The sequence below is a fragment of the Chondrus crispus genome, genomic scaffold, assembly GCF_000350225.1.
Source record: "Chondrus crispus Stackhouse genomic scaffold, scaffold_36, whole genome shotgun sequence".
NCBI lineage: Eukaryota > Rhodophyta > Florideophyceae > Gigartinales > Gigartinaceae > Chondrus > Chondrus crispus.
Window position 1 is genome coordinate 333855 of NW_005179265.1, and position 69981 is coordinate 403835.

General features: G+C 57.1%; 5 protein-coding genes; 3 read left to right on the forward strand and 2 right to left on the reverse strand.

Moving 5' to 3' along the window:
* The first annotated feature begins 26659 nt into the window (after positions 1-26659).
* CHC_T00006118001 (hypothetical protein) lies at positions 26660-28186 on the forward strand. Its single transcript, XM_005718121.1, has one exon. It carries the CDS (start codon positions 26660-26662, stop codon positions 28184-28186), a length of 1527 nt encoding a protein of 508 aa, XP_005718178.1.
* An 18-nt stretch (positions 28187-28204) lies between these two features.
* On the reverse strand, positions 28205-29846 carry CHC_T00006119001 (hypothetical protein). XM_005718122.1 is given in 2 exon segments: positions 28205-28553; positions 28554-29846. 1 exon segment carries the CDS (start codon positions 29844-29846, stop codon positions 28554-28556), a length of 1293 nt encoding a protein of 430 aa, XP_005718179.1. The 3' UTR covers positions 28205-28553.
* Positions 29847-31270: 1424 nt separating this feature from the next.
* On the forward strand, positions 31271-31930 carry CHC_T00006120001 (hypothetical protein). The gene has a single exon (XM_005718123.1). It carries the CDS (start codon positions 31271-31273, stop codon positions 31928-31930), a length of 660 nt encoding a protein of 219 aa, XP_005718180.1.
* A 6-nt stretch (positions 31931-31936) lies between these two features.
* CHC_T00006121001 (hypothetical protein) lies at positions 31937-32739 on the reverse strand. XM_005718124.1 is given in 2 exon segments: positions 31937-32019; positions 32020-32739. 1 exon segment carries the CDS (start codon positions 32737-32739, stop codon positions 32020-32022), a length of 720 nt encoding a protein of 239 aa, XP_005718181.1. The 3' UTR covers positions 31937-32019.
* A 1-nt stretch (position 32740) lies between these two features.
* Positions 32741-34501, forward strand: CHC_T00006122001 (hypothetical protein). XM_005718125.1 is given in 4 exon segments: positions 32741-32829; positions 33084-33552; positions 33674-34099; positions 34100-34501. The coding sequence occupies 3 exon segments, from the start codon at positions 32741-32743 to the stop codon at positions 34097-34099; spliced, it is 984 nt and encodes a 327-aa protein (XP_005718182.1). The 3' UTR covers positions 34100-34501.
* Positions 34502-69981: the final 35480 nt, after the last annotated feature.

Here is a 69981-nt window from a genome sequence, read left to right on the forward strand (position 1 = left end):
CCTGACGCTTTCGGTCCGCCGCCCGTTGGTTCGGAACCGCCGCCCTCAGGGAGGCCGTCATCACCCCCGTCAACCCCTCCAGGAGTCCTACCCACTGAGTACGTCGTGGAATCGCTCTCCGGCTACTCCCCGGGAACGGACGGTATCCCCCTATTTCGCGTCCACTGGTACGGGTATTCTTCGGACGACGACACCTGGGAGCCGGCCCATCACGTGGATTATAACACGGTCGTTCGTTACTGTCACTGAAAACACTTACGAATACCCGCCCGTTCCCTGTGGGACCGGCCCGACAGTGTGGGCATACAACACTGACCGCTACTTCCCGAGGATCTACCGCCTCCTCCCCGGTACGCTCATCCCCAAGTAATGGGATGCCGACTGCCTCGCGAAGCATTTCCAATGCTGATCAAGTAAGTTACTCGAGAAACGAGGTTCCCGAACTCGCAAGTCGAGGATTATCCGTTCACACACTCGTCAACAGAGAATCTCTTACTCGCATGTCGAGAGCGGTCAACTAATAAGCTCGATGACTAGAGGACCTTCATCATGCACAATGCGGGTCACTTAATTTACTCGTCAAACGAGGGTCCCGAACTCGCATATCAAAGATAGTCAAAACAATTTACTCGTCAACCGAGTTTCCCAAACTCGTTTGAACGAGGATGTTACTTATTACCTCGCCAAAGGCGAGAAGGGTACAGCTCGCATAATCGAAGCTCGTCAAGGAATGAACTCGTTCACCACGGATCCCCAACTCGTTGACAGATGATTTTACTTTTACCTCGACAACGAGAGAAGTGTACAGCTTGCAGACCGGAAGCTCGTCAATTAATTAACCCGTCACCGCGGATCTCCAACTCGCTTGCGCGAGGATTTCTATCTGTTACCTCGACAAACGCGAGAGTGTACGGCTCGCATAATCGAAGCTGGTCAACTAACGAACTCGTTCACCACGGATCCGCACCTCGTTGACAGAGGATTTTACTTTTACCTCGACAACGAGAGAAGTGTACAGCTTGCAGACCGGAAGCTCATCAATTAATGAACCCGTTACCGCGGATCTCGAACTCGCTTGCGCGAGGATTTCTACGTGTTACCTCAACAAACGCGAGAGTGTACAGCTCGCATAATCGAAGCTGGTCAACTAACGAACTCGTTATCCGCGGATCCCAAACTCGTTTGAACGAGGATGTTACTTATTACCTCGACAAACGCGAGAAGGGGGTACAGCTCTCATAATCGAAGCTGGTCAATGAATGAACTCGTTCACCACGAATCCCAAACTCGTTGACGGAGGATTTTACTTTTTCCCTCGACAACGAGAGAAGTGTACAGCTTGCATCCCGAAGCTGACTACTTAATTTACTCGACCACCGCGGATCTCGAACTCGCTTGCCCGAGGATTTCTACTTATTGCCTCGACAAACGCGAGAGCGTACAGCTCGCCAATCTGAGGTTGGGGAATAGTCTCTTGATAATCAAGGATTGTAAGCTCGCTTGACCGAGGATGTTACTTATTACCTCGACAAACGCGAGAAGTCTACAGCTCGCATAATCGAAGCTGATCCATTAATGAACTCGTTAGCCGCAGATCCCAAACTCGTTTGGCCGAGGATGTTACTTATTACCTCGACAAACGCGAGAAGGGGGTACAGCTCTCATAATCGACGCAGGTCAATGAATGAACTCGTTCACCACTGATGTCAAACTCGTTTGACCGAGGATTTTTACCATTTTTCTCGACAAGGCGAGCGTGTACAGCTCGCATATCCGACGCTGGTCAACTAAGAAACTCGAGACCCGAGGACTCTCACTCGCAGGTCCGAGGTGTATCGAGGCGCGACCCCCGCAGCCGCGCGACTGGCCGCGACCGCCGACCAACCGGTTGGTCGACGCCCCATCTCGGACTACTTCTCTTCCTCGTAGCCTTCGAGTTCCTCCTCCGGGACCACCTCGCGGGGTCCACCAGGAGTCACCCCTCTCTCCCCTTCCCCTCCTGCGGGAGTTGACTTCTCCGCTCCGACGCCTCGGTCGGGTTCCTCCCCTGTCTCCGGGCGGAGGGGCACCTCCGTCGGAAGAGGTTCGGACGGGGGCACACTCGTGCGACCCGCCACCTCAGTTATCTCCACGGAGTCCGCCTCCGCAACCAGGCGCCTTAATTTCGCCGCCATCAGAGGATTGCGAAGTAAGGCGAGCAACTTGGCGTCAGACAACTCAAGCGGATCGCACCCGGTCCCCTCCGCTTGCGCTACTGGCGGCACGACAGCTGCACCTTCGGCCATCACGACATCGGTCGTTGTACTGCGCTCACCGTGTTTCGCCCTCACGCGGGCGTGTTCAGGCGCGCAGTGGCCCGGATCGCCCTCGGCTATTTCCTCACGCGGCCGTCCGCGTGCATTTTCTCCACCAACCCCGGAGGTGGTCTCCGGTCGGCCCAACAGTAGGTCGGACTGGGTGACGTTCAACGTTTCGGCTTCAATGCGCACCCAGTTACCCGTCAGCGACGTACCGGCATCAAACCGCGGCCCAGGCGAGTGATTCCTCACTCGGGGATTATCGAAGTGATGCCCTTGACTATAAGGAACCCAAGGCCAGTCAACACTGTCATGGAGATCTAGCAGCGCATGAAGTCGACGCTGCAGAAAGGCAGTCTCCAACACCCTCGTCAAATCGAGACACCGCAGCCACTCTACAACGGCTGTCGGGAGCACATATAAGAGACCATCATACGTGGACCACATGAAGCGTTTCGAAATGATAGCCAGCTATTCACTCAGAAACACCATCCACTTGGGTGATTGAGGATCTTCCATCATGCCTAGACCGTAGTACACCAGGCATGGTGGAAGCTCATCAATGAAGTCGGCCGGGACTTCATACTGGTCAAACCACGTCGGCAGATCTGGATACCGCGTGCGCAACGTCACTCGGTCGAACGAGGTTACTTCTACCCACTCGTAGGCGATGAAAACCCCCATGCGGTTCCGCATACGTCGCTCAAACTTGAGCTTCCCATGCATGGCGGGGTCATGGCGGGGTTCTTCCGCCTCTCCAATTCGACGGCATACCCTGCCGGCAACAACGGCGCGTCCGACGCCATCATCGACACGGATGGTTCCTCCTCCCTTTCGCCGAGTCCTCCCATAATATGCCGCAAATTGACAACATACCCACGGTCGGCCTCCTCACGGTACGCCCACGTGTTTAAGCCCCACCCCCGGGGGACTAGCCGGTGGCACGGAGTACGACGGATGCGCTGTCGAATGAAACCTACGAACGCTTCTCGCGAGTCGGGATCCGTCCGCCTGAACTCTGGGCGTAGTAACTCATTCGCTACGACCAATCGATGGCTGAAGTCTCTGGAAAACACAGCCTGCAAGCTGAGGCCACCCGAGAGCTCGCCCGTTGCAGTCGCGTAGGTACGGATCAAGTCCGGGTCCCGCAACCCTTCTGCCGAAAGGAACGGTGCCCTCTCGAATAACAAAGGGGCGTCGGTCATGCTCCGTCCCCACAACTCGCTCGCACGAGGCCAACGTCCGCCGTTGTGGCCGTACCTCCCCGCGAACATTGCCCCGTGCATCGTACCGCGCTCAACCTACGGTCCGCCGATCCGTTCACCCTCGCCCAGCCGAGTTCCCACCGTGCCGTGCACGATCAAGTCGGGACACAACCCGGGGTACTGTACGCGTAAATAGCGGAAATAATCCCGCTGAATCACCACTCGCGGGACGCTCGACTCTACGAGGGGGGCTATGTGGTGCACTAACATGCGTCCCTCAATAGCGAGGCACACGCGATTTAGCCCATGTGTACGCGTGTATTTCTCCCTCAGGCACGGCCTGGTGTAAGCTCTGTCGAAGTACTGACAGCTCATCACCCACGTGTAGTCGTGTATTATCACCACGTGTATTCGTGTATGGTCACCAGGTGTACTCGGGTATCATAACCCGGTACCAGGGGTATTGCGTACAGTACAGCATATAAGCTGGTACGGCGGTATTAGTACTGTATTTTAAGCTATTATTATTACGGCGTCGACGACTATAAAGTCGACGCTCCACCCTAAGTAAACAGACACGAAGCCTTGGGGTTCTTTCTCATGTTTCTGGATTCTCGGTAGTAGCCCCGCGCCGGTCCTCGCACTCCCTGTGCGACACCACGCGAGCCCATCTATTCGCTTGAATCCCCACTCCTTTCTACTGCGCGCTGCTACCGAGGATACTACCGCCCTACGCGCGTCCGTTCCCACTCCGCTCCCCTACTACGCTCGCTTCGCTCTGTGTTTGTCTGTTCCTACCCGTGTCTACCTACTGTGCACGCGCGCCCGAACCCCGGTGCCCGTTATCACCGGGTGGTCTCCCGTTTCCTACTCCCCCGCGTCCCGAACACGCGTGCTCTGCCTGAGGCTGCCACACGTGGCCTCAGTGCACGACAACGACAGGGTATGAGAGGATGCGAAGAAAGCCGGTGAGCAGTGTGGTGATGGTACGCGCGTGGCGGGGGCGGGGATAGGTGAATGGACGTACAGAGTAGGGCGTGGCGCAGATGTGCGTGGGCGGCGGAGAGGGCGTGCGGGGGTAGCCAGACGCGGAGGGTGAAGAGGTGGAGGAAAGTGTATGCGGTGGGGAAGATGAGGTGCCAGTAGAGGATGTGCAAGGCGGCGAGCTCGTCGAGTAGGGGGACGGGGACGGGGATGCGGTCGTAGAACTGACAACTCTGTGCCAGGAAGGGGGCGTCGGCCTCGCACATGTTTTGTGCATGGCAAGTAGAGCAGTGGGTATGAGGGGTGGGTAGGAGGGATGAGTAGGAGCTCCTTCATATTATTTTGTTCGCGGATCTGGAATGCTTCGAACGCATTCATGTATTACATATTTTGAATCCCATATTATATATTCGTCTTTTGGAACGACCCTAAATACCCGATATTTCCATTAGTATTCGGGGACCGCCGGCGCACCGCCGCGGACACTAGGGATATTACGCCACCGCAATTCTGCAACTAAACTGCAAAGAAACCGAAACTAGAATTACAGTATTGCAGAATTCTGCAACTCAGCATGACTAAAGTCGCAGAAATCAGACCGTTTAGTGAAGCGGAAACTGCAAGTGTTCACCAATACGTGTAAATAAAAATGGCGCCAAACAGATGCTGCCGCATTCCAACTCACCCTTATGAGCCGTGGATGCTCGCACCATCTTCGCACTGTCAACTGTGCCATGGCGACCATAGCCCCTCCCAGCCCAGACACTTCCACTCCAGAGGTTTGTCCCTCTCCCGTTCCTGCGCATGAGACTAACCTCGACATCACCTCACGTTCTACCCTCCACGGCGATGCGCGTACAGGACTTCGACCTAAGTTTACCCCAGACGATGACCTGCAGTTAGTGAGAGAGGTCGCGGCTTCAAAAGCGCATATAGCTCCAAACGGCGCCACCAAAGAGCGTTTTGAGACTGCAGCAAAAAGTGCAAACGCAACACGGCGCCTGACCTGTCCTGTCATGTGGAAAAGCGTCCAGGACAGGTACAAACGGATTCAAACACGTTTTGATGAACGCGAAAGGATAGACGGATTGATGAGTGTCGTTGGCGGGGAATTGGGGGAGATGGAGGAGCTGCTGAGCTCCATGAAAGAAGCGCGACAAGATTTGCTTAACAGCAAATGCGCTTCTCGCAAAGCAGCTCAAGAAAGAGAAGCCGAGAAGGAGCGTCTGGTCGCCATAGTGCGCGCCAAGGCGATGCACAGGGAGAGGTCCTCGAGCACTTCGGAGCCCGACGTCGAGGGCACCGAAGGTGAAGGCTCCGATGCAGTCACTACACCTAAGAAACGCTCGGCAAAGCGAAAGCACAGCGAAGTTTTGCCTGATCCATTCGATAGTGACATAGCAGCCTTTACCGCCGCGCTGCAGAAGAGCGACGAAGCGCGCATAGAATTCGAAGAGCGGCGCTATGAGAGAGACCTCGAACAGTGGGAGAAAGATAGAGAAGTGGGACGCAAGGAACGAGAAGAGGCAAACAACTTGGAGCTTGAAACATTTAAGTTGATGATGGAGGCGTTCAAACAGCGCTAAAAAAACGCTGACCACTTCCGCCTCTTAGCCCCCACACACTTTCAATCCCCCTTCCTTAAAATTAGAAGTCAGAGAACTGCCCACACTCCGCACCGCATTCCCCTTTGCCTCCCTATTTAACAAACTCACTCGTAAGCCTTTAACCCGTTCCTCTGCTTCCCAGCACTCCGCGACCCCTGCCACCGCACTGCCCTTCCATTTAGTTACCTTTGGGAACAAAAGCACTTTGCTTCACCGCCACCATCCCTCTCGTCATGTGCCTCTCGTCTATATAACGTACGCCTCGCCGCGCCCCGACTCCCCCCACCCCCCTCCGCCCGCTTCGCCTCGCCTCGCTTCTACGCACCCCTCCACCCGCCTTAAAGGCGGAGGTAGGCGGAGTCGGAGAGAACAAAGTTTGCTCTCCCCGACTCCCCCTACCTCCTGCCCCCCGCCTCGCCTCGCCCCGACTCCTCCCACCCCTTTTTCTCGCCTCGCCTCGCCCCGCCGCCTTTGCACGCCCCGCCTCCCCCTACCTCCTCCCCCCGCCTCGCCTAGCCCCGACTCCACCCACCCCCTCCGCCCGCTTCGCCTCGCTCCGCTTCTACGCACCCCTCCCCCCGCCTTTGCCCGCCCCGACTCCCTTCCATCCATGCCACGCCTCACCACCGTTATGCCAGCCCCGCGACGTGCACAGGTCGCGCAGCGGCCTGTGCGCGCGCCTCAACCTGCACGCGCCGCCGCGCGCGCCGCCTTCGTTCGCGCCGCTGTCGTTTGCAACCCTGTGCCACGCGCTGCTGCACCAGCGGAGCGCGCCTGCGCGCGGACGGCGGCGAGTACACCCGCGTGTGTAACCAGCGTTCCCTGGACGGTCCTTGCTCATCTGATTGTACGCAGCCCAGGGGCTGCCCATGGCCCACAAAATTGGACTCTCAGGGCAGAACAGGAGAACACGTGTAAATATAATCAAAATATATACATTCTGACATAAAATTGACCTCACGCATCATCAGTACAGGGCTACTGTTCGTATTTCTTCGTCTCTCCCTCGAAAAAAATATATCTGTCCCAACACGCTCCCCCGTCTCGCGGCTATGCCACCAGCCTTGCTCTCCCTCACCCCTTCCGCACCGGCTCGCACCCCCTGCGCTTCCTCTCCCCTCGTGCCCGCCGCCCGTCAAAATGTCGCTCCCCCTCAGGCCGCTCCGCGCTTTCCTCCTCTTCCCCAAGCTGCCGTTCGTGTAACCGCTGCACGTGGCCCACCCCCTGCCTCATGGCTTTCGCCGTCTCGCCGAGGCGAGGCGAGGCGGGTGTGAAGTGGTCAGGGGAGGCGAGGAGAGACGAGATGAGGCGGGGAGAGGGGTGGGGGGAGGCGGGGCGTGCAAAGGCGGGTGTGAGTGGGTGGGGGGAGGCGGGGCGAGGTGGGGCGAGGCCGGGCGAGGAGAGGCGGGAGGGAGGGGGTGGGGGGATTCGGAGCGAGGCGGGGAAGAGGGCGCAGGGGGAGGCGGGGAGTGCAAAGGCCGAGGGAGGGGTGCGTATTAGCGGGGCTAGGCGAAGCGGGGGGTGGGGAAAGGCGAGGTAAGTGTAGTATAAACCCACCCTCCCCCCTGAGCCTTTTTTTAGTTAGATTAGATCAACAACAGGATCCCATACTGTAGAGCCCGACGCTCTACAGTACAACCGCGCGTGTCCACGTGGGCACCACGTGTACGAGGGGCACGCGCATACACGTGCTTACGTGTACCGCGCGCGAACGAAGCGCGCACGCACCATGGGTACTACGTGGACTGTCATCCTCGACATAGCTGACAGTATTACAGCGCAGGCCGACCTGCACTACAGTAGTGTTATGATAGATTGTTTTTATATTAAATACGGAGCGGACCGGCGGCGGCGTAGGTCGACAAGTATGGGCTTGTCGACGACCAACCGCCAAGGTCAGTCCACCCAGCTTATTTTAAACGTCGCCTTCGCTCTTCGCGCGCGTTTAGTCGGAGCCGAGCCGGAGTGGACGCGCAGCACGCGAGCGAGCACGGAACCGCCTCCGCCCGTCAGCACTGGTACGTCACCCAGTGCTGCTCCGGGGCGTCGAGGCGTCGATCCGCTCGTGCGTGCGCGCGTCCCTGCTCGCTCCCGCTCTACCACCGCTACCCGGGCCCGAGCCCGGTTCCGTAGCTGGTTGGCCCACTTCACCCCTTCTCCGATCCGGGGTCTACAGGTCGAACTGCGCGTACACCTCCAGTCATCTGGGGGTGTTTATGCTACAGTAAGGCGGGTGTGAAGGGGTCAGGGGAGGCGACGGGACGCGAGGGGAGGCGGTGGGAGGGAGGCGGGGCGAGCAATGGACGGGGGAGGGGGTGCGTAGAAGTGGGCCGAGGCGACGAGGGGTTTTAGGGGGATTAAGGCGGGGGTGGAACGCGCAGTCACAAGTCGGTAAGCTATGACAGGACACTGGGTCGGAGTAGCGAGCGTGGAAATGGGCAAGCAAATTCGTCGCCGTCATCGCCCAGCCGTTCTTGACCTCTTACTCCCGCCACGCCAAAAACTCTTCAAGAGAGGGTGGCTTGCACTTGAAATAAATCGAATTCTCATTGCGATATAAACAATTCCTTATGTTGCTAAATAGCATCCCAGCAAAGTACAAAGAGGCCACGGGTGCTTGCTGGACACGTAGTTTTCTCTTAAAGTCCATAAGCGTCCAGAATAGCTTGATCTCCTTGAACATCCATTCGACGGTCATCCTGCTCGTGGACATTGCTGTGTTAAAAGCTCGTGCATCTTCCCCTAAATGTGCCCCTTGGAACGGTATTTCTAAGTATTCTCTCCAGTTATATCCACTGTCCCCATATATACAGTACTGTACGCCGTCAGACAGCAAGCATTCTTCCAGCTGAGACTCGAGTTCGGAGCGAGTAAATAGCGTCCAGTCATGCCGACGTCCTTCCAAAGGACCAAAACAGTGTAGAAACATTCCATCTGGAGTTGTAAGTGCTTGAAACTTTAGTGCATGCGCTCGCTTGTGTCCGTTGTGTACGACGTGTTGAAGTCCATAATTTGTAGGTCTTGCAATCTTGAGAACGGTTCCATCTATAAATCCGATGCAGTTTGTAAGACATTCAGATTTCTCGCCAACAGATGTAGCAAATAGTGATGCTTTTTGATGTATATATGTAACGGAAAGCTTACTAGTTATAAGTGACAACCTTGCAATCAAAAACGCTTCTATTCCCTCCCAAAATATTTCGCACAGCTGTGAGGCATGCTTTCCGAACTGCACTTCCACGTCCCTCCAACGACAGGGGCTGGCCATTCGACGTAGTACAATGCACGTTACAAGAATTGGAGAGGCATAGTAACGATTTCTTTTGGTGTGCGTATGGGCCTCTGGCCATGCTAACGCTCTAACTATGCGGCTGATGTCCTGCTTTGCGAAGCGAAAATTGAAAAAATAGTCAGAGTCCGTAAGGGAATTAAAGTTGAACGCGTAGTTGGAAAGGGATATAATTCGCGTTCGTCGCAGATGACTACAGCAGTCCGCTCTAGCACGCAGGTGTGCTGCGAGCGACATACGTAGAAGCTCGGTGGACACGTTCACCCGCTGCGATCTCCTCAAAATTAGCGCTAACGAAATGTGTCTCCATCGAGATAACCCTTGTCTGCTAACGGCTTTGGTGTGTCGCCGTTGCAATCCGCGCCTCCTGGTCATGCTTGATTGTGCCCAGGTCGATAGTGCTGGTGGTCGAACCTCGTGTATGTGCGCAGCCAAAAATGTAATACTCCCACGTTACAGTCCTGCAGTCGCAGCGTGAATAGTGTTGAAGAAACAAGATTACGCTTTATTACCTAAAGATCTCGGCCTAGAAATGTTTACCGTTCCTTGAATTCCTGGATGATTGCCCCCGTCTTTTGCTGTCCCCATTGTCGTGGACATAAACGTTGATACAACGGCCAAAGCAGCGTAGTAGCGCGTGTTTCCATGCCACCCCGGGCCGCTATCCTAGCGATACTACCCGCTTCGGCGGATGAGGACCACTTTCGGCTTGATTTGGGGCGCGCGTCCATGGCTCACCTGAGTCCGAGTTCTGCTTTGGTAAGCTTCAAGATGAGGGGGTACTTCCAGGATGAGAGGGCGTAAGTAGCGACGGGAGATCCCGTTATCTTATCGAGCGTGTGTGTGAAAAACATTCTCGAATGGTTAAGCCATACAAGAAAGAGTAGGGAGAGAACAGAACCAGTGATGACTTGATGAATGAGCAGCGAAGCTGAGGGTGGGATGGTGGGAGAACAAGCGACGACTTGAGGAAGAGAGAAGAGTGGTGAGAGAGTTTTGACGTTCCTCTCTTATACAGCCCTGTTTTCGGACAGTGGCCAAATTTCATTTCTGCCAAGTTTCATTACGCGAATGAAGAATCATTCCCTAAATCATGGCGTGTGGCTTGGCGCTGACTTGTCGCCAAGTCATCTTGACTTGGATTTGTACGGCTGAAATGGTCCACTTGTTTACCACTTTCTGCTGAGTTGTCGTGCGTTCCAACCGAAAAGCCCCCTTGTCCAGATTCACCTTTCAATTGCCAATGAATGCACTGAATAGTGTTGGAGAAACTCCATAGGGAGTAGTCGAGATTTCGGACAGATGTCCGAAAAAGAAGACGGAATCCTCGCACGGCTGTACGCGAGCGTCGAGATAGGATTCTTCCATCGTGCGAGCGACACTCCAATCCCCTCAGATGCAAATGCGGTAGGAAGGGACTCCTATTGCAGCGCATTCCGATGCCGCACCCATGCGAAGCGAGTGTGAGGACCACAAGACTTGCGGAGGTGGGGTGGCGCCAGCTTGAGACAGGCAAGCATGGAGCCAACGTGAGATGCTTGCCGATGACGGTGTGAGCCGTTGGCCCGGGAGGGCCCAATAGTAGCGACTTGTGGAGCGGGTGTTCCGGCGGTAACGGTCGTACCGTAAGACCAAGTCGATGAGCGAAAGCTTGTCTGGAGATAGTCTAGTGTAGGATAGGGTATGTGCCACTCGAGACCGATTTTTCTGTAAAGCAATTGCCAGGTCGATTGATCGTTCCGAAACTTGAATGTTGTCCATGCGAAGCGCAGCGCCAGCCTCCCCCCTTTCGAAGAAGCCGTAGGAAACCTGAACAGCGGTAGCGTTGCAAATCAACTGACGGGTGAGAGCAGGAGCGGCCATAGCAGCGTCGAAGATTTTCTGGGCTATGGTGCTCGGGAGGGCCCGTCGTTCTTTGTGTGCGTCCGGGTCGTTTTCGGCGCGGCGATCCAGGTCAGATTGTTGGTAGGCGGCCAGCGCGAGTTGGATGAGTGGGGTGTATTCAACGGGCAACTTGACGCGTTTGTGGGCCGTTACCACTGCGGAGACGTAATTCTTGACTGAACCGCCAGCAATCCTGCCTGAGTCGAAGAGCCAACCGAGGTACCTGAGCAAAGATCCTTCATCCGCAGCCCATAGGTCGATCCTTTCCAACGTACAGAACGTAGTCCACTTCTACCAGAATCGCTCATTGCTCTTCCAGGTGTTGGTCGCCCGAGCGCGGTGAATTAGACCAGCGATAGTAGTCCATCCGCCTGAGATTCCGACTGCGGCGGTGCGCAGGACTGAGCCACGAAGCGAAGCAGCTAGCGGAAGTTGCTGCGTATCGTCCAGACGGCAATTTTCCATGGTGGGGCTGGCAGGTGCTGTGGTGCCCAAAATGGTGGTAGATAGACGTCTGGCGCGTGAAACAGCTGAAACGTTCCGATTTCCTTGAGGCGACGACACCACGACTGAGCGGGCCAACACGGGGTGACCAGTAGGCCCTTTGCCCATTCCTGAATGATCTTCTCCACGACGAGTGGGATGAGCTTGAGCAGTGGGTTCCAGAAGTTGACCGTCTGCCCCCCAATGCTGCTGTAGCGCATCGATTCCTGAGGATCCCGGGGAGCGGTAGCGGCTGTTGAAACCGGTTGCAGATCGTTGATTCTTGATCCGCAAACCGGTCGATTGTTGGATCCATCTCGTGTAAGAGCGCCCTGATTGTCCGGGTGTTGATCCTCCAGTCGTCTAATGAACGCAAGCGAGAGAGGCGATCTGCGAAGCGGTTGACCGCAGAAGGGACGTATCGTGACTCGATTGAGATGCCCAGCTTGAGCAGTACCTTGTGTAACGCCCACAACTCCTTCATGAGGGATGGTGAGCGCGTGGTCATTGTGTTGGGTATGTGGACCACGGCCTGATTGTCCTCCCATACGCGGAGATGGGTCCCCGTTCGAAGGTCGTCTGCGAATGCCTTCAGATTGTCCGTTACTGCCCTGAGTTCCAGAAAGGTGATGGGCTTCGTACGCAGATGCGGATCTCAAAGCCCTTTCGCTTCCCAGGCCCCTGGTTCCCCCATCCTGAGGTCGTGTCCCAGTGTCCCTCCCATCCCAATTGAGGTTGATGCATCGGAGTGCATTGCCGTTGTGGCCGTTTGGTGATGGAGAGGGCGCGTAGACGGTGATTTGATCAATTCCTTCCAGTGTACCAGGTCCCGATGGCTGCGTGTTTGAGCTTCACGCGCCGCTTCGTTGGTCCCCGTAGCGAGTCGTACAGTGAACGGGTGTAGAAGCGGGCGAGAGGCATGGCCAGAGAGCATGAGATGGACACCCCGAGGAAGTGGCGTAACAATGATGTTTCCACCAACCGACGGTTCTGTCGGGCTTGCTGTAGCATTTTCGAGCGATGGCCTGAATCTTCTGAATCCGTTTGTCCGTTATCCCGAATACCTCAGCCTTGGTGTCGATCACGAAACCGAGGTGGTCCAACAGTTGCGACCCGTCCCAGCAGCCTTTGCCTGGCTTTCTGCGGAGACCGGTTTTCTGCAGCAGTTTGTCCAGGAGCCGCTGTGCTCTGCGGAGTTCGGTGTGGCTTGGAACTGTCACCAGAAAATCGTCCATGTATGGGTGGATGCGGAGATTGAGCCGGTCTCTCATGTACTCGACGAAAGGTCCCATGAATTTGACGAAGTAGAACGGAGATAGCTTCCACCCAAACGGTAGGGCGATACAACGAAAGTAACGTCCATCGATTCTGAAGAGGAACCAGTTGCGGATAGCCGGATGTACCTTGAAATGATGGTACCCTTTCTCTATGTCGAACGAGAGCAGGTGGTCGTTCGGCTTGATTTCCAAAGCGAAGGATTCCAGTGTTTCCATTTTGACGGGAACAGACCGAAAGAGATCTGACTGTCGTTTGAGGTTGACGACCAATCGTCGCTTTTCTGTGCGCACGATGAAGGCGTTTGAGATAGGGAATCCTTGCTTGTTGAGGCGGTGAGCCTCCACCGGGGAGATTTCCTCGTAGATATGGCGGCGCGTGCTGTAGTATAATGACCGGCGCGAGCGTGCAGAGGTCATCGGACGGCCGTATACGGTATACACGTGGGCGGCTGTGCCCACGTGTAGCGAGCGCGCGCGCATGCCGAGCGGTCGTATTCTGGCGTACGTGTACAGTAGTGCACGTGTCGTCCGAGCGGTAGTCTACGCGTGTTACGTGTGCGCGTTAGCACACGTGTCGTCCGTGCGGTAGTCTGTAAGCAACACGCGTTTACAGTAGTGCACACGTGTAGTACCAGCGTCCGTGCAGTAGTAGCAATTATGGCGCTAGTTTTTTAATTGTGTACAGTACCCGGCACGCACTAGGCAGCAGGTACTGTACTACTGTACTGGGACAGGTGTCCGAGGCGTCCCTCTGCGGGGTTAAGACCTGGCACCCGTCCCCACCAGTAAACAGGGGCAAGCTCGCCCCCGTCCCTTTTGCGCCTACGTACGTCCGCTTTCGGTTGTCTGTCGCGCGCACTGGCTTCTAACCCGTTACCGGTCGCTCCCGTTCACGCACCACGGGGCGACTGCGCGTAACCGGCCAGTGAGCCACTTCCTTTTCGCGAGCTCGTCCGATCGGTTCAATTGGCGCGTCGCGTCCGCGCCACGTGCTCCCTCGCTAAAGCCTCCGCCTCTCACCTAACCCAGGGCGGAGAGGAGTTATCCCACATTGGGTACTCTTGTGGAGGGGAAAACTCTCGAGGTTGAGCCACACGCGTGGTCGCTCGATCGCGCGCAGAACCGTACAGACGGAAAAGGTTGAGAAATCACTGCGTCGATCGCGAAGCGTATTCGACGATGAACCGACCGGATCAAGGGGAGGACTCCGCCTCCGGGCGTCTGAGCACCCGCAGTGGCAGTGGCGCACCGCGCCCCCGGGTGGAGAACCCGGAAGCCCTGTTGCGACCGCCACGGCGACCGGGCCGCACGCGAGCGTCCGCATCGGATGTTACGCCCGCCGTGTCGGCAGGCACTGAGAATCGCGTCCAATGGATGGTCGAAGCGATTCAGCCGCGCATCCAGGCCTGGGTCGAGGAGTTCCTCGCTACGGAACTCCCCCAGGTAGCGCGCGTATGCCTCGACCGAACGGTGCCAGCTCTCGTGGACGCACACGTACGCAGCGCCATACCACCGCTTTTGGACGAACTTCTACCCGCTCAAGTCCAATGCGAGGTGGTGACCGCGCTCACCACTGTGGATGAAGAATCCCCGTCCGGCACGGCTCTAAAGGGAGCGATCAGCTCCGCCGTGGCCAATCGTCTGGCCACGACCTTTGCCGGAGCAGGAGTCGACGCACGCAAGCAGCGCGACTCAACCGCTCCGGATCCTACGCTAACACACGCTGAACCGACCGGCGCCGCACTCGGGATCGGCACAATGGCCCCTCACCCGGAGGGTAAGACCATTTACCTCCCACCAATTTATGGTGCTACAGGAGGGCCCACAGAAAATGGCCCTCCCGTACTCGCCGATACGGCTGGCCCCCGCGGGACAGAAAACTGCCTGGGGCGCTTCGCGACAGAAAAGCGACAGCCGTATCGGTCGAGCAGAAGAAGCGCACCCGGCGCTCAAGGCTACACCTCGGAGGGTACAGAAACCCCTCCGAGGAAGAAGACACAAGACGTCGCCACATGGCGACGCGCAAGAACCGCGACGGACGCTACGCGCGATAACGCGATGCCGGAGGGGTCGGTTACCCCTCCAATGATAACTGCGACGGACGCTACGCGCGATAACGCGATGCCGGAGGGGTCGGTTACCCCTCCGATGATAACCGCGAAGGACGCTATACGCGATACCGCGATGCCGGAGGAGGTGGATACCCCTCCGATGACGAGGACACCGAGTCGGACGGATCGCGCAGAGGCGACCGCAGAGGCCGCAATGCGCGCGACCGACGTCGGTTCCGGCGAGAAGACTCCGATCCGGAGGGCTACAGTAGCCCCGGTGGAGAAGGAGACCGCCATTGCAGGGGCAGAGACCGCCGGTCTGCCCCGAGGCGGGATCCGAAACGGTTGCCGGTGATCAGACCGCTGAACGACCTGTTCACCAAGGCCGTCGACTATCGCACGTATAGGCTGGAAAATCGCAGCGCGCGCTACGACGCGAGTACCGCGCGGCGAGTTAACCGATATCGGAAGAAGTTGGACGTCCAGCTGAAAACCCACACATTCGGTGGTCAAGATCCATTCGCGGTGCTAAGATTTCTCGCGCGCTTCAAGATGGCCTGCGACCACAATGGGGTCAGCGAAGGCGCGGCCGTATGGTGTTTCCAGTTCTATGTGACTGGGCAGGCTCACGCCTTGCTCCAGTCCAGGCTACACGGGAACACCATGGCGGTCGATGCAGAGCAGCGCGATATGCTCGAAACCTACGCGGAAGTTGTTAACTTTTTATTACGCACGTACGCGACTGACGAAGTTATTTCCGAAGCGGTCGGTGATGTCACCTCCTTCCGTCAGAGCTCTAATATGACGGAGGAGGTGTACAATAACCAGTTGTGGGACAAGGCGTTGCGCTGCGGAACCGTATTCTCGGACAGGCGCTTGAAGTCCCTTTTCGTTGAGGGGCTTCTGCCAGCAACGTGCGCGCAGGTGCGGAATTATCTCGCGACGCATCCGGGCGTGGACTACCAAGCGGTGGCACGCTACGCGCAAGCTATAGGCGAGACGCACCGCTCGGCTCGAAGACAGGCGACCTCGCTCGCGTCGCCTCAAGCACCGTCCGATTCGGTGAGATGGTTTACGCGCAACGCGCGGACAAGGCCCGTGCTGTCAGTCGAGTCCCTGTCTGAACTCCCGACAGCGCGCGGAACCGAAACGGAGGAGATACTGGCGGTGACGGACCAGTCGGCGACGCCGAGCTCGCTTAGCTCGCCGCCGACTAGCTACCATCCGTCACCTGCCTCGTCCCCGGCGGGCGCACCGATAGCGCCCGCCCAACATGGTGACGCGCGCGCATATCCGTACGGAAGGCCAGTACAGAACCAGCGGGTCCGGTTCTTCAACCAAAGATTACCTGGACCCCCGCCGTGTCGGTTCTGTCTGGACCTGACCCACCGACAGGACCAATGTCCTGTGGTGGCGGATAGCGCGCTGCGTTCGAAGCTTTTGCAGGCCCGCGAGGCCAATTACCAAAAGCTTCGGATCCGTCAAGGTCTCCGCCCAGGCTCGCCGTTCGAGCGTCAACCGCCGACCGCGTGGCGAAATTCGCGTGCGCAGGCTCCCACGGGCATCAACGTGGTCGAGCCGCGCGAGACCGTCCAATCGGAAGAACCCGCGTTACCGCTGACGGACGAGGGGCCCGAGGACCTTGGGTTGGCGGGGGAAGCCGGGGAGGACGCGTAGAGGCGTCGACGGTCCTCCCCGTGCCAAGCCTCAATAAACAAGGCACCCCGTCGACCGCTTCGGTACGGGCGCAATCGCAGAACCGAACGGACGAAGCGGCAATTTGCTTCTTCAAGAAGCAAAATTACAAGGTCACCGCAACGGTCGGACAACGACGCGCGATGATGCGCGCCATCACGCCGGTTCTAGAGTCGGGCGCCGGCCCGAATCTAATCCACCTACGATGTGTGGCAGAACCGTGGCGCGCTGCCATCCAGTCCGCGCGGAGCCCGCCGCTCATCGACGCTTCGAATAGGTCGATGAAGGCCCTCGGCGAGCTCAAGCTGTACGTCCGGATTGGTGAGTTCGTCGCGCGCGTACCGTTCTTGGTCGTCACCAACCTCGCGGTGGACTGTATCCTCGGAACCACGTTCCTGGATCGCCACGTGAAGGCGATCCTGCCACCGCAGAGGAAGGTGCTGTTCCATCATGCGCCGTCCGTAGCGCTGACGGGAGTCACACCCTCGAGGCACGACCGCAAGATGGCCTCGAGGGGACCGTCGCAGCAGCTCCCGCAGGAAAAAAATTCGGCCGACCGGAAGCGCGCGCAGTTCCTGACGAACGTACCGTCACGGAAAATTCGCGTGGTCAAGGGGGTGACGATACCCCCGATGACCCAAGCGATGGTACGCGTCGCAACACCGGTTGGGGGGCTTTGCTTCCTGCAAAACCACCCCAAAACGGCGCATAAGAATTTATGCCTGATGGCCCAGGGGGTCATGGACCTCCTCCCGGGCGAGCCGTTTACGGTGCTTGTTAGCAACTTCGGAAGCCGCGCGGCCCACGTCCCCAAGCATACCGTTGTTGGCCTCGCGTTGCCATCCCCCACACACATCCTGACACTTGGCGTGCCGGTCCCCGGAGAGGCCGACGCTAAGGAAGGGGGAGGGAACAAAAATAATTCCTCGACCGCTACGGAGGAACAGGCGCGACGCGAAAAACCAGTTACGGACGATGGCAGAAGAAAATCCTCAACCGCTACGGAAGGATACGCGCGTCGCAAAGAATCCGCTACGGACGAAGGCAGGATTAATTCCTCACCCGCGGAGGAATGTGCGCGACGAGAAGGACCCGTTACGGACGATGGCAGAATTAAATCCACCACCGCTACGGGAGGAGGCGCGCGACGCGAAGAACCGGAAACGGACGACGCCCACAGTGGCAATCCCGCTAACGCGGATGAGCGGACCGATACGGACGCGGAGAAGACCCGCTCGTGGGAAGAAGACGTCCATATTGGTGCAGAAGACAGTACCGTCCGGTCGGAAATTATGGACATGCTGTCCGAGTTCAAGGACATGTGGTCCGGCCACTTGGGTAAGATCGATGTTACGAAGCATCGCATCGAGCTGAAGCCCGGCGCGAAGCCGATCTACCAAGCACCCTACCGAGCCGGACCCATCGCGCGCGAGAAGGAGAAGAAGGAAATCGACCGCATGCTGCGCGCGGGAGTCATCGAACCGACATCGGCCGAGTGGGCGAGCCCCGTGGTCTTTGTCCCTAAAAAGGACGGGACCATGCGGTTCTGCGTGGACTATCGCAAGCTAAACGCCGTTACGGTTCGCGACTCCTACCCACTACCGCGCATGGACGAATGCATCGACTCGCTCGGCGATGCCACTGTCTTTACCACGCTAGACTGTAATAGCGGGTATTGGCAGGTGGAGATCGCCGAGGAGGACCGCGATAAAACTACGTTCGCGTCGCATTCGGGCCTCTACCGCTTCCTACGCATGCCGTTCGGTCTCAAAAACGCGCCCGCGACATTTCAACGAGCGGTCGACATCATCCTGTCCCGCGTGAAATGGGAGACCGCGCTGGTCTACCTCGATGACGTCATCGTCTACTCGCGAACCGTCACGGAACATATGGCACACGTGCGCGAGGTACTACGGCTTCTACATACCGCGGGCGTGTCGCTAAAATTGGCAAAGTGCGCGTTTTTCGACATCTCCGTAACCTATCTCGGGCACGTCACTCGTCCGGGACGGTTGGAGGTGGAGCGACGCAACGTCATCGCGATCGAGTGCGCGCGCGCGCCTACGAACCAAACGGAACTGCGATCCTTTCTCGGGATGTGCAACGTGTACCGACGGTTTGTGCAAGGATTCGCGAGGATCGCCGCGCCGCTGAACAAGAATACCGGCAAGAATCAGCCCTACGAGTTCGAGATATTAACCGATACGGAATACGCGGCGTTTGAGGAATTGAAGCGGCGCCTCGTGTTGCCGCCAATCCTCGCGCTGCCCCGCTACGGACGGAAGTATACGCTGGACACCGACGCGTGCGGACACCAAGTGGGTTGCGCCCTTCTACAGGAGCAACCCGATGGAGGTACTCGACCGATCAGATATTGGAGCCGCGCGTTGACCGACGCGGAGCGCAATTATACGACTACCGAAAAGGAATGCTTGGCCGTAGTGTGGAGCATCCTCACCCTACGGCCGTACCTATACGGAAGCGCGTTCAACCTCCGCACGGATCACGAGACCCTACGCTGGGTCCTCAATTTAGCGGACAGTTCCGGTCGGCTCGCCCGCTGGCGCCTGCGCTTGGCGGAGTACGACTACGAGGTACAGTACCGCCCAGGCGTCAAGCACCAACTCGCGGACGGCGTATCGCGCTTACGTACCGATGGAGGAGACACCGAACTGGTCGATGATGAGGTCTTGTGCTTCGCGGTCCAGTACGATGAGGGCAGCGAGGCCGTCCTGGACAATGTGCACTGGGACCCGCCGCAAGACCGTCCGGACGGTTGTCACGCGCTCGCGATAACTCCCGAAGAACGCGACGCTGCGTCCATCTCGGCTGAGGAATTTCTACGCGAATAAGCTGAGGACGCCTTCTGTCGCTTCGCCGCGGAAACCGTCGGGACGCCGAACTCGAAGTTCGACATCGACCGTTACGGATTTCTGGTGAGGACGTCCCCGCTGGACGGAACCCTGCAGCGCGTGGTACCGGCTCGGTTGCGCCCCCGGGTACTGTACCTGGCACACCATCCGAGGTTGGCAGGTCACCCGGGAGCGACGCGTATGTACTACACCCTTCGCAGGGAGTACTACTGGCCGCACATGGCCATCGACGCGTTTTCGACCGTACGGAATTGCACCTCGTGTGCTCCGACCCGCGGGACGCTTGTCAAGAACCAAAAGGATCTCAAGCTGTTCCCCGCGGCGGGCCCCTTGGAGTTTGCCGCGATGGACCTCCTGGGGCCCCTGCCCAAGACTGCGCACGGAAGCCAACACGTGTTGGTAATTACCGACCGGTTCTTCAAGCTAACGCACAGTATCCCGCTCCGGACCACAACTGCTTCGGTCGTCGCAAACGCGTTTTTAGACAACTGGGTCTACGTTTACGGAGCGCCGCGCTACGTACTAACCGACAATGGCCCCCAGTTCGCTGCGAAATTCTTCGACGCGGTATGCGCCCTCCTGGGGGTGCGGCATTATCTCACGACAGCCTACCACCCCCAGTCGAATGGGCAGACCGAACGGTTCAATCGCACGCTGGTGCAACGCCTCCGGCACTACGTGGAGGAGCACCAGCGCGATTGGGACGACTACGTGCAGCCGCTGACCTTCGCGTACAATACGCAGGTCCACCGGTCGACGGAGACGACTCCATTCGACCTGGTGTTAACGCGGCCACCGTCCGGTTTAATCCTCCCCGGTACTGTGCCGCAGGACGCGGGGACCCATCGAGAGGACCCGCGGACCCCGGTGCAGTACAAGCGCGCCACGCTGCGCAAGCTTCGCGACGCTCTCGACCGCGCTCGGACGAAATTATCCGCATCGCAAAAGCGGTACAAGGACGATTTTGACAAGAAGGTCCGCTTCCGTCCGGTCGTCGTGGCGGGCGATTTTGTCTACGTTGATTGCCCGCCCCGCCCGTTGACAAGCGTCGAGCAACGCACGCGTGCGCAAGGTACGACCGGAACGGACGAGCTCTCTGTCAAACTTCTACCAAAGACAGAGGGGCCGTTTCGCGTGCGCTCCGCTACGGAAACCACGGTCCTCATCGAGCAGGACGGTGTGGAGAACCGCGTGAGCATCGACCGCGTCACGAAAATGCCGCGCGGGCCGGGGGACACTGTCACCTCGGCCACTCCATCCGCATCGGACGCACAAGCCACAACGCCCCGCGCGGAATACGTCGTTGACGGCATCGTCGGACACCGTATGACCCGCGGCGGCATCGAGTACAAGGTCCGCTGGTACGGGTACGCCGCTTCCGACGATACCTACGAGCCCTCCGAGGGGCTCCCGCAATCTTTCATTGACCGATATTGGCGTACGCGCAAAGGACGGACAAGCGCGCTCGCGTAGCGCTCCTTCCGGCCTCGCAGGGCCGAACCGTCAGGACGACCTCGCTCGCGCGCGTCGTGCACTGCCGCCCGCGCGCGCCAAAAGGAAAAGGCAAGGAACACCGCTAATCACCTCTGTTTATTGTGGGCGAAGCCCCTAATGGGCTACGCGAAAGGGGGCGACCAACGGGTCGGGGCTCAAGAACGACACGTGCGCTTAGCCGGCGGAGCCGCCGCGGCATCTTCGGGCACGGGGCCCGAGGCCCCGACCGTAGCGGCAGGCATCGGCGGCGCCGCGAGACGTTGGCTGACGACCGCGAGGATGTCCTGCACGCCGCGGAGCTTCTCGTGATGCTCGACGCGCTCACGCTCCGCCGCGGTGGAGGCCTCTCGGAGCGCCGCGACGGTCGTCTCCAGCTGCTTGGCTTGGTGCATCCACTCGCGCGCCTGCAGCAGCGCCTGCTCAACCGACGAAGGAACTGTTGCCCCCTCGAAGGAGCAAGCGTACTGCAGGGCAGTGAACGTGGCCTCCTCACGGAGGCGCTCCGGGGAAGACCGGCCGGACGGTTGCGGAGCGGGAGGAGGCGGCATCGGAACGGGACGATGATCGCCTTCGGTACCGGTCACCACGCTGATGTGTGGGGGGCTTGAGGTGGGGGCCGAAATTCCCACGACACTGGGGGGTTCTCTTAATCCCTTCGGTGAGTCGCTCTGGATCGAGGCCACGCGAGCGGATCCGCCGCGGGCCGGTACCGCGGTCTCGACGACGCTCCCCACCGCACCGGTTCCCGCATCGCGCGGCGGCGCGACATCAGCATCGGCAAGCAAGCCGCCCGTGTCACCCGCGTCGACCGTGTCGACTGCGCCGTCCACGTCGACCGCGACGGTCGCGTCCGCTGGACCGGGGGCCGCGCTGCCACCATCGGCACCGGTCTCTGCCTCGGCTCCGGCGGGCATCGGTAGGGTACACCGCTGGTTCCAGCTGAACCACGCGAAGTCCGGCCGGCCGCTCCAATCTATACCCTCGGTGAAGACCAACAGCTGCGTCGCGTACGCCGCGTCAAACGCCGTACCCTCGAGGATCTCCGCGATACCGACCGAGCGGATTAAATCGATGAGCCCCGCCGAGAGGCGGAAGAGCAGGCTGCGCTCACCGAACGGTTCCTCGCGCCGCGCGATCAGCCGCGAGTCGGGACTCGATGGCGCCTTTGTAGTTCGCCAGCAAGGGCAGACCGAGCCGCGCAGGAAGGCCAAGACCGCCCATTCGGAAAGCATGATCGCGTGCACCAAGACGCGCGTTCGCTCCGTTTCCGCGGATTCCGATCGGCAGAGCGGCAACCAATGCGCCGCCACGTACGCCATGACGCTCGGCGTCGGTACGCACAGGTACTCCGGCGCCTCGAACGTCGACCAGTTCGGCGGGAGCGCGGGGTACAGGCCACGCCGCGCGGCGCTGGGCACCGAGAAAAACTCGGTGCTGTGCCACATGTGGAAGAAATCGTCCACCCGGCGCCAGCGCAGCCGACTCTCGCGCGCTGCGTCCTCACCCCACCGCGCTCGGTTCGAAACGCTGCACCAGCTGTCGAAAGGCCGCGGAAAGGCCACCAAGCGGACGTCGGGCGCGAGGCCCTCGTAGCGGCGATACCGATCGAAGAGGTTCAGCAGCGAGATGTGGTACTTTTCCTCGCCCTCGCAGCGGACGTAGAGCAAGTCACTGCCCGCCGCGGCCGGCGTCCGACACGGAGCGTGACGCCACCGCGCCTTCCACGCGCCGGCGCGGTTCTCTTGCGCCACGGCACCGCGTCCGGACGGAGTCTTGATCGCGCGCACCATCGGAATGGCCGCGAACCTCGCCGCGTCCAGCAAGCTCCGCTGAACGTACTCCTCGACCGTAAGCGGAGGCTTGCGGCCCGCAGCGCGTCGGCGAGCGCGCCGGCGGCGGTGGTCCATCGAGGACCCGGGCCACAGCGACCGTACGGAACCGACGCCGCTGCGCAGCCAGCCCGGGGTACTCGGGGCGGTGAATACTCGCCCCAGCGACGTTGTCGCTCCCCGTCCGGCCGGCGCAAGCGCTACCCTACTCGACGGCGCCGTCGTCGCGTACGGCGCCCCGGAAGCGGCCCTTGTGAGCGCCGTACCCGCAGCGGGCAGCGGAAACATGGGAGGCGGCGGCAGCTCCACGGGGAGCCCCGGGTCCGCCTCGACCATTCTTGAAGCCACGCCCGCGAGGGGCAGCGGCGAGGACTGTGTTGCTTGGGCGCCCAGCGGTGGCGAAGCGACCGGTACGGGCGAATCAATTGGCGCTTGCGCGGGCCCCGCCACTCCAGTGGACGGTTGCAGGCCGTCGCGAAGGCGTCGTCGCGGTTGGAAGGTGGGACCGACCGGCGTCGCTGCCGGAGCCCGAGGCGGGCTCAACGGCTGCCTGTACGCGCGCACAGCCGGAGTGTCGCGATGAACGTCCATCGGTTGGTTGAAGAGCCGCTGTAGGGGGATGTCGTCGTCGCTGTTGGAGGAGGTTTCTGAGTTCGCAGGGGAGTGTTGGGGAAGAATTGGGGGGTCAGTGTGGATCGCGTGGGGAGAATAGGAAGACGCGCTCTCCGAATCGGATGAACTCGCGGCGTTATATGACGCCAGCTCGCTGACGACGCAGGGGGCATGATCGTCCACACGGAGGGGCTTCTGTTCCCGCATCGTGCGCGATAGAAGAAAACGTCCGGAACGGACCCGCGCGCTCGAGTAGAGGGTCGCTACGGGGACGTAGCGAAAGCTAAGGGGGGAGGTCTGTAGTATAATGACCGGCGCAAGCGCGCAGAGGTCATCGGACGGCCGTATACGGTATACACGTCGGCGGCTGTGCTCACGTGTAGCGAGCGCGCGCGCATGCCGAGCGGTCGTATTCTGGCGTACGTGTACAGTAGTGCACGTGTCGTCCGAGCGGTAGTCTACGCGTGTTACGTGTGCGCGTTAGCACACGTGTCGTCCGTGCGGTAGTCTGTAAGCAACACGCGTTTACAGTAGTGAACACGTGTAGTAGCAGCGTCCGTGCGGTAGTAGCAATTATGGCGCTAGTTTTTTAATTGTGTACAGTACCCGGCACGCACTAGGCAGCAGGTACTGTACTACTGTACTGGGACAGGTGTCCGAGGCGTCCCTCTGCGGGGTTAAGACCTGGCACTCGTCCCCACCAGTAAACAGGGGCAAGCTCGCCCCCGTCCCTTTTGCGCCTACGTACGTCCGCTTTCGGTTGTCTGTCGCGCGCGCTGGCTTCTAACCCGTTACCGGTCGCTCCCGTTCACGCACCACGGGGCGACTGCGCGTAACCGGCCAGTGAGCCACTCCCTTTTCGCGAGCTCGTCCGATCGGTTCAATTGGCGCGTCGCGTCCGCGCCGCGTGCTCCCTCGCTAAAGCCTCCGCCTCTCACCCAACCCAGGGCGGGGAGGAGTTATCCCACACGTGGCATCGGTGAGTTCGTTGCGTAGCCAGTCCAAATCTAGAGGTTCCACCGGGATCTCGGGGAGTACGAGGCGTGTGGCCAATTTGGCTGAGCTGACCGGTTTCTCGTACACCCCGAATTTGATGGCTCGGACTAGGAAGTCCGGAGCCCTGAGCCCTTCGGCCCAGAAACGTGCTTGGCGGTGTGGGTTGCGCCATAGCACAGAAAGGTCCGGTTGCGGACCATTATTTGGAGCTAGACCCGGAAGAGCCTGAGCCTCCTGGATTGGGGTTCCGCGGCGGATACCGCTGTGCCCCTTTTCCTGAGAGTCCCCTTGAGACACGTCCTGTAGCCTGTGTTCCTGAGTTGCGAACAGTTTGTTTGTTGAACTCCTTGGCGTAGGCCTGGGTGCGGAGTTCGGCAAACTTCTCCTTGGTGTCCCTGTAGATTTGGGAGACGTAGGGCTGATCTTGCTGGCGTAAGTACTTCTGGAGAAGTACCGCCTCGGACTTGCCTGATTCCACGGAGTCGGAGAAGAGGTCTACTCGTTCCTGCACCCGTTCGTACGAGGCTTGGAGATAGTGGTGTAGGACTGAAAAGGCCTCAGTAGCGGCTTGAGTGTTTCCAGGGGACAAAGCCTCCGCCACTTTGTGAGATGCGACGAGGGCAGTTTCTGTGTTGTAACAGATGTTCCAGAGTACCTCAGCTTCCCAACCGTCCCTTGTATCCGATTCCCTGATGCGCCCGAACAGCTTCTCAGTTTCGGGAATGAAGCGTTTGGACGAGAATGGGGCCTGGTTAACAGGTTTCTGGAAGAGGTTGAGTTTCCCAGTTTCCCTGTATTGTTGGCGTGTAGCGACGGTGTCAGCGATTCCTTGAGCAGTCGGAGCTGGAAGATTAAACTGAAGTCCCCGGTCGGCGTAGACGGCGTGAGCAGATGTGAGCTGCAGTGGGGCAGGGCCCGCGCGGGGGGTCCTGGCACCCGGTTGCTCGGCGGCTTGTGAAACCGGCGGAGCGGCTGGATCCTCAGCGGTAGCGGCAGTAGGGGCCGTACCATCGAGGCGGTTCTGGAGCAGCGACAGAATCTGGGCGATCTGCGTTTCCAACGAGTTGACCTTGGTGACGAAAGCAGCAGATGGAGGGCGACTGGTAGAAGGCTGGTTTTCCAGAGTTGGTTCTGGGCCAGAGATGCCTGCCGATCCGAACGAAGATTGGTTTTCTTCAGCATTAGGCAAAATGCGCAAGTTGTTGAGAGCCAGCCGTGACGATGATCCGTCCGGAGCTTGTTGAGTTGTGAAACGAGAACAAGCGACGACTTGAGGAAGAGAGAAGAGTGGTGAGAGAGTTTTGACGTGCCTCTCTTATACAGCCCTGTTTTCGGACAGTGGCCAAATTTCATTTCTGCCAAGTTCCATTACGCGAAGGAAGAATCATTTCCAAGTCATAGTGAGGGTGCCAAACCATGGCGTGTGACTTGGTGCTGATTCTTTTTTTCTGCCAAGTTTCATTACGCGAATGAAGAATCATTCCCAAGTCATAGTGTGATTTGGTGCTGATTCTTGTTTTGCCAAGTTTCATTACGCGAATGAAGAATCATTCCCCAAATCATGGCGTGTGGCTTGGCGCTGACTTGTCGCCAAGTCATCCTGACTTGGATTTGTACGGCTGAAATGGTCCACTTGTTTTCTACTTTCTGCTGAGTTGTCCTGCGTTCCAACCGAAAAGCCCCCTTGTCCAGGTTCACCTTTCAATTGCCAATGAATGCACTAAATCATTTTCTGATCCAAAACGTTGCAGAATTCTGCAATGTATCATACCTCTTTCATTACAGTACATTTGCAGAACAGTTGCAGAATTTTATCAAGCGTAATACACCAACTGTAGGCCGCTTAGGGCTAGCGTTGTCCTCGCTGTACAACTCCACGACAAAGTCATAACTTAACTTGCTACTGTGCGCGGTACAGTACATACTGTACCAAAAGATCATAATATACCGTGGTCTTGCACAAACTCCCTGCGTCGGCCGGTGGCCATCCTACCGTGAGAGGAAACACCACTGTGCTCCCCCACGACGTTGATGCCTGTTCACTCCCATCAACGGCTCCGGTTTTCCATCTCCCTGGCGTACAATGCCGAGCGAATTAGCCCCTTCCCGCTGGGTAGTGCTCGATACTGGTGCTCTAATTGCCGGCACTGATACTCTTTACGCCCTGGCCAGTCTAACCGACCCCAACACCAACGACCCTCTCCCTCTACTTCCCGTTGACGAGCGAGTCACCTTCTACATAACGCCCGACGTCGCCTCTGAAGTGCGCGATGCCCGAGCGCGCGCCCGCCTGCAGGCTCTCGACCGTCTGGGTTGCGTCGAGCAGCGCGTCCCCTCGCGCGAGGCAGTTGCCGCCGTCGTGCAAGCCGCGAAGAATGCGGGCGATTACAGCGTCTTGTCTGCGGCCGATTTGAGAGTCCTAGCGCTTACGTGGATGCTGGACGTCGAGAGGAACGGTACCAAGTACTTGAAGCAAGTTGCCCAAGCTCCTGTCGTAGGGGAGATTAGAACGGCCCCGGGGGTCGGGTTTGAGGAAGTTGACAGATGGGAAGCGGATGGGAGGGAAAGGAGGGAGAAGGAAGAGGCGGAAAAGGACGGCTGGACTACGGTCTCGACTGCCAAACCGGAGCAGCCGAAAAAGGCGAAGAAGAGGAAGAGCAGAAACAGGAAGCGCGCGCAAGTGGAAAAGCCGCAGGTCGATACAGTAAGCGCTGCTACAGAGCTTGTGTTTAATGTGAATGATGACAGCAAGGAGAAAGTCCTGGGGCTGGCGACTGAAGCAGAAGGTCAGGCCCTTTCAGTCTCCAAACCAGAGAATAGGCGGGTGGATGGACAACTGGCTGCAACCGAGGCAAGCGAGGTCTCTCCACCCGGGGTATCTTCCGAGTTTCATGTTGCGGAGGAGGCAGTTCAGGACGCAGGACTCACACATGCTGAAGATGACAGCAGAATAGGGCAGGTCAGCTCCGGCTTGGAAGAGGAAATATCAGATGACGACGGCGTTGGATGGATCAACGAAGAGAACGTCGAAGAGCATCTCGCCCGTGACGGAGGTGAAGAGGAGATGACTAAAGAGGATCGAATGCGCGTCGCCTGTGTCACAACTGACTTTGCTATGCAGAATACGATGCTTCAAATGGGTCTGAAGTTACTCTCAGTTGATGGACGTCGCACAATCCGTCAGATTAGAAGATTTGCTTTACGCTGCCAATCATGTTCTAGTGTTACTCGCGAATTGCACCGCAAGTTTTGCGAGAAGTGCGGTAACGCGACGCTTCACCGCGTTGCGTTCAAGGTGAATAAGAAGGGCGTTGCGCGTGTCTTTTTGAACCCCAAGAAGAAGGCTATTCTCAGGGGAACTAAGTATCCTATCCCATTGCCACGAGGTGGGCGACACAACACAGATCTCATATTGACCGAGGATCAGATAGATCCCGTGAAGCAGAAGCGGATAGAAAAACAACGAGAGAGGCTGAATGTTGATGTCCTTGATCCGAGCAACTTTTATAATGCTGGGGCACGATTTAACCCTCACGACAGACCAGTTGTTGTTGGATATGGGAAGCGAAACCCAAATCAAGTAAGGCGGGCTCGGAAAGGGAAGCGGTAGATTTTGCTGCACAATTCGTTTCAAGCTTAGCATGGAGTGTATTAAAGAAAAGGAAAGAGATTGTGACAGCATGCCAGGGAGTGCTCACGGTTGTTTGATGAAGCGAAAGGGTCGTAAAGGAATGTTCCGTAGAGTACCGCGGCAGAATTCATCTGTGACTTCATAATGTCAACCGCCTTGGGAGCCAACGTAAATGCCGTACTGTACATATACATCTCATACACCTCTACAACAAATGATCTAACTACGGGTGTGACGTGTGGGGGTGGTCTTCGTGTGCAAGTATAGACAACGTGCCTAGTATTTGGAGAGGTGTCGGAGAACTTCATTAACTCCGATACTCAAGCTTCACTATAGAAACCTCTCTTTAGCAACCGTCTTGAGCCAGCCGCCGCGCTCTCCTCTTAAACTCGCGACGGTTGAGTCGGTACATACTGGTAGCCTGCACGTTAACTGGGTTGAGGGTGTCCGATGGCTCTGCCAGTAATCCTTGCAGTTTATCCAAAATGGTGGACACGCGAGTATTCGGGGTCCATCTAGTTTGGATGAGGTCGAGAGCAGGGATGCCGTCGGTGGTGATGTTGGGATGAAACATAGGTGACGTGAAGCGGGCAAACGGCGGGCGGTATGGATGATGGTGCGAGAATCGAATCTCCAGAGTGAAAAAGCCACCCTCATACGAAGTGTTTTCGGGCCCCAGAATGGTGGCATCCCACAGAAACGGATTATCGACATCTCTAGGGCTTGCGCTTCCCCCTGGTGAAGGTGATCTCGTGAGGTTTCGATAGTCGTCACGGAGTCGGTCGGCAGCGTAGCTGAGACTTGTTTTATCGCTTTCGGATACCGAGCCCAACACGGTTGGGGGCTTGTCAAGCGTGTCCATACGCTCCATGATAGTCTTTTTCATGGTTTCTAAGGAATGGATGATATTCTTCATATCAAATGTACCGCGCCTGTTTGAAAAGGCGTCCTTGTATTGCGAACCGTCCCTCCGCTCACGCAAGTCGTTGGCAATATTCATATACATCTCGTGCCAAAGGAGGAACTGGCGTTCGAGGACGTCAGGGAAATGACGTGCGTGTGCCGCGTGCTTGAGAGTGCTAAGGACGGAGACGCGGAGGGTCTCATATCTGATATAATCATTGTAAGCTGACTTAATGTCGTCGTCACCCATAGTCTCGTAACCCGGCTCGTTGTGGTATGGTTCCTCACACATGAGAGACTGAATAGACAAAAGCACGGAGGACAAACTCTCCGCGGAGGACCAAGCTGGTCCCGCCCAGGTGCCCAGAATGGAAAGACAGACCTTTCCGTCTGCATATAGGTTGGGATTAAACCTAACACGGCCGCCATCCGTAGTCTGGAGTATTACTTTTGGTGGGTTCATGGGGTACTCTGGACCGACCCTAATGTCGAAGCGAAAGAAGCCGCCAGCATAGGGTGTCTCCAAAGGGCCGATGATGAGGGCAGTGATCTTTGTGACGTCTGATTCATCAGCATGGACGTAGATGAACTCGACGGGTTCCCGGATGAGCGTATGCAACTCATGTTGAATGCGGAGTACGCCAGAGTTTGGCAAAGAAGCGGGGCGTGGGGCTGGGGCTCCGACCTTACGCAATACTGTAGGAGAGGGGACACCGCTGCCAGACGCGCCCGCCATCTTTCGGCTGGCACCTGGTAGAGGGACGTGTGTGGCAACGTCTGAAGCCGGGGGGATGGGCGAGGCGGAGGATGGGGCGGAGGGTAGGCGGGTAGGGTGGAGGTTAAAAAGGGAGTAAAAGGAAGGCGCGGAGAGTACAGGTTGGGTAAGCGTCGAAAGGACTGGACAGCACTCCGGGTTCAAGCGTGGAGAGAGCAAGGCGTGGCTGGACACGCAGGACGCGGCTTCCGTTGGGTACTTTGAAGCTGTTCATTTTTTTGGGGAAAATGGGCGGTTTTAGTGAGCTGGCGAGGAGGGTCTTCCAGGGCTTCAGCTTTGTTCAAGCCTACGGTACAACGAAGACTTGCACAGCGTCTGATCCGCAACGTGTCCACATGTTGCGTCCAAATCCCACGCATGGCATTTTAATTTATTTCTTCCTATCAAATGCTATTTCACGATGCGGTTTCCGGATCTCACCTTGGCTGGAGAGCGCTGGAGTGTGAGCGCTGGAGTGTGAGCGTGTGTGACTCGCCGGCCGCTTGCGGTGGCACACGCGCGGGAATCCATCTGTCTGCTGTGGACCACATCGGGAAGCTGATTTATTCCAGAAGTCGTGTCTTGCGAAAATTAGAAGGTTCAAACTTTTTTTAAAAAATCTTGAATTTTAGATTTATTCAGCATGGGAGTTAACGAGGTATAAATACTACCGAAACCAGCCACCCATCATCAGCCGCTATAGCTCAGTTGGTAGAGCGCTTGACTAGTAATCAAGAGGTCTCGAGTTCAAATCTCGGTGGTGGCTTACATTTTTATTTTTCGTCTCTGAAAACAACTCTGTTCTGTTTTTGTCTTTTTTTATTTCGACAAAACTCCGACCTACAAAAAATGGGCAAAATATTGTAATATGATTGATGTTTTTGTGAAATTGTTATGCTCTTGCACAACTTGAGGAGTACACAGCACACGTAGCAGATTCTTGCAACATAGTGCTTCTGCTTGCGTAAGAATACAGTAATTCGACCTCATTGGCAAAAAAATCTCATCCCTCTCCTACCGTTGGCCATTTTGCGTTGCGTTGCAGTGCAGGCCCCGAGGAGGCCACGACCATTCTTTTCTCATCACTCCCTGCGCGGTGATTAACTTGCATTCCTTGATTGTCGAGAATGTCTACTTCAGGACAACTTCGTCGTCGCCAGCCGCAACGATCACCCCAAAGGCGAAAGACAAAAGACAAGCCTGCCGCCACTGCGCCCTCCCCCAATACCGCGTCTTCTGCGCGCCGAGAGTGGTTTTTTCAAAACGTTCTTGAGCCTTTCCTGAAAGTATTGCGCGCTGGTATTTTCGGTCTCCTATGCGCCGCCTCATTCTCAAACAATGTCGCTGCCCTCTTCCTCTTCATCGTCACCATACTCAGTCTTTTGGCAGCCTTGGTCTTCACCTTCATGTCCATTCTTCGTCGCCCGGACGAGACTCCCATTCCGATGCCATCCATCCACAAACCGGATGGTTCCGTCGAAAGCCAAGAATCGATCACTGTCCACGAACATGACAAGAAGATTGCGAGCTACTTCGCATCGGAATTCCCAGCCCTCGGAATCGCTGCCGCTTGGCTTCATCTCTGGTCTGGGATTCGCCCGGTCTTCGCTGTGTACGCTGCCTACGTGGCTTATCGCTTGAATACCCACCCATTGTTTAGGATACATTTATTGAAAGAGCCGTACTGCAACGACTTCGAGAGACCCTTCGGCGGAGTCCCTCTCTTCCGCGAGGACGAGGACGAGCAGGTTAAGGTCGTTAATGGGAGCACCGCATTCGATGCTGCGCTTGAGGGAGCCTCTGAAGGCCAGCTTGTCGTCGCTGATTTCTCGGCAAAGTGGTGTGGACCATGTCGCGCCATTGCCCCATTGTATAAAGCGATGGCTGCAGAGATGACAGATGTCATGTTTCTCACCGTCGATGTAGACGTCTCACAAGACGTTGCCGCGAAGATGTCTATATCAAGCATCCCCACATTCATCCTCTTCAAGGACGGCGAACGAAGAGAGCTTTTGCGCGGTGCTTCCGCAGCCAAGCTCCGCGCAGCTATTCATCAACATAAGTGACCTGTATACCCAAACAAAATAACTATAAACATTTATTGTAACAAAATGATACAGCTCATTACCCACATTACGTGGTGCAGTCTCCAGTATCACCCGCCCCGCCGCAACGTATCGATAACTTCTTTCGCGTTCTCGGCGCCAAATATCGCCGATCCCGCCACCAAAACGTTCGCCCCCGCTTTCACAGCCTTGGCCACGGTCTTTGGTGATATCCCCCCGTCTACTTCAATGGCGAGGTCGGGATAAAGGTTCCGCGCCTCTGCGACCTTGTCCAAAACGCTCTCCATAAACTTCTGCCCACCAAACCCTGGCTCTACGGTCATTGCTAGCAGAATGTCAATTAAACCTTCATCGAGTAAATGTTTCACTGCCGACAACGGAGTCCGGGGTCGTAGAGCGATGCCCGTCTTCATGTCGAGCGCTCTAATTTTTTTTGCCAAAGCGCGTGCTCCTTCGATTTCTGATCTCGATTGTAGCCCAACGTATGGCCCCGGTTCATCTTTATCGTACGGTGCTTCACAAAAGCACTCAATATGGAACGTCACCCCGTTCGCTCCAGCAGCAGCAAGTTCTTCAACCCATTGCCCGGGGTTGGAGACCATGAGATGGCAGTCCAGAAACAACGGGGTGTGGTTCCGTAGTGACTTCACTACGGGTGGTCCGATAGTTAGATTTGGTACAAAGTGGCCGTCCATGCAATCGACATGCAAATATTCTGTCCCACATTTTTCCATTCGGACGGCCTCGTCTGCTAATCTCGCAAAGTCTGACGATAGAATTGAAGGGGCGATGATGACAGCGGGAGCCATGATGCTGGGCGCTTGGTTACAAACCCGGAAATGGCAATGTCCTTCCGATATAGGTCAAAGGTACGGAGCGGGGTATGTGTTGACAGCCAGGTGAGGTGGAGAGGAGGAGAGCGTTCCGCGGGTGATGTACAGCTTTTGTAACTTTGCGGGTTTGTTGAAAATTCGAAAGGGCGTGCAGAGAGAAACTCGTCCAGCAACGGAATGTGCGTTGGGCCTGTCGATGGGGTAGTCAAAACGAACACATTCAGAAAAATATTGCGCAGAATTCGTCAGTCATGATTTCCATTTATCCTCACTGTCCGCGTCATGATACGATTAGGCCAACCTTGTTTTCGACTGCGTAGAAATTCCGTTGCAAGCACTTTCCGAAGCGTCCTCACCCGTCACGCAAGTCAAGGAAACATGGGCGATGAGGACTCGCTCTCCTCGAACGGAGAGAGCCAGGCAATCTTACCGAGGGCGAAGATTAACGGCTCGCTACACCCCCATGTCCCAAAAGCGAAGCAACCATCTATCAGAAAGAACGATGATGGCTCCTGGGGACCAACTGGCCTTTATGGCACGCGAGTTCGAGAGACAAAGCTACTCGAAATACTCCGAAGCGTCATAAAGCCCTCTCGACTCAAACGTGTTGAAGAAGTGTTGTCAGCGCGAAGTAAGCGGGTGCAGTGCTTGTTTGAAAACCTCCATGACCCGGCGAATGGCTCGGCGTGTCTGAGGACAATGGAGGGTTTTGGTGTCCTTACTGCGCATGCGGTGGAGTCTTATGAACCCTTCAAAGTGTCTGGAGGTATCACTATGAATGCAGAGAAGGTATGTTGTTCCAAACTTTTGCGGTCCCTCTCGGATCGTTCTATTTGCAACGCGCACTGCCGTGAAGTTCGTAGTCCTGACAATTATCGAGACCTACGATTATCAAATGGTGTTTGCGAAGTGGATGATAGTGGAAAAATATCGACATTGCCTCGATGCAACTACAGCGTTGAAAGAAAAGGGATTCACCGTAGTTGCAACATGCTTGGACGACGATGCTGTACCAATATCTGACGTTGACTTCGGGAGTTTCGAGAAGATATGCGTCATGTTTGGCAATGAGGAAAGAGGTCTCAGCTGGGCATTACGCAATGAGGCGGACGTTAAAGTGTATATACCCATGTCCGGCTTCTCGCAGAGCTTTAACATTTCTGTAACTTGTGCCATGACTCTCTTTCATCTGCGGGAAAAGGGAGTTATTGTCCCGGACATTGATGACGAGCAAGTGAACAAGCTGTACCTCAGGTGGCTATTGATGTCTACTAAGCGATCAGCGTCTTTGCTAAAGAAACACAACTACGAGCACCTCGCACCTGACTTTGTTTAAGAATAACCTCAGACTTCCGTAAAAGATCTGCGGCAGTAGTGCCAATCTAGAAATTTCATGAGGCAAAGATGCTTCAATTGCCGAAGTCATCTTAAGGGTTGGTAACGTTCAGAGGGATACATGCGGCCCATTCTTGCAAAAGCAAGCTTCTGAGGGCGGACGCGTTGACTGATAGACACATTGGTGTTCTCGTCCTCTTCCCGATCATCATGCTGTTAAAAACCCAGAAGAATCATTCGAGCCGAAAAGAGGAAGAGCAGGAGACCGCCGGGCGGAGCAGTGGTGTATTTATACTGTTCGGTCGTCGAATAAGTGTGGGTGGTGGCAAACTGGCCTGTTTAAAAGTAAAATTTTGGGCTAAGCGCATCACCACCGGTAGGTGATCAAATGACCAAACAACAACACTTGGCACGTTTTTTCTAGAACTCAATTGGCTGGTGGGAATTTGGTGGCTTGGTTATTTGGTAATTTGATACAGTATCTCAAAAAGAACAGTGCCACCGGTGAGAACCAAATACTGTATCTATAGTACGCTTCGTCCTTGTGAAAATTTCTATCATAATGTCTCTCATATCCCTAATGTGATGTTTTAATGTACGGTTGTGAATCGACCCACGTCACGACATATGGAAGTATTTAATGAAATAATACGTACAGATGGAACACGTACGCATACGTTGATTATGAAAGTGATATTACTCGCAAGAGCACAGAACGCATACCGCCGTCGGACGTCGCAACCGTTCGGGAAGGTCCGTTGATGTTGAACGCAGATATTTGATACCCGAGGAGTCACAGCGCGACGAAGAGACGCGGACGAGAATAATGAACATGAAGAGTACACAGAGATGAGAACAGCAAACTGCGTTTGCATATGATTACGCAGGGAATATCCGTATGCACGGACGCTACAGACGATGACACTGAGACCAAAGATGAGGTCAATGCAGGGTGCAGCACACCAAAGGACATAACTCAATTGACAAAAGACAAAGTGCAGGACGGTGGGAGTGAATTGATATCCACACATGAATGAATGCAAAACGGCACAGGCGCATGCAAAGTCGGGACAATTGCAGAAGCAGCTTGTAAGGAAAGCGCATCGACATAGATAGAGGCAGAGGTGCGAAGAGGTATATAAGGACCGGATTGCAGAGGGTAGACTAAGAAAAGAGACCGGGCAGGGGGTGAAGCAGACCGAAACACGCCAGCTAATGCTGAATACTTTGCCACGACCAGATCTCGATCCACCTGATATTAGTACGAAGGGAGTCCTTGCCACATGCAATTTATTTCCGGTATGACAAATACGGTTCCTACAACGGTACACCGTACATTAACTTTGGGGCATCGAAAGTACGTCCGTTGATTTGCACCTGCCAAACCAATCACGTAGAGAGTGGTTGGTTTTGCAGGTGCAAGTCAGACACCCAACGGCCCGGAGAGTGCGTCTACCAAGTTTCAGCGAAGTTGAACAATTACAACCCCCTTTTACATCGCTCAAAAAATTGCTACTTCCGGACCACGATGATGTCAGTAAATTGCGTTATGTACGGTATACCGTACATACAGGGCTATTCTAACTACTCATTCATAGCTCTAATGACAACTGCCTTCTCACAGACCTCGTCCTTTGCCTTTCTGAGTTACTGGAACCTCGTTTCCGTGCTGCACCGCGACGCTGAGACGCGGAATTTTCCTCCAGACAATCAGAGGCTTGGGAAGAACATTCAGACCTTTCCCGAGATACAGTTATTCTGGCTTCCGTTTGGCGCTGCTCTAGTCGCTTCTTCGAATGCCACATATACCACACCACGTGAATGGGTCACACGGTGAGGAAATAACTTGCCTTGTTTAGGGTTACAGTAAATTAGTATATAACGGACAGTCCCATGGGACTAGCGCGTGGGTCTGCTCGGAGGCAGATTTGAACAGACGTGTCTACGCAGAATCCTTCACGAACAGCGCTCCGATTACCCGGAGGTTCGGTTGGGTTTGAAGAGCCGGTCGTAGGCTCTTCTAGACATTAATAAACTGTTTAAACTATAGTTTAAACAGTTTATTAATGTCCCAGAAAAAGTTAAAGGAAGTATACTTCCTTTAACTTTTTCTGGGACAATTCCCACATTGATCAATCGCGTTTTTCCCTTACGTTTTTGTTAGACCATTCCATTGGCCAGGCGGCGATCCGCCACGACTCTTTCGGGGCACCTCGCGTATCTCCATCCCCCCAGCTCGTGTGTTCCTCGCCGCTCGCTGACTGCTCTTGACACCGCTCGCTCGCCGCTCCGCACGAGGCTGGCTGGCGGCACTTCGCCGCTCGCTCGGAGCTCCTTCGCAGCTCGCTTATCGATTGCTCGCCACCGATCACTAGCCACAGGTCTGTTACCGCTGACTCGCCGTTTTCGTCGCCGCTCGCTTCTCAACGCTCTCCTGCCGCGCCCTTGTTCATGCTGCCGCGCGTCACTGCTCCTCCGCCCCACCGCCGCCGCTGCTCCAACAGCAAGCCGCCGCCTACAGGCCTTCATTCTACCTGGTTCGCGCCGCTGCTGCGCCGCGGTCGCGCCGACGCTGCTGCCTCTCACAAGCTGCCCCGCCGCCGCGCACGCCTCTCGCTGCTGCCGGCCATACGCCGTTGCTGCGCCGCTATTGCGCCGTCGCCACAGCCTCTCCCAACCCGACGCGCCGCTGATCACGGCTCTTCCTGCTGTCGGTTCTACGTCGCCGCTGCGACGACGTGTACGCCGCCACTGCGGCGCCGCGCGTCGGCCGCTGCTACTCAGCAAACCGCCGTGCCTCCGCGCACTCCTCTCACTGCTGCCGGCCCTACGCTGCCACTCCGCCGCCCCGCACTGACGGTGCTGCTATTTGCAAGCCGCCGCCCTGCCGCACAGGGCTCTCGTTGGTGCGCCGCCGCCGCCTCGCCGCCACCCGCCGCCGCTGCTGCTTCCCAGCCGCTGCGCCGCTGCTTACGGGTCTTGCTTTTGCCTAGCTTACGCCTCCGCTGCGCCCCCCGAGCCACGCCGCTGCTACCCCGCCGTCGTGCCGCCACCGCTACTACCGAAGCCAACGCCTGCTGTGGCCGTGCTACACACCAACCGTCGTCTTTGCCTCCCACTTCCAGGCTCTGCGCTCGCAACTACTCGCATTTTCTGTTGCCGTGTTGAGGCACTCCAGCACAATCACTGGGGGTCCAGTGCACACCCCCTCACCAGCCAAGGGGTTGTCGTGTTGGACTAGTAGGTGGCCAGCCGATTCACACGGTTTGAGTACTGAGACTGCTACGAAAGGGACTGTAGGACTGTTGTCGAGATTTTTGGGAGTTAGGAAATCGGTTCTGTTTTAACTTTGCTCGAGAGCGGTTGACCCGGAATAAATCGTGGCAGAGGTGCGTCGTGCAGGACGTAATGCGTCCAATCGGGGGGAAGTTCGGCCTTCCTCACCAGATTATACCCCTAGCACGTATCAAAGGCGATCGTGCGGGGTTTATATGCATTTCCCTCTGTGGCTATCGAGCCGAGGACGTTGTAAATCTTCGACGTCATAAGGCAAATGTCGCCGTTGACAACCTTCGGGGCGGCCTTATCGGTGAGGTCGTTCCGCTGGGGCCTTCGATTTCGGTGCTGGTCCCGCTTGCGTTTCCTTCTCCCCCTTTCTTGGGGCGTCCGCGGATCAGTGACGCCCCTCGGATTATTCGAGTCCGTACGACACGGACCCTTCTCCGTCGACCTTGGGCTCGCGGGAGTCAGGGGGTCGACCGAATCTTTTCGGTCGTCGTTGCCTCCGTCGCCATCGTTACGCCTCACCGGGACGTCGGCTGTCCTGGTGTCCTGTCCTCCTAACGTCGGGCCTTCGGAGGCCTCGACGTGCGCTCCCTTCTGTATCGGCATTACAGGAGCTCCCGTGCCCGCCTCCGGAAGCGGGGGATGTATTATCGGACAATACCCCCCGTGTCCTTGGCGAGCACGCTGGATCGGGTCTAGTTCGTGGGGAAAAAACGGCTCACGCGACCGCGTGTACGTAACCGTCTTTACCCTTTTTTCGACCTACCCGTGCTACCGGAGCTAACCTCCTGGCTATCGACGGCCAGGTCTTCTTCGGGTAGCCGGCCGCGTGGGTCGGGACGATTCCCCCACTGCGGCTCGGCGGCCTTGGCGAAGTACTCGGGTACTTCCAGGCCTTGACCAGCGGCGTCCGGTCGTCGCAGGATATGGGGGACGAAGCGAGTCGGCTCTCCTTCGTGACCCTCCGTGGGTAGAGGGTACGGATCTTCTACCCAGTCTTGCAGGTACATTATCGCATTTTGTACCTGTTGGGGTAACCGAGAACGGTCTCGGTCCCCTCTTTCTCCTTGTCGGGGGCACCTTGTGTCCGCGTGCCGGTAGGCGGGTCGATCCCGACGATCGACTTCGTTACGACGGTACCGGCCTCCCCGGGGCGCCTTCCTAGCAATCCAACCCGATCGGTTCGGGAAACCTTGACGCGGGAGACGGCCCTCGCCGGCCGCTTGCCGGAGGAGATTACGCGCACCGGGGCGCGTCTCCATCTGGTAGCGGTAGTTCCTGTACGCCGTGAACATCCGTTGTTCCGGCGACAGGAACGGGCACGCGTACATGGCGTGTCCGTACGTACGGCATAGCCAGCGCACGTACGCCCTGCCATCCGTTGAGGCGAAGGTCGCCGCGTGACGTGCCTCCTCATCGGTGAGGAAGGGTACGCGAGGGGCTTCGGCTCCTGCATCTCGACTCGAGATGTCGAGCTCTGCGACCCGGGGGTCCGTACCCCTTGCCACTCTTGGAGTGGCCGCGAAGGCGGTCGCGTAACTCGATGTCGTTCCGGTCGACATTGGTGAGGGGGGTCGTCCCCCCACGGGACCTCCTCCTTGCGTAATGAGGACAGGGACGGCATGCCACTCATCCTCCCCGATGTGGAGGGTCGAGGCGGGCGAACTTGTTGCGGCGGACTTCGTAGTCCTGCCAGCCTTCCCTGTAGCATAAACACCCCAACGTCGAGGGGGTGTATGCACAGTCCTGCTAGACCCTGACCGGAGAAGGGAAGCAACCCCAGCTAACGGAACCGGGCGAGCCCGGGTAGCGGTGGTAGAGCGGGTACGGTCGGCGACGCGCGCACGCGCAGGCCGATCTACGCCTCGACGCCCCGGCGCAGCGCTGGGTGACGTACCAGCGCTGACGGGCGGAGGCGGATCTAGGCTCGCTCGCGTGCTCGCACGTCCCCTGCCCGCTCGGCTCCTAACTAGATACGGGCTAGTGGGAACCGGTTCTAGAATAAGCGGGGCGAGCTTGACCAGAGGCGTGGGTTCTGGACAAGCTCGTGCTTGTCGTTCCCCTCCGCCGCCGGCCTGCCCTATTATTTAATGTACAAGTTAGTCTATCATACTACAGTACAGTAAAGACTGTACTGTAGAGCTACTGTAGTCAGCGCCGGTCGTCCTGCGCCCCGGTACTGTCGGTCATCGGGGCTGACAGTACACGTGTGGTACACGTATGATACACGTGGGGCACACGTGTGTGATCTAATCTAAATCTAGTTCCACGGGAGGGGGTTATACTACACGGCCCTCTCCTCAAGAGTGAACGTCCGCGGTCACCCTACTTGTAGCGGGGCCTCCAGGTAATTGTGTCCACCCCGAACCCTCGCTTGGATTCCCGTGAGCGTACTCGACCTACCTTTCGCCTCCACCGCGGCGCCGCCATCCCCTCACACGACCGCGCGCGCTGCCCTCATCGTCCTCTATCTGCATGCGGGGGAGCACGAAGTAGAGCTTGATACTGCCGTGGCCTTCGAGCAGGTGCAGTAGCAGTGTCCCGTCGCCGACGATATCGACCGAGTGCACGCCGGTTTTGGGGGAGGTACACGTCCTCGAACGTGGTGTCCGGGTACAGCCCGCTCACTCGACGCCGGCGTGAGCCCGGTCTTGCCGCACCACCTCCCCCAGCCCTTGTCGTGCGCGTGCTCCCAGTCGTTGTCCGACTGCAGCGACGCCTTGTCATCGAACGGTGTCTTCGATCCGGCCTTCCACGAACGTCACGTTGCCTTCGTCGGCGGCGGAGGATGCGGTGGAAAGAGCGCAAGTGTGGGACAGGTTGTTCGATGACACCGAGCTGACGCCCGAGAACGACTCCGTCGCACAAACTTCTCGCCGTGCATAATCTGTGGCGCGCCGCACCTCGACACGCAGCACAGCGCCACCTGTTTCACCCTGGAATCCCCCGGGCACACGCTCTGGAGCGCGTCCACGTCCACATCGGTGACGTACATCGTGGCGGTGAAGCTCAGCGGCGGCTTGTACCGCAGCGCCAGCCAGTGTTACTTCACCATCACGACCTTGATGTGCTCGGCCTCGGCCTCCGCGTCCTCCGGCTTCTTCGCGGCCTCATGCGCGTGCTCGTGCTATTTTCCGGCCAGCTCTGCGACCTGGGTGGTTCAAAGCGCGACGAGCTGCTCCACAGCGGCCTCCAGCTCCTCGACGCCGGCGCGCAGCTGAGCGCCTTCGGCCGCGCTCGCGTCGCACTTGGTGCGCACGAGGCGCACCCCGGCGTCCTTGGTGTCCCTCGCTGTCGGCGGCGACGGTGCGCGTGCCGTTGCTCTTCCTCCGTGCCCCTCGCCGTCCGTGGCGGGGGCGCCGGCGCGCGGCGTGCGGCGTTCGTGTTCTCGTCGGCGTCCCTCGCCGTTCGAGACGAGGCCGCGAGCGTCCGTGCTGCTCCTCTTACTTGGCGCCCCTTGCCGTCCGTGGCGAGGGCGCGGGCGCGCGTGCAGTTGCTTTTCGTAGGCGTCCCTCGCCGTTCGAGGCGAGGGCACGGGCACGCGTGACGATATTCTTCGTCCGCGCCCCTCGCCGTCCTTCGCGAGGGCGCGCGCGCGGCGGATGCTCTTCTACTTGGCATCCCTCGCCGTTCGTAGCGAGGGCAAAGCGCGCCGTATTCGTCTTCCTTGATGCACCTCGCCGTCGGCGGCGAGGGCGCGTCGCGCAGAAGTCGTCTTCTTGTCAGCCCCCGCGCCAGCCGAGGCGAGGGCGCAGCGGGCGGAAGTCGTCTTCTTGTTAGGATCTCTCGCCGTTTGAGGCGAGGGCGCGAGCGCGCGACGAAGGCTCCGTTCCTTGGTGCCCCTCGCCGTCGGCGGCGAGGGCACACCCCCCGGCATTCGTCTTCTCGTCGGCGTCCCTCGCCGTTCGAGACGAGGCCGCGAGCGTCCGTGCTGCTTCTCTTCCTTCGCGCCCCTCGCCGTCCGTGGCGAGGGCGTGGGCGCGCGTGCAATTGCTCTTCGTAGGCGTCCCTCGCCGTCTGAGGCGAGAGAACGGTGTAGTGCAATACGCACCTGAAAAGGGGGGTGAAAAGAAAGGAAAATATTTGGATATGAAAAGTAGTCCGGGTTGGGGGACACACGTGTGAATAATTGCACAGTTTTAATTTTTAATTATTTTATTTTATTTAGTTAATTAGTTGGCATTAATTTTGCTGACATTAGATTAGATCTAGGATCTAACGCCGCGAGCTACTGTAGTGGCTCCGGCGGGGCGATATATACCATAGCCCTCTGACGACGAAGTCAGTAAAGGTAACCCGAGTTGCCAGAGTCTGATATCGCCTTGGTTGAAGTCCGTCTTTTACAAGACATTCCCTTTAACTACAGATTACTTTATCCTTTGCGCTCGGGGGTCCCCTTTTTCCTTATCAATTTTCCTTTACTTCCCTATCCTAATTTCTCTTAATCTTGAGTTGGTCCCACCTTGTAGGATTGCGATCCGCAACGTGACGTCATTTGCCATCGGGCTTCTGTGTTGGTGCACCAGTGGTGCTTTTCTCAGTGTTAGTTCCATCGGAATCTGGTTGCGACCGATCCGTTGTTGGTACTTTGCCATCGGGCAGTACGACGGTGTAGCGCTGCTACGTTTTCTTCTTTCCCGACGGGCTACGTTGTGACGTCCCCGTCGAAGACCTTATCAAGGGTATAAGGTGTACAAGGCGCTCTTCGAGCATTGGATTTACGACCCATCGGACCAGGTTTACCTAAACACCCCTCCGAACTCGTCGAGCAGTTGCCTTTACAAGTCTCTACCACCATTTACCGATCCCGGGATGGGCCCTTCTCTTTGCCCCCCCTTATCAGGGATCCGAGCTACTGCGGGCCGCAAACCCGCTTAAAGAGGACAGGGAGCTTCGAACACTCCATAGCGCTGTGCCGTTGGCAGTTGTTGTTTTTGTTGCTGTTGTTTGTGTTGGACCGTCGGACCTTGGTCTCTGCCTGACAGGCGCATTGCACTACAAAAGTGGTCTCCCGACCTAGAAATTGTTTTGTCTACGACAAGGAAGTTGGTCTGGGTAACGGACTCATTTTTTATTTTATTTTTGATTGTAACTTTTTTGCTGCGTAGGTCCGCTCGTACGAGCGATGTCAACAAGCGCACCCGGGGACGTCGGTCCCGGGGCGAGTAGAAGCGGATCGGCACGAGCGTCGAGGATCCCGAGGGGTCCTCGCACCCGGAGCCAGGCCAATACGGCCACGGACCCCGGATATCAAGAATCCCCTCCGGGGATAGCCGCCGACAAGACTGACCTCGACGAGAAGTTGGAGAAGATGAGCAGCAAAATTCGCGAAGAAGCGAAGAAAAATCTCGAGGCCGAACTAGGCCTCGTGCAGAAGCAACTTGAGTTGCAAAATTCCGAGTTCCACACGTCGTTGGAAGAGCTGACCGCGCGCGTTGTCGTGCACTGAGGGGGAAGGGTGGGATCCCCCTCTGGCAGAGCGCGCGCGTTCGGGGGGTGCGTGTAGGGGGTTATCGGGAGACTACCTGTAAGGGACCGCCACGGGGCCGGGCGCGAAGCGCAGCAGGGAAAGTAAGGGAAAAAGTGGGAAAACAGAGCCCAGGAGGGGCGGAGCGGTAGGGACAGCTGTCGCGCGGAGAGCCGGGCGGGGCGGGACGACGCGCGCGGTAGAGACAGGAGGGAATCGGGACGTAGATGGCTCGCAGGGTACCGTCGTGGGACGGGGACCGACGCGAGGCTACGACTCCGTTCCAGAAACCCGAGTTGTAGACCCAAAGCTTCGTACCGTTTTACTTAGGGTCGGACGTCGGCTATATACTAGCCGACGTCGGAGCTATAATTAATTAAACTAAAAATACTAAATTAAAATGACGGCGGCGGTGGCCGGAGAAACTCCTCTTGGGGAGGTATGACAACCCTTACACGTGGGGAATGACACCTGGACACAGGGGCCTTGGCGCCCGGTTACACGAGGCGTGGGGTACACGTGTGCACCGGAGGGGGGAGCCGCGCTGGCCGGGGACAAGTGTCTCGAATGAGAAGATGAGGGGTGTCAGTGCACTACATAGCCCCCCTCTTTGAGTAGAGCGTCCTCGGGAACGCTAATTCTGGCATCCACTGGATCGCCGGTGGTCACGTCTTCGTGCCACGGACCTGAGCTTCGTACCCGCGCACTTGCCCATGCCGACGCGCGCGGCGTTGTCCCGCGATTCCCTCGGCGTGTCGTAGCACGCCCTGGGCGCACGTGATTCCTCGCTCACGACCGCGGCGGTTCACCCACGTTCTTGTAGTCGCGTCCTGAGCGCGCCCCCGTGCACGCGCTTTGTCCTGCGCACGAGCACGCCCCTTGCGCGTGCGTACTGGCCCGGGTTGTGAGCGCGACATAAGCCCATCCACCGGTCTTCTTATTCGCGAGCGCGACGTTTCGCGCACGCTCCTTTCCTCGCGTTCACGCGCGCGGTGCGACACCTCGAGCCGGAGGTGCGTCGTTACGAGCGTGCGGGGTGAGCTTGGTCAGCCCGACCCGAGGGTAGGAGCTACTCGAGCTAGGGTTGGCTCTACGTGGACAGGTGTCCCGACCGGGGGCAGATGTCCCCGCACAGAGGCCGTGAGTCGGGGCGGTACGTATGTCCCATAAAACTCCCCCTTAATCCAGACGGTCCCCGCGAACCCTAATACTGGCGGTCCGCGTACCGTCGCGGAATTTCCCGATCCCCCGGCAGCCAGGACCGGAGGCGGAACGTAGATGGCGGGAGCGTATAGGGGGCCGCGCGTCTCTGAGGATGGGCCAGCGGTCACCGGACCGCGGCGACGACTCACGCTTCTTCTCGTGGAACCATCAGACTCCGGTGCGCCCGCGGAGCGCACGACGCGTGAGGTACGCTGTAGCAACCCGTCCCCCTTGACACGACCGGGATTCTGACTTCGGAGAGCGGACCTTCGACCCAATTCCGTACTGTACCTCGACGCGAGCGAGATGCACGCACCGGGGTACTCCTTCGGAGGGGTTTCGTCTTCTCAGGGCGATCTGTGGCCCCGTCACCGGGACTTATGGGGTCGGAACTTGTACGACGATGCGCTACTCTTTGAGCGAGCTCCTTTCATGGCGCCGGAGGGTTTGCGCGACGCGGAATTGATCCGTGCGTACGCGACGTCCACTGGGGAGCTCCCTGGGGGTTTGAGCGTGGCGGCCGTCGGCTCTCGCGACTTCACACACCGTCTGGTCGTGGAGCCGGCTCTGTTACGTCCGGAATTCAGACGGGTGAACACGGAGGCCCGTGTGGCCTTCGTGGAATTAATTCGGCAACGTATACGCCGTACCCCCTGCAGCAGGCTCGTCCCTCGGGCTTGGGACCTGGACACCTGGGCGTATCGGGCGGATGGGGACCGGGGGTACGTTGCGAATCTGAAACGAATTTTTGATGATCTCCGCATCCGGGAGGAGGAACCCTCGGTGGCCATGATGGCCTGGGACCAACTTCTGTTGCCAGAGAATTACCCTCGATCCCCAGATCGGAGGTGCGACCCCGCGATGCATACCAAGCTCAAGTTTGAGCGACGCATGCGCAATCGGACGGGGGTGTTCGTCGCATACGAAGGGGTGGAGGTAAAGACATTCGAGCGGACGGTGCTGAACACGCGGTATCCTGAGATACCGGCGTGGTTTGCGCAGTATGAAGTCCCTGCGGACTTCATTGCGGAAATTCCCCCGTGCGTGGTGTACTTTGGACTGAGCCTCATGGAAGACCCTCAGTCCGCACGCTGGATGGTCTTCCTCAGCGAGTGGCTCGCCTTAGTTACGGGGCGGTTCTTGACGTACGCCCACGAGGGACGGTTGTTTATCCTCCCGACCATGGTCGTGGAGTGGTTGCACCGACTGGACTTGACGGGCATCCTGGGTAGCGCCGAAGCACAGCGACAGTTACAGGTCCTCCTAACCCTCCACGGGGACATCGACTGGTTGCGCGTCCCTTACGCCCAGGGCCATCATTTTGACAACCCCCGGAGCAGGCACTACTCCCCTGGGAGACAGCATGACGCGGGGCGCCCGGACCGTGGCAACTGGGTCCGCCTCGAGAGCGGAACGCTCCGCCTGGACCAACCGGAATTTCTGAGGGGAGGGGAAGGGGTCACCGAAGGTGGCGGCGGAGGAGGACGTTCTGGAGGAGTCCGGGTCGCCGAACGAGAGGGCGAGGGTCGGCGCGTCCGGCGTCGCGGAGTCGCGTTCGTGAAGGGTACTGAGGCCCTCGCCCGAGGGGGGTGGAGAGACGCGATACAGCGACGATGACAGACGCGGAACTGCGTAGATGGTTGAATACCCCGCCGTGGCGAGCTCAGTTGTATCGTCTGCTCGCGGAGGAGACGACGGGAACTCGCGAGGTCGCCGGGGAGACGTCCGAGGTGGTCGTGCGCGAGGCGTCCTCGTCGCCGGTAGGGGACGTGGCCCCCGGGGAGGAAAGCGACCCGTGAGATCGGAGGATTCCCTCGACCGGTGAGCCGAGGAGATGGGGGCTCGTCGATGGCGAGGGTCGGCAGACGCGAGGTCGAAGGTGGACGTCACAGCTCGCTGCTGGGGAGATTGCCCGTCAGCGCCCTCGCTGTACGGGGAGCAGTTCTCGGATAGTCCGAGGAAATAAACGACGCCAAGGTCGGTAGTCGAGGTCTCCGCTCACTGCGGGGGTAAGGCGTCCGTCGGCGTCATTGCTGGACGGGGAGCCGTCCTCGGATAATCCGAGGAAATAAACGACGCGAAGGTCGGTAGTAGGAGTCACCGCTCACTGCGGTGGTAAGGTGTCCGTCGGCGTCATTGCTGGACGGGGAGCCGTTCTCGGATGAGCCGAGGGAACAAACGACGCGAAGGCGGTAGGGCCTTCTGACTCTGTAGCTTGTTCCGCGAGCCGTACTGGTGGGTCCGCGTGCGGTCCGAGGCATAGTACCGGCCTACGCTGGGGAGGGGTTGGACGACTCGGAGGTCGGTTGTAGATTTTCTGATGCTGTAGACAAGGGGGTTGGTACGTCAGGGAACGAGTTGGACGATGAGGGGACGCGACTAAGCGCAGAGCGACGACACGGCGACCCGCGAAGGCGGGTCGTCGGCCATTGGCGCACCATTAGGGGAGTCGCGGAGGTCGTGGGCGGTACCACCGTCCGTCGAGCGGAAGAGGGGGGGCGCGGTGTCCCCCCCTTTCAGCGAGCCGAGGGCGTCCATTCGCTGTTGCGCGCCCCGACCCCGGCGGTCCGCAGGGGACGTTGCCCTTCGGCGGCGGGGAGGTCCATGCTATCTGGGATAGCTACGCTATCTCCCTCCCAGCCCTATGGCGGGAAGGGGCCATACGCGCTACCGGCGCGTTGTACGCCACTTCTTCGTCGAGGAGCAAGTCTTCTGTGCTCTGGCGGGGGGGGGGCGGTGATCCCGCCCGACGCCGGCAGGAGCTCGTCTCGACGCGAGGAATTTCTCCCTGCGGAGGGGTGGAGGACCGTGAGAGCGCGGGGTGTGGCACCATGCCGGGCGTCGCGGGGAGACCTCTGCGCCGCGGAAGGTGGCAGCTCCGTCGTGAGGGGGGGTCCACAGGGGTGTTCGCGCCGGAGCGCGCGCGGCTGCCGTCCCCGCGCGGGGGGCGGGGAGATACCCGCTGTACGGCGGGGGAGGAGACACTGCCAACAAAAACCGACGGGACGGGTCGGTGGTCCGTCCTCGTCCGGCAGGGGTACTTCCCGAAAATTTGCGAAAATAAACCCACCTCGAAAAAATCCGAAAACTCGAAAAATCAAATGTAACAGGTGGGCGGCCGTGGCTGGCTAGCGGAGGGGCCCCGGAGGCGGTTCGCGCCGACGCGTCGCGCGTTTCCATGGGGCCGTACAGTTGGCCCTCGTACCTCCTCAGGGAGGTACCGGGCCGCGCTCCAACCCGCTTAATTCTCGAGTCCGACGCTGTCGGGATGAGCCCATAGTGCGCGGTCGGGTATTGGTATCCGCTTTTTCCGGCAGTATCGCGCGACCGTGTTGTAGTCGATATGACGGGCGGGCTCCCAAGTCGACTCGGCGTCGCTGTACCCGTACCAACGTACGCGAAACAGGGGGAGCCCGTCATCTCCCGGCCCGTGCCCGGTTAACGATTGCACGACGTAGGCGTCGGTGGGGTCTCCTGCAGAGGAAGCAGGTAGTAGGGTCCGCCCCGACGGTGGGCGTAGTGGTACGCGGAAGGCGTCGGGTCGGAACGTGCACTTTGCGGCCAGGCGCGCCGCACCAGACGAGATGAATGCGCGGTGAGCGGGGTCGGTCGCCAGGGGGGCGGAGGGCCTGACGCAGCGGGGCGCGGGTGGTTCCGTAGGGTCCACTGTTGGCTCGTGGGGTTCCCTCGTCGTTTGCGAGCGCGTAACGGGACGCGTGTCCCTCGTTAGGGGCCTTGAGTCCAGCGGCGGGGGATGGTTCGCTGTTTCGGGGCGGTTCGCTCCGATTTGAGAGCAGAACCAAGCGAAACGCGGGAGGGCGTCCTCGGTTCGTCCACCAATGACGGCGTCCATCAGCCCTGGCGGTCGCGGCCTTGCGAGCGCCGGTGTCGCGGGGGTCCCTTCCGAAGGGGTCGCGTCGGGGAGGTTTTCATCTTCCCTGTTTGAAGACCCCTGTCCCAGCGGGGGATCTGTGACGTTTCTACGCAGCGGAGGGGACCTGACGACCCAGTCGCGAGAGAGCCGGTCCTTCAGTCCCGTCCCCCGTAAGATGGTGACGGTGTGGTCGTCCACCTGTACGGCCCTCGGTCCGCCGTGCGAGCTTATTGTTAACCCGGTCCTTGTCCGTTTTCTCCTCGGACCGTAGCGCAGCCTCGCGGTTCACGAGTACTTGATCCCCCACCCGATAGTCCGGGGTGGGGCGGCGTATCCGATTATCGAAATCGTTCTTATACCGCTCCTGTCCGGCCAGCAAGTTACGGCTGGCCGTCGACATCAGGCTGCAGAGCCACGCTAGGTAGCGGATCTTGAACTGCGCCCTTGAGGCGGATGGGTCCAACAGCGGCGTTTGTTGCAGGGATAACGGACTCGGGGTCCGGGATAATACCAGGTCGAACGGTCGCATGCCGATCATCCTGTTCGCCGTGCAGCTATAGCCGTACGTCAGCGCGTCCGTGTACTGATCCCAGTCACGTTGATTATCGGCGAGGTAATGCCGGAGGGTGGATACCAACGTCCGGTGGAATCTTTCCATCTGCCCATTCGTTTGGGGGTGATATGCGGTGGTAAACACGCTCTCAATTGAGAGTATCTTGCACACGGCGAGGAAAAACCTCGCGGTGAATTGTCCTCCGTTATCGGAGAGAAGTTTCACTGGGGCGCCGTATACGAACACCCAGTGGGAAATGAACGCTTGAGCAACCGTTTCAGCGGTAATCCTCTTGAGCGGAACCGTCCTGGTCAGCTTGGAGTATCTGTCCGTCATCACCAAGAGGTAACGGTTTCCTCTTGGTGTACGGGGAAGCTCGCCGAGAATATCGATGGCGATGTACTCCAGGGCCCCTGACGGAGGAAATGTCTTCAACTCAGAGTTGTGCTTCCGTAGTTTGATGCGTGCCTTCCCGCAGTCGGGACACATCGTTACGGTCGAGTAGGAGTCCACCGACATGCTTGGCCAATAAAACCGCTGTCTTAGCATATAGAAAAATCGTCTGCCTCCCGGGTGACCGGAGGTGGCGGGATAATGCGACAAGTACAACAACCTTTCCCGGAGAGTTGTGGGTACTACGATCTGTTCCACACCGTCGAGGTGGGCTTTCGGGCAGACCAGATCTTTCTGATTCACGAAGAATCGGGACCGGCGCAATTCAGCGAACCCCTCCCCCTTCTCAAGACGGGAAGTCACCTCCTTACAAAATGGATCGGAGTGCTGTTCACGAGAGAAGTCTTCGTGGGTTAACGCGGCTATCGAGGCCGGGGTGTCCAGCGCGTAGCAGCCCGCGGAATTTTCGACGTCGGTGGTGTCGTAGGTCTCCTCTTGATGCTGAGGCTCATCGTCGAAATTCATGACGGAGTAGCAAGGAATTTCTTCGTCGATCGGGACAGTCGTACCCCCCGTAGATGGGATACGACTCAGCGCATCGGCGAGGCAGTTCTTGATTCCCTTCACGTAAGTTACGTCGAAGTCATATTCGGCAAGGCGCAAGCGCCACCGGGCAAGTCGGCCACTCGCATCGGCGAGGTTCATCAGCCACCGCAGGGAGTGGTGGTCGGTGTTGACCGTGAACCGCTCCCTTTCCAGGTATGGGCGGAGCGTCTGTACCGCCCATACGATGGCGAGGCATTCCTTCTCAGTTGTCGAGTAGTTGCGTTCCGCTGACGAGAGCGTGCGTGACCAATACCCGACAGGGTATCGGTGTCCATCCTCGTGGGTCTGCAGTAGTGTGCAGCCCAACTGAGCGTCTGACGCATCCGTGTTCAGTGAGTAGGGGCGCCCCAGTCTTGGGATTTTTAAGACCGGAGGCGAAATTAAGCACTCCTTCAGTGTCTGGAAGGCCGTGGTCTGCTCTTCATCCAGATCGGGGAGGACATCCGGTTCTCCTTTTCGTAGCATAGCCGTAAGGGGCGCGGCTATCTTGGCGAAATGATCGACGAAACGTCGGTAGACATTACACATTCCCAAGAACGAGCGCAGCTCGGTCTGGGTCCGTGGTTGAGTCGCTTCTGAGAGCGCTTTCACATTCTTCGGGTGGACTTCGAGTTCGCCCGGTCGGATGATATGTCCCAGGTACTCGACAGAATCCTGGAAAAACCTGCACTTGTTAAGTTTAAGTGATAATCCCTCCTGCTGCAGAGCACGGAGTACTACGTCCACGTCCTTGAGGTGCGTGTCATAATCCTTGGAGAAGATTATGATATCATCCAGGTAGATGAGGCAGCTCTTCCAGCGATAGCCTGAGAGGAGGATATCCAGCATACGTTGAAAGGTGGCCGGGGCGTTCATCAACCCGAAGGGCATACGGTTGAATTGATACGTCCCGGCGTGGCACGTAAACGTGGTCTTCGGTCGATCCTCCTTGGCGACTGGAATTTGCCAGTACCCGGAGTTAAAAACCAAGGGTAGAAAAGACCTTGGCTTCCCCGAGTGTGTCAAGACACTCCTCCATGCGAGGGACGGGGTACATATCTCGCACGGTAAACGCGTTCAGCCGTCGATAATCGATGCAGAAACGGAGGCTCCCATCTGGCTTGGGGATGAGCACGACGGGGGACGCCCATTCGGACTTGGATCGGGAAATTACCCTGCCGGCTAACATCTCGTCAACCGAGGCTTGTTCCGCCTCCCGGGCGCGGGGACCAGCTCGATAGGGCTGACATCGAAACGGCTTGGCGCCGGGGGTGAGTTCGATGCGATGCTCTGTCGCTCGAACTTCGCCCAAGTTTCCATCCCACATTCCGGCGTAGGGCCCGAGCATGGTGCGGACCTGCCCTCGCACTTTCCCCGGCAGGTGGTCGAAGGGAACCGACTCCGGCGGAGGGGATGGCTCCGCTTGGGGGAGGACTCCACGAGGGGGCCTCTCGCCCTGTAGAGGGGGGCTCCCCTCGGAGAATTCTGCGGCTAGGACCGCGTCCAACGGCATCGCCGTGCGCACCATCGCCCGCGGATAGGGAGTGACGAAGCCAACGACTTGGTTCTTCGACAACCTCTTGTTGGCGGTCGAGAAGTTCGCCATGAGGACCTTGAACTCTTGCAACGAGGTGATGTGCACCACCCCGTTGGAGAGGGAGATCCGATGCTTCGCATATAACTGCGGGTTCGCCTCGAGGACCGAGAGTCCGGCCCGTCCACTTGTGACGTATACCCAAGTCTGGGTGCCCGCCGGGATCTCCACGGCGCGCGACACCTTGAGCCTTGGGGAAGTCCGCCCTGCGGCGGGGACATACTCTTGCTCCGACGGGAGGGGAGGGGCGTTCCCGGTCCGGGACGCCGGCTTCCGGACGATGGGTATCTTATTACCATCGTCCAGTTCCACCTCCTTCCGCCGTGGGTAGATGGCTTCGACGAACTTGTCGTTAAAGTCGCACCCCAGTATCACGGGGGCGGCCAATCGTTCACAGACGATGAAGGTACACCTCATGGTACGGTCACCTAACCGCACCACGAGGGGGATTTGGCCGCTCGTACGCAATGGTCTCCCATTGGCGTCCGCGATCGTCGGGATTTCACCCGGAATAATCAGCGCTTCCCATCCGGAGGGAAGCGTGTCGGCCCGTACGAAATTGGAGCCAGCCCCTGTATCTAATATTGTGAGCTGGCGCACCAATATCGACGGGGATAATCCAAGGTCTGCGTAGACCTTGTGATTCCGCCGAGACAGCGCGGGCACTGTCTCGGGATGGCTAACACCCCTTGCAAGCGGGGGGGTGTTCCTCCGCCATGGTCGGCGTAAGGTACCGAGCCGTTCGGGGTCGGGGTCTCTCTGGGATAGCCCAGTGTGTTTGCGGCCGAGTATCCGGTACCGCTTCTCCGTCTCGGGAGGTGAAGACGGTTCCGCCACCCTGGGCGAGTGATCCGGGGATGTGTCCGTGTCCACCTCAGCTGCTGCGGGCTGAGGTTCTCCTAGTTTTTTGGAGGAGGAGAAGCTTCCCCGGGGGGCGGTACGGTCCTCGTCCCGGTACCCGCGCGCGGCGGCGGGCCGGCGACGGCTTCAGGGTTCATGACCCGGTTGGCCCCGTAACTGAGGAGGGCGACGGCTCGGAGATACGCCTCCGGAGGCACTCGGCTCTTTTGGGCCGCGGTCAACTTCTCGTACTGGTAGGGTACGAGGGATACATCCTTCACCTTCATATCGCAGTCGGGGGAGATGTGGTCCCCGACCCGATAACAGGTGAAGCAGATGATCTGCGGGGACGGAGGCCCTCGCAGATCCTTCTGGTAATTACGGGACGTTTTCCCCGGTGGAAGTCCGCGAAAGCCCTCGGCGGGCTCTAGAGCGGGTTGGTACGGCTTGCGCCGGTCGCCGTAAAACAGCGAGTCTCCGTCGTTGAAGGAGGATTCTTCCGTCGGGAGGGAAGGAGCCTCCCCGGCGAGGTCACCTTCGGTAGCGAAGTAGTTCTCGGCTCCCCGGGCCGTTTGAAAACTGGGAGGGGGGCCGGTCGACGTCGACGGGGCGCCATCCAGGGCAGCGAGGACCTGTCTAACCGGGCGGGGCTTCCCGAACTCCACGCGGCGCCCAGACCCGTGCTGGGCCCGGAAGGCGTCTCCGTGCGAACGCGCGTGGGCGACGGTATCCTTGAACGAGGATCGCGGTCGATCCTCGCGAGCTTGTAACACCAGCGGCTTGATTGCAGGGTGAGCCCCTCGATGAAGAGGGTCGTCCTCTCGTAAGCCGAGTGCACGTCCCCGCACCTCCCCAGGGCGGTGGACATTCGAGTAGCGTACTCGGTTTACAATTCGCCCGGCTTCTGGCGTAGCTCCCTCAATGCCGTGAGAGCTCGCTCGATCTCGAGGTTCGTCGCATACGTGCGTAACAGCCAATTGACGGCGGCGGCCCAGCTTGCGATCCCCTGAGATTTGCGGTGTAGTCCCCGCTGAGACTCGTACGCTTCCTTAGCGGGCGGAGCCAGCAGATGGGGTAGGGCCATCAGGGCCATCGCCTCGGTCATATTGGCGTTGTCAAAATTTTCCTTGCAGCGAGCCAGGAAACTGATGACCCTGATAGGATCTACCCCGCTGAATTTGTACTCCCCCATGACCACGAGGAGGTACTGCACCCTCTTACGGGTGGTAGCGTAGACCCGGTCGTCCAGCGTTGGGTCGGTATCCACGAGGCGGTAGGCTCGGTAGTTACACACACCTCTGAACCGGTGGTTCGTCGGCTTCCAGACAGAAACCTTTTTCTGTTTGGGGCCGAACGTCGTCGTTGGGGCCGTAAGGGACTCTGACTCGGAATCGGTCTCCGAGTCAGAGGAGGATGGCGAGGACGGGCTCGAGTACCCGTCCGGAGGGTATCCATCCTTTCGTCCTTTGCGACGGTTCGCCTTCCGCTCTTTCCGACTGGGTTTGGACTTTTTTCGTCGTCCACTCCCCTCGTCGTCTGAGCTTCCCCCTTGATCGGGGTTCCCTCCCCGTAAATTCTGGGAAGGTAAATCACCTTCAAGGTGGATAGGTCCGGCGGAGGCTCCCTCGCGGGAGGCTCCAGCCGCGGTTGGCGACACCTGCGGATTGGCGGAGAATTGGGGAGCGGTCTCCATGGAGGGGACCGGTATCCCCGCGGCTTGTAGCGCCGGCGTTGTCACGTTGGAAAAGAGCAGGCTCTTATTCACCGGGGGCAACCCCTCAGCGGGAGGGAGAGTCGCTACTCCGACTGTAGTCGGAGGGATTCCAGCAGCGGGGGCTGATGTTTGCGTCTTCAAGATGGCAATTTCTCGACGGAGGGCCTTGAGTTCCTCCGCCGTGGCGGTCTTCTCTTGCTTACGCAGGGTGGTAGCCTCCTTGGCGCTGGCAGCTATGTCCACCTGCCAGGCCTTGGTGAGCACGCCTTCCAGGGCGGTTAGGCGATCGCGCTCTCGCGCGGCTTGTACCTCGGCTTGGGCCGCGATAGTTTCCTCAATAAAAGTCTTGAGGTTTGCTCGCAGCGCCGACGGTTGCGCTGCGAGCTTCTCCGCTACAGTATTGAGCGTGAATCTTTCCGCTTCTTGGAGAGTCTCGCGACAACTCCGAGTGATCCACGCAGCCACTGGCGGAGGCACGTCTCGAGGACGGGTCTCACGGGACGAATCGGACCCAGATACCATAGCCTTGAGCTTGTCGAAACCTGTTGAAGCAGAGATAGAATACCTAGGACCAAAAACGGTAAGGGATAAGGGACACTCCGTAGACTTCTAGGTCGGGGGACCAAAATGTCTTGCACTGAGGGGGAAGGGTGGGATCCCCCTCTGGCAGAGCGCGCGCGTTCGGGGGGCGCGTGTAGGGGGTTATCGGGAGACCACCTGTAAGGGACCGCCACGGGGCCGGGCGCGAAACGCAGCAAGGAAAGTAAGGGAAAAAGTGGGAAAACAGAGCCCAGGAGGGGCGTAGCGGTAGGGACAGCTGTCGCGCGGAGAGCCGGGCGGGGCGAGACGACGCGCGCGGTAGAGACAGGAGGGAATCGGGACGTAGATGGCTCGCAGGGTACCGTCGTGGGACGGGGACCGACGCGAGGCTACGACTCCGTTCCAGAAACCCGAGTTGTAGACCCAAAGCTTCGTACCGTTTTACTTAGGGTCGGACGTCGGCTATATACTAGCCGACGTCGGAGCTATAATTAATTAAACTAAAAATACTAAATTAAAATGACGGCGGCGGTGGCCGGAGAAACTCCTCTTGGGGAGGTATGACAACCCTTACACGTGGGGAATGACACCTGGACACAGGGGCCTTGGCGCCCGGTTACACGAGGCGTGGGGTACACGTGTGCACCGGAGGGGGGAGCCGCGCTGGCCGGGGACAGGAGTCTCGAATGAGAAGATGAGGGGTGTCAGTGCACTACACGCGTGGAATTCGTCGAGAAAAATAATGGCGGCGGGACCGACGCCATCGAGCCGGGGGTCCTCGCTTCATTGAAGCTTTCGGCCAGGGACGCAAGGCGCGATGCGAATCAAGCACTAGAGTCCTTAGGCCAGTTCCGAATCAGCATTGACGACAAGTTCGATCGCGCCGCACAGCGACTCAAGGATCTTGAGCAGGCCACCGGCCCCGCTCTGCAAGGATCGGACGACGAGCCGCTCCCTTCGGGTAGAGAGGGCAACCGTCGGTCGAAGAAGGACAAGCCCGCTCGTCAGCGGAGCTCCAAGTCGAAGCCCTCGAAGAAGGACAAGCGACGTACAAGCAAGGGTCACTGTAGTGACGATCCGGAGAACCGCGACTCACAGTCGGAGTCTCTTAGTCCCTCCGAAGATGGTAACGGCGGTTCGTCGAACCATTCGGGCGAGTCCGAACGCCGTTCAGAAGAAGGAAACGGAATTTCGTCAAGCAAGAAAATTTCCTCCAGACGAGGCGGAGTCACTTCGTCCGCCTCGCGGAGAGACAAGGACGCGGAGCCCGAAGATGTCGCAACGCAGCGCCGGCCGCGATGGGAGGAGTTGGAGGAGCTGAATCCGACGAACTACCTCTTCAAGAAACTACTTTCGTACCGAACGTACCGCTTGCGGAACCCACAGACATATTTGTCAAGTTCCCGGTGGACCGCCGTGCGAAAAATCAGGAGAGGTATTCCGCCTAAGTTGAAGAAGGACAACACGTTCACAGGTGAGGACGGGGTCCTTGTGTTGGATTTTTTGGCAAAATTAGTTCAAGAGTTCGATACTCAAGAAATGAATGAGGGGCAAGCGATCCGCTTGTTGCCCGAATTTCTAAGCGGCATCGCCTTGAGACAGTACACTTCGGTGTCTCAGACGGCCGGGGCCCATCACGGAAAGGTATCCGTTTGGCCGGAGGCCGTACAGTGGTTGTTGAGGAGTTTGGCAACCGACGAGGCGATCCGTCAAGCCGTGCTCGCATTGCGAGAAGTTCAACAAAGGCCGTCTGAAGACGAGATGGAATTTTATATCCGTCTGACGGACGCAAGCAATCGATGTGGAAACGTTTATTCGATGGAAGAACGAATGAAGATGTTTATTGAAGGACTCGATTCGAGTATCAAGCCGATGGTATCTCAAATACCGACAAGACAATCGGGACGTTTCGTTTTTGAGATTAGTTAATTACGCGAAGGCGCATGGATCGGCGAGCAGCGCTAAGAACAAGAAGACCAAGAAGGTCACGATTCAGACGCCGTCGACAATTAGGGCGGGTAAGAAGCCGAGGGCTTCTTATCCCGGTCGCAAAAGTCACGCCGCCGTCCATTTAGCCGAGTCCATTTCCGCGTCAGATGAACGCGGTGCGCATGGAAGTAGCGAAAATCACTACGAAGGAGCGTTAGTAGCCGAAGGTGAGTTCATTGAGCCATCGGAGGGCTACGGACACGAAGACTACGGGGACAGCGGGTCGTCAACTTTACCGACGCCTGCATACACGACGGAGTCGTTTTCAGAGCCCACAGATCCCGTGATGATGTTTCGGGGGCGCGGCCACACGCCGGCGCCGCTCATTCCGATGGAAGACAAGGGTACGACGTTTCGAAGGCCAGGCTGGATGGGAAGGCCGCAACGTCAAGGAAAGCCGCCGGCCCGTAGAAGACCTAGGCCGCAATATCCCGTCAAGACGCACGGACTGGTGTGCTATCATTGCCATGAAAAGGGGCACGCCGCGCCAACGTGCATTCTTTCCCTCCGGGAAATGCGCCAAGTTTTGGAAAATTATGAGGCGTTGTCTCCGATGGAGAGGTTAGGGATACCATCGACGAGTTATCTGAAGGTCAAGAATTGGTTTGATTCGCAGACGGCGAGCACGCCGAGTGCTTCAACGCCGAGGCTGAACCAACCCTTCACAGGGTCCGCCGCGGGGCCCGCGCCGTCAGCTGTGAAAAGGATCCCGCAGCGGCAGGAAAACTAGATAGGGGAATCTCGCATGAGTCGCGAGAGGCACAGGGTCGACGTACTGTGCCCGGATCTCAGCCCCGTTCCCCGTCTCTAAGGGAAAAATCAGACCCCGATGAGGAGGTTGTTAGATTGGTGGATAAGCCAAGCCCAAAGGGCCAGCTCAGGTCAAGAAAATTTTGAGCCGAGCCCGAGATCATCCGCTGGAAGAAGTTCGAAGACCCTGGTACAGGGTTAAGCGAAGGGAGTGTCCCGAGAAGATTTTGGTTCTTGCGCGAAAAAACTACAAAGTTTACGCGGACATTGGACCAACAGTCGGATTGATGAGCCGGGTGTTGTCTGTTTTAGACACCGACGCAGGACCAAACCTTGTGCGAAAATCGGAACTCCCAACTGGAATGGAATCTCTAGTGTCCTACGGACCGACCCAAGACATTGGCGACGCGAACAATAGGCCACTCCGGACTCTCCGCACAATTAGAATACCTGTGAGGCTTGGAAAATTTGTGGCCGCAGCCGAGTTTATTGTATGCGAAAAACTAGCCGTCCCGCTAATTCTAGGCGCGGACTACTGTGACCGGTTTGTGGAAGCAATTTATCCAAGGAAGAAAACGGTTGAGTTGGCGGATTTCTCGAAGGTTCCGATAGTTAGGCGGTTCTCGACGAAAAAAGGGAAGAACAATCTCGTCGCAGGAGAGGACGAGAATGATAGAAAGGGGGAGCGATTTTCCCCTAAGGTAAAAGTGGCAAGAGCCACGACTATTGAGCCAGGGACGCAACGCGTCGTGGAATGCACCTCGAAGAGGGCGGGCTTGGTTGTGGTTCAGCCGTACTCGTCGTTGTACGAAAGGCACGGGTTGACGTGCACAAATGGTGTTGTTCAGGTCGAGCCTGACCGGCCATTTTGTTTACTTGTTGCGAATTTTAGGACGTACCCTGTCAGGGTGCAAAAAGGCCAAGTGGTGGCAGAATTATTACCGCACCCGAGAGCCGCGCTCGAGAGCAAAACCACCATTGGTGAAGTTCTCGGAATTCAAGAAAGGAAGAAGGAAATTTTTCCTAATTCCACCAAGACGCTTACGGGCGAGACAAGATGCGAACCGTCGGATCAAGATCGCAAGGACCAGCAAGGAGAACGGGAGGAAAGGCTCTCCGCGACGGCAACTACGGCACCGGAGCGGCGGATTGAGCCTCCCCCGCCGGACGTGGAGGAACTCGACCTGAGCCACGTGCCGGACCGGCTGCGCGAGCGGTTCCGTCGGATGTTGAAGAAGTATTCAAGGATGTGGGATGGGACGCTTGGCGAAATTAATACCACAGTCCATCGGATCGAGTTGATCCCCGAGACTCGTCCCATCGCACAAGCCCCGTATCGAGCCGGGCCTAAAGCCCGCGAAGTAGAAGATGCAGAGGTGCAGAAGATGTTAGAGGCAGGAGTGATAGAACCAGCGCAGTCAGAATGGGCGTCGCCCGTGTTGCTGGTGCCCAAGCCGGACGGGTCAATGCGTTTTTGCGTAGACTACCGCAGGCTGAACGCAGTGACGGTGAAGGACGCGTACTCTTTACCGCGCATGGATGAGTGTCTAGACTCGCTTGGTGACACCAAGGTTTTCTCCGCGTTGGACGCGATTTCGGGATATTGGCAGATGCCTATCCCCGAGTGCGACCGCGACAAGACCGCATTTTCGTGTCACTCAGGTCTGTATCGCTTCTCAAGAATGCTCTTCGGGCTAACCAACGCGCCAGCGACGTTCCAGAGAGCAATGGATATCCTGCTCTCCCCGTTCCGTTGGAAATGCTGTTTGGTGTATCTGGATGACATAATAATTTTTAGCAAGTCGTGGGAGGAGCACATCGTGCACGTGGATGAAATACTTTCCGTATTGGAAACGGCAGGCGTCAAGCTCAAGCTTCGCAAGTGCGAATTTTTCGTGAAAAAGATCAAGTACCTGGGCCACGTCGTCCGCCCAGGTACTCTAGAAGTCGATGTCGCGCGAACCGCCGCGTTGGAACGAGTGCGGTACCCGCGAACACAGACACAGCTTAGAAGCTTCCTGGGACTTTGCAATGTCTACCGCAGGTTCGTTCCGCATTATGCGAAAATTGCACAGCCTCTAAACCAACTACTGAAGAATTGACAACCGGTCCAGTTGGAGGGATTCGACGAACCGTGCAAGAAAGCTTTTCATAAGCTCAAGGACGCCATCCTGGCACCGCCGGTGTTGGCGCTGCCGAAGAAGGACCTACCCTACTCGGTAGATACCGATGTAAGCGACTATCAAATCGGCGCTGCATTGTTTCAAACACACCCGGATGCGCAACGCAAACCCATCGGGTTCTTTTCAAGAACGTTAGGCGCAGCCGAGAGAAACTATTCTGTATCAGAAAAAGAATGCCTAGCTGTAATTTGGGCCATACAGACTTTAAGACCATATCTACATGGCGAGCACTTCATCGTGCATACCGACCATGCCTCATTGAGGTGGTTGATGAACGTAACCGACCCCAGCGGGAGATTAATCCGATGGAGGCTCCGCCTCTCGGAATTCGATTTCGAAATCAAGTACAAGAAGGGCAAGGCGAACAGTCAAGCTGATGCCCTGTCAAGATTACGGACCGCAGGAGAAACCGTTGACGAAATCGACGACGAAATCCCATGCTTTATGGCCGAACCGGCCGAGGGTACAGTGGAGGACGAGGAAAGTTTTGACGCGATAGACGACATCCTCGCTCTTGAGGAGGGGACCGCCCCTGACCGCCTCGATCAATTCCAAGCTGTCACTCCGGAGGAGCTCATTCGCGAGCAAGCCGTCGACCCCTTCTGCAATCGCATCAAAGAAGAAATGGACGCCGGAAAGGTGAGAACGTTCAGCGTGGAGACCGAGGAACTCGAAGGAAATCTATACTGTACCGCGGCGGAGTTTGTACAAGTGGTGATACCACAATCGTTAAGGGACCGCGTCCTAGGGTTGAGCCACTACGTAAAATTGGCAGGCCACCCGGGAGGCAGGAAGCTTTACAAGACATTGAGAAGATATTTTTACTGGCCTACGATGGCCCTAGACTGCTACGCAGTCGCGAAGAATTGCGCCGCATGTGCGCGGGAGAGGGTGAAGTTAAGAAGAAACACGAAGGAAATGAAGCTGTTCACGCCCAAAGCTCCGCTGGAGTTTGTCGCCATCGACATCCTCCGCGAGCTAATTACAACTAAACGAGGAAATCGGTACATTCTCGTGATCAGCGATCGATACTCGAAACTGGTACGAACCGTACCGTTTAAGAAGATATCAGCTGCGCACATTGCACAAGCCTTCTTTCACCATTGGGTATTCGTGTACGGACCGCCGGTCAAGCTGCTGTCCGACAATGGAACACAGTTCACGGCCCGGTTCTTTCAGAATGTCTGCCGAATTCTCGGCATCCGCAATGTGTTCACGACTACGTACCACCCGCAAGCCAACGGCCAAGTTGAGAAGTTTAACCGCACGCTGACTTCCGCGTTGCGAAAATACGTTGGAGAACATCCCAAGGACTGGGACCTATTTAGCGACGCTGTGACGTTCGCATACAACAAGCAAGTTCATCGAACTACGAATATCGCGCCCTTCGAGCTGGTGTTAGCTCGGGCGCCGAGAAGCATTGCGTTACAAGCACAGCCAAGTTTGGAAGGATTTAGCTCGAATCGAGCGTACTACCTGAAATGGCAGTCGTGGTTGGAAAGCCTGATGAAAGGCGCTGATAAAAGCGTGCGAAAAGAACAAGCACGGTACAAGCGAAACTTCGAGGCACGCCTTCGCAAACCGCAATATGAGATCCCACCGGGGTCCTACGTGTTCCTTCGGAAGGAGCAGGGCACGGCTAGCGAACCGAAACACAAGCTGGCACAAGTCGCCACAGGACCTTATCAGGTCCGAAGATCGGATCAACATACGGCAGTCATTGCCATTGGCGATCAGGAGGAACGCGTATCGCGAAACAGGGTGGAGTTAGCCCGAAACCCGATGGACTATGCGCTGATAACTGGCCTACGACAAGCGCTACAGTTCCTGGGAGAGCCGGAGCAAAACGAAAGAAGAGAGGTAATGAAAGACGAGGAACGTCCTCACACCCGTGCGCCTACGACGGAGGACCAGGATAATTTAGTTGGTCGAACGCCGACAGCGAAGACACCTCCAGACCTACGCCAGTTCGGAAAGTCCAGAGAAGAAGATGAGTTGGAAGATCTTCGGAAGGGGGAAGGACAGTTGGACACGCAGGAAGAAGGAACCGAGAGTCAGGAGTATGTGATCGACAAGATCGTGGACCACGGCTACGACGAGGAGAAATTAATTCTCAAAGTGAGGTGGTATGGGTATACCATCGAGGACGCAACGTGGGAACCTATTGAGCAGATCCCCCGCAGCGCGGTAGTCACATATTTCCGAAGGAAAAGGCTGCCCTTACCCACGCAAGCGTCGCACGCACAACCGGGATAGCCATCGTAAATAGAATTAGTAGGTTGGAGACAACAGAGAGGTCAGAACTTCGAGAAAGGAACACATCTACGGGGTTCGCAGATAAGGAGTTTGAAGGAAAGGAGAGCAAGGCAGAGAAGCGAGACTGTATCTTTGGATGAGGCATTGAGCCTCTCGGAAAACACACCCGCCTCATCACGGTATGCACAAGAAATGACGTCTCGAACGGACGGTCCGCCCGCGTGGGGGATGATGAAATCAAAAATATAGATACATATATATGCGTGTTGACAACAAACCGCTGAACAGACGACACAAGTGAGAAATCGATTCCAGCCATGCTGTGAAATTATAATCAAAAAGCGGGAAAAATTACTACAGCTGTAGTACGCACGTGAAGTGGTGATCGTTTGCCACAGTCGGCGACATAACTATTCTAAGTCGCCCCGCAGCTAAGTCCCGCCCGACCCCACACGAAGCCAACCATCACACTCACTGCTAACACACGGCCCATGCTCGACGAGCACCAAGACCCGTCCAAAGGGACCACTCTCAGAAGAGCGTGGCTACGAATTCACCCCGCGATGACCGACGCCGACACTCACAACCGGTCCTATTTGTCCAGAACGATCCACTTAGCACTTACCCATCATGATTTCTCTTCAACTCTGTCGTTTCTTTGTTTCTTTATTTTATTTTCTTTTCCTCTTTTCTGTTTTGTTATTGTTCTGTTTTAGTTATTTTTATTTTTTGTGTTGTCAAGGAGACGACCCCGCACTGCGGGGGTCGATCAGAAGAACCTACAAGGACACTTCCGAAGGAAGCGAAGACAGGGGTAATCAGCGAGGAAGGGGAACGTCGACGACGCGGCGAGGTGGAGCGCGAAGAGCAAGACGCGTACGGTGGTGATGAGATCCAGCCAGATCTCATCTCAGGTGCGAAATGGATTGAAACCCAAGGGATAATCTCGGGGGAGAGTAACGACATTCTTACAATGTGGGAACGCAACCGACGGCAGCTTGCTAAATACTGCTGAGAGCCGTGAACCTGTTCCCATCAATTCGAACGAGGGAACTATGACGGAAGACAACGTGGCTGTCGAGTGCACCGAATCGATGCCAGGTAATAATGACGTCGTCTGTATTGGACTGTACCAAGGGAATTTTCCTACAGTCCTTAATGAGGTCTCGGAGAGTTATTCCAGCTTCGCATAGTCGTCGCGACCGGGGAAGGCCTATTCTACCAAGGGCGTCGAGCACTCCAAATATAGCCTTTATGAGGCACAAGTCGAGGGAACTGCAGCGTATGGGTTAGATAAGTCCGTGAAACCCCCCTTCCCCGGGAACAACGACGGCACATTCTTTTGGGAGGCGCATGGAGGACGAAGCCAGACTGGCGAGCGGGTTGCCGGCCAATCGAGGGAGAAGATGTGAAAAAGAGGCTGTTCATGTGCTCGTGCACACGAGCGAGGCGAGTCGAGAGGAAGTGGATGATGCGAGATGCGACAATGTCGTGGGGGAGATATTAGAAGCATGATGGGAATTGTCGCTTGCCCTGCCCATGGTTGGAACAAGGAACGGGAGCAGAAGGAACGTACCTCGAAAGGGTGAAGGAACGTGACACGATTCACGGGGAGAGTCCGAAGGACGAATATTTGTCGTCGGACGGGACCTCAAGTGAGCCACTAGATACTCCAGAGGTGATTTTGGAAAATGCCACTCCGGGATACCTCCGAGTTCACCTCAACATCACATCGTGAAGAAAGACGAGCACTGCACAGCCAAATTGAGACACAGGACATCATTTGGAATTTTTATCAAAAATTGAGGAAAGGATATTGCTGATCGGACGTGCGAGATGAGGGGATACCCTGACGACAAGTGCAAGTTTATGCCAGCACCAACCCCCCCTCCCCGCCGCATTTCTTTTCACCAAGTACGCGGACTGCACGGCCAGTGTTATTGTTGTTGCAGAAGAAAGAGTGAGGGTCGGGCTCGTTATTCTGGTGCGCGGACGGAACATGTCGTCGGCGACGAAGACGCCGCAACCAAGACTCGGAGCACACGCGAAGTCGTCGCGCAGATTGCGAAACGCGACGCACCGAAGGGATCACCATGTAAACCGCTCACTAACAAATGTGGCCCAGGTGAGGCAATTCGAACAAGTCCAAGCCTCTATCAGAAGGCATGAAAAGGACAAGAGGGAACTGCGCAGCTCCTGGAATACGCACGTTGAAATGACGACACCGATCCGATGGGACGAGTCCTTGTGAACTCGCACACTCGCATTCGCTGCGTCGCAGCAGCCGCAAAGAAAGACATATGCATTCCTCCTACACGCGATCGCGTGTAGAGTTCGGTATGCGTTGGTGTGACGCCAGACGTTACCTTCAAAGGCAGGAAGGGGCAGGGCGATGTAGGGAAATTATTTATGATCTACCCACGGACTAATGAGACTTACGAGACGGCTGTACGTCGCTACAAGTGTTACTGTCAGAGGGATCCTTGTGGTAAGCTCGACGAGTGTACCGAAGTGACGCGGGGTGGCTTGTGAAAATCACGTCGGAGCCACAATTATGATCGGGCCAGCTCGCACTGAGCTCCCCGAGCGGCGAGCGTCGGTCAGTTAGTAGCACGAACCGCTTGGGACAGTGCGCGAGTCAACACGCGGACACACACGGCACGAGATAGGCGAATTGTTTCCTCATTTTTTTGTTCACTTCGATGACGAAAATCTGCTCGACGTCGTCATCAAGGAGGTCACCAGGGCGCCATACCCCCACCACCAAATTGAAGAGGTCGAAAACGGTGCCGCCTTGGACCAAGGATCATGGGTTTGAGTGATTACCTTCGAGTTCAGCTGCGAATGGGGCAAGTACGGCAGCACAGACGCACGCTCTATATTCACTGTAAGGGCGAAAGAAAATTCTACGTCGGCACTGCAGACTGGCAAGATTGTAAGTTTCGAGTCCGCACGTCATGCAATGACGCCGTGATAACGATTTAGATGAGCGAAAGAAATGATCAGGCGGAGTACAGTACATCCGCGACGAGCAAGGTTGTGGTTTCGCCAACTATGTGTCATGCTACTCCTGAGATTGTCAACCCGTTGTCTTCTGACGTAAAACGTCGTTCAAAGATCCTTGTGGATCAAAGAAACGGGCTGAAATCCGGTGGATCGGAAGGTGAAGAGCCCAAATAGCTCGTAAGAGACCTGGCTGGTCGGCGACGCGCAAGTGCAAAAATGTGTTCGATTCTTTTTTGGAGGTTGTTCTTCCCCGATATTGACCTCTGCGAGGTTGTGGAAACTGAAACCTTCTTTTTTTTCAAGAAGCAAGGAGTTTTTGGTCCGTGTTTGAAACAGGTCGAGGATTGAAGTGGTGGAGGAAGAAAATCCAGGCACCGAGGGACCGAAGGAGTTTGTGTACGGCTACTACCTGAAAACGGAAGCACGGACTGAGGGGGAGCTACGGAATCCTTCAATGGGAGAAGATGTTGAATGACGTTGTGTATATACGCACAGGGCATTAGACCAGGGACGGGTCGACACAGTTCACCGGTCTAGTGATTCATGAGGAGTCGGGACCCCTGTTATGGAATTCGTCGGTGCTGTTAACACGGATGTAAATAGGCTGAAAAGCAGCGGTAGTAGGTGGTCTTGATGACGTTTTCGAGGATGCCCGATGTGCGAGAAAAGAGGAGGTAAGTGAGGAATTTGAAGATGTAAAAAGAAAGTGACAAAAAGAGGAGGTAAACCACAAAAGAGGAGGAAAGGGAAGACGCACATAGAGGATGGGAGAAAGAGAATGCGCAGGAAATTGGGGGAAATTGAGAAATGAAGAGGAGGAAAGAAAAACGGACCACCTCAGAGACTCTAGGAGGGAGACTGTATTTCCTTGAGGAGGAATCTCCAAACGGGCAACGGAGCAACTGAAGATGCGATCATTGACGACGTCTCGTGGACGGCTGAACAAAAAGGGGGCAGGGCGACTAGAAAAATTGTCTGGGACCGCCACGTCCACGCCTACGGAAAGAAGAGGGCAAACGAAAGGAGGAAGTCGGAGATGCCGTAAACACGCACGTTGCCGCCCCCGTTAGGCAGAGTTAGGGCGTAGGAAAAGAGGGAGGAAAATGGTCAAGGATAAAGAGGAGTAATTGAAGAGAAGGAAACATAGGGAAATCAGGAAAGGGAATACTGAAAATGCAAAAGAGGAGGAAGTGGGAAATAACAGGAAATTCGCAGGGTTCTTTTTATCGCCCAAAGGTCGTACGATAAAGTCGCTAGTCGACTATCATGCGGGCAGGATCGGAAAAGAAGGACAGGTCGCAAGGAAGTGCTGTGGCCGCCGTCTCGACGAGACTATGCCCCAAGGTATTTTCCCTTTGGAAGGGAGGTGACAAGCCGAGCTAGAACTCGCAAGTCGTCCAGGGACGCCCCCTGGAGAGCTTCTCCCTCCACACCATGAGCCATGAGAAGGCGATGGTAAACGGCGGCAGCAGAGGTATTTTCTTTGGGAATTGTAGATGATGGAGGGACCGAGGTAGGGGCGAGGAGCGGACCCTCAGGTAAAGGGCAAGCCGGACGTGGGGTCGGATCCCCGGCCGACGGTGGGGCTTCCCGAATTGAAATGGTTCCCGTCTAGCAGCTCGCAGGAGGAAGCTCGACGCGCGGAGGAGCCTGAGGGCGGGTCAAGCCCACGGGTGCTGTACATGACGGCAATGACAAGGTTGGGGTGGGTGTGACGAGCTGTCCCTCGCGTGAACGGGAGGCAGGAAGTGAGGTTGGATTCACGTCGGAGGAAGACACGATTCGAAGCGACAAGGTTTCCGCCGAGCTCGTGGAAGGAAGTACGACGCACACTGGGGCCTCAGGCGCGGAGGGACGGACCGGTGCAGGGAGAGGGGAAGTTGGGGCCGAAGGTCGAGAGCACATCTCAGGCTCTCGAGGATCCGCGTTCACCACCGTGACTGCGTTGGGGATTGGTGGTTGATTTCCGAAACGGCAGCTCATCTGGGCCTCCCAGGCAGAACAGAGGGAGGAGGACCAGGGGTTGATCCACACGAAGTCGCCGGCAGCTGGATGATTTCTACCAGCGGAAAAAGAGGGTCGCTGGCGTGAAAAGGACCGAGACGAATTTTGTGGAGGAACGCAATCCCACGCTACGGTCTCGATCATGTCGAGGAGGGCGTGCACTTCACGGTCCACATCGGACCCGCCAAGCGGGACAGAAAAATCGAGGAGACGCATCTGTTCGCGGAGTTTCGAAGGGAGGTGCCACAGGCGCCAGCAGTCGAAAACTTCCCACAGGAGGGTGGCGGCGACTTTCACGCACCACTCCGTGAGAAACACAGTCCACAGCCCGTGCTGCGTATCGCGTAAATGACTGCCGTAATATGTCAGGATGGGTCCTAACTCAGCCGAGAAACCCTGACATACCTCGTATTGACTCCACCAGGAAGGCAGTCGTTGGTATCGATTTGTGTAGTGCTGTCTGGAAATTTCGCGCGCCTCAATCATCTAGTACGCCACGAAGTACCCAGTGTCGGATCGGACCCGACGTTCAAAGCGTACAGTATTTTAGAAAAAGAAGATACCGCCGCGCTTCGTATGGCGAAAGTTTGTGGGAAGAATGGCTTGGGTCCAAAACATGGCGTCGGTCGTGACGGTGCGTCGGTTGCGCCCCAGTCGGTCCGCCTCGGACCCGGGGTCACCGAAGGTGCAGTCGATGAGGTTTTCGAGGTAGAGTCGTTCCCCCTCCGTACGACACTGCCAAGTGTCGCAGTGGTAACATGAAGGTATGAGGGCGTCGGCCATAGGAATCTCGATCCGAGTGAGCACAGCGTCCATGAAGCGCAGGGATAAGGAGGAGCGACCGCGCGGGGAGGAGTGACGTAGGATGGAGGTGGGTATAGCGATGCGGGCGCGCCAGTCAAAGGTGTGAATGGCCTGCAAAGGGAGGTTACCGGGCAACATGCTCGCATCATCGGCGAAATTATTTTTGATGCCGTCGAGGTCGCGGACGCCCACAGAGGAGAACCATTGAGCAGAAGCAAATAGGGCTGCGTTATCACGCATGGTTTTGTTCTGCAGCTCCTCGAGCGAAGGATGACGGCGGGCTACCCAAGAGGAATGGTAGCCCGGATGGAAGGCCGGCTCGGTAGGGTTGGTAACAGGGGGTAGACGGGGTATGGAAGGAAGACCCCGGGGCACTTCGGACTTGCGAGGAAAGCCAAGACCCGGACGTCTACGGGTGGCACTATCGTCCGAGTGTTCCGACGGAGAAGGAAGCATGGTATGTTCGTCTTACCCTTGCTAGAACGCCGTGCAGAGTGATTGATGACTGGGAAACACGGTCAGCAGCGGCAAGAGATTATACGATGGCTGGGCGTTGCGCAAGGGCGCTCAGAAGAGAGATATGTAGTGCAATACGCACCTGAAAAGGGGGGTGAAAAGAAAGGAAAATATTTGGATATGAAAAGTGGTCCGGATTGGGGGACACACGTCTGAATAATTGCACAGTTTTAATTTTTAATTATTTTATTTTATTTAGTTAATTAGTTGGCATTAATTTTGCTGACATTAGATTAGATCTAGGATCTAGCGCCGCGAGCTACTGTAGTGGCTCCGGCGGGGCGATATATACCTTAGCCCTCTGACGACGAAGTCAGTAAAGGTAACCCGAGTTGCCGGAGTTGAATGTCGCCTTGGTCGAAGTCCGTCTCCACCAAGACGCTCCCTTTTACCTAATCCTACGGCATCCTTCAGCGCTCGGGGATCCCATTCCTTTTTCCTTTATTTCCCAATCGAACCCGAGTTGCCGCAGTTGAATGTCGCCTTGGTCGAAGTCCGTCTCCACCAAGAGGCTCCCTTTTACCTAAGCCTACGGCATCCTTCAGCGCTCGGGGGTCCCCATTTTCCTTATCCTTTTTCCTTTATTTCCCTATCCCAATTTCCCTTAATCTTGAGTTGGTCCCACCTTGTAGGATTGCGATCCGCAACGTGACGTCATTTGCCATCGGGCTTCTGTGTTGGTGCACCAGTGGTGCTTTTCTCAGTGTTGGTTCCATCGGAATCTGGTTGCGACCGATCCGTTGTTGGTACTTTGCCATCGGGCAGTACGACAGTGTAGCGCTGCTACGTTTACTTCTTTCCCAACGGGCTACGTTGCGACGTCCCCGTCGAAGACTTTATCAAGGATATAAGGTGTACAAGGCGCTCTTCGAGCATTGGATTTACGACCCATCGGACCAGGTTTACCTAAACACCCCTCCGAACTCGTCGAGCAGTTGCCTTTACAAGTCTCTACCACCATTTACCGATCCCGGGCTGGGCCCTTCTCTTTGCCCCCCCTTTATCAGGGATCCGAGCTACTGCGGGCCGCAAACCCGCTTAAAGAGGACAGGGAGCTTCGAACACTCCGTAGCGCTGTGCCGTTGGCAGTTGTTGTTTTGTTGTTGTTGTTTGTGTTGGACCGTCGGACCTTGGTCACTGCCTGACAGGCGCATTGCACCACAGGAATGGGAAGCTTGCGAGCAACCCCCAAGATTTGGCGCTTAGTTTCAGTCTGTTTGCTCATAATCCTGTCATCCTGAACCCCTCTTGCAGTACTTGACACCAGGCGACGAGCAACTTCGGTCGCTGATAAACGTTTTTGTCGCCTTTGGCTCATCCAGGAATTCAGCTCAACGTCGTAATCGTGGCAGCGTAGGAGTGTTGCGAGGAAAGAGAGCGGCACACAGACAGAGTGAAGATCATTTCTCGAAAGTCCATACGCAATCTCATCTAGAGCTGGCATAGACATTACCAATTCACCTTTCAACTTGAAATCTTTTATCAAAACTCTGTCCTCCATTAGCTGTATCGCTACTCTTTTGCGGATGTGACCATCATAACAAAAGCGATACCCTCCAGCGAGTCCATCTGTCTCTTCTCTTATCACTGCTCGTGCCACTTCTGATGCCTTTTCAGGCCTGTAGAAATGTGGCTCTCTCTCAAAGAGTAGCTGTATTTCAGGAACAGTACCCACTCGACATGATATGAGATAAGTGCTGATGTATCCATTTTGCAGAAAACCCTCTCTGACAATATCTTCATCTCGAGAACGAATTGGCCTGGAGTACCAGAGATTGACAATTTTTCGCGGATCGACGTATTCATTCACCATATCACTCGTACTATCACTTCCTGAAACCTTCATGACTGCAGGACTTTCTGCCTCGCTTTAGTTGCAGGATTTGATTATCCTAAAAGGCAATGCCGCGAGTCTTCTGACTTAAGCAAAGGCTTCTGGAAATTGTTGTGACTGTTGTTTTTGGTAGGCATAAAAACCATCGTAAGCGAATGAGAGAATTAACACGGCTCATTCCGAAGATTTGAAGAGTTGAGTTCAAACATTTGAACAAGTGGATCGAATGTGAGAGTTTCGGAAAGGGTTGGGGGGGGGGCAGTTGATATAGATATCAGTTATCGTCCTGAACAAATTCCTTTCCGCTCTACAGTAGTTTCTCTTGATTTGCAACCGCTTGGTGGACAGATCTGGTTGCAACAAAAGGGGGGTTGCAGACAAAGAAATGTATCATACCATGCGTTCCTGACCAATCGTTTCGAATGTCTCATATTTATTTCAAAAACTCATCAATGGTGCTCTGCTGTAGACCTTTGGATTCCTGTCGCCTTAA

Coding starts and splice junctions, on each gene's coding strand:
- CHC_T00006118001 (XM_005718121.1), top strand. CDS start 26,660: ATGCCGAGCGAATTAGCCCCTTCCCGCTGGGTAGTGCTCGATACTGGT.
- CHC_T00006119001 (XM_005718122.1), bottom strand. CDS start 29,846: ATGGCGGGCGCGTCTGGCAGCGGTGTCCCCTCTCCTACAGTATTGCGT.
- CHC_T00006120001 (XM_005718123.1), top strand. CDS start 31,271: ATGTCCATTCTTCGTCGCCCGGACGAGACTCCCATTCCGATGCCATCC.
- CHC_T00006121001 (XM_005718124.1), bottom strand. CDS start 32,739: ATGGCTCCCGCTGTCATCATCGCCCCTTCAATTCTATCGTCAGACTTT.
- CHC_T00006122001 (XM_005718125.1), top strand. CDS start 32,741: ATGCTGGGCGCTTGGTTACAAACCCGGAAATGGCAATGTCCTTCCGAT. Junction 32,830..33,083: donor GGGTATGTGTTGACAGCCAG/GTGAGGTGGAGA, acceptor TCGACTGCGTAG/AAATTCCGTTGCAAGCACTT. Junction 33,553..33,673: donor TCACTATGAATGCAGAGAAG/GTATGTTGTTCC, acceptor GTGTTTGCGAAG/TGGATGATAGTGGAAAAATA.